Genomic DNA, 72,089 nt, shown 5'->3' with positions numbered 1-72,089 from the left:
CTTCAAGAAGGATTGTCGTTTCGGAAAAAAGCACGACAACGCGAACGCAAGTGGTCCAAGAAAGGGGTCTAAGGACCAATCCGAAAACCAAGGTTAGAAATCAATTTGTGATTTGAATATTTTGATTAAACATTCGGTTTCACTAACTTCTGAGGCATTTTATGTGCAGGATGATGCTATCGCGTGGTGGATGGATTCTGGCGCCACAACACATGTTTGCATGGATCGTTTCTGGTTCAAGACTTTTGTTCCAGTGGAAGATGGTTCTGTTCTATACATGGGAGATGATCACTTCGCTCCCGTTGAAGGCAAAGGAAACGTGGTGCTAAAATTCAATTCTGGAAAGACTATTACTTTGTTTAATGTATTGTATGTTCCTAAGTTATGTAAGAATTTAATTTCTGGTCCTGTATTGAATAAGCTTGGATACAAGCAAGTGTGTGAATCCGATAAATATGTTTTATCGAAGTCTGGTGTGTTCGTAGGATTTGGATATTATAATAATGGAATGTTTATGATGAATTTGAATGGAGTTCCTAATGATTCTGGTTCTGTATTTATGTCTTCTTCGAATGTTATCAATTTTTCGTTATGGCATGCTCGTTTAGGACATGTACATTATAAAAGAATGCATGAAATGTCTAAAGACGATTTAATTCCTCTTTTTAATGAAAATAACGAAAAGTGTAAAACTTGCATGTTAACAAATATCACTAGGCAACCTTTTAAACGTATAACAAGGAAATCTGTCACTCTTGAGTTAATACATAGTGATTTATGTGATTTGCATGCTACTCCATCATTAGGGAATAAAAAATATTTTGTCACTTTCATTTATGATGCATCTAGATTCTGCTATGTTTATTTGTTGCACGCTAAGGACGAAGCCTTAAATAAATTCAAAATTTATAAAACTGAAGTTGAAGTGCAACTGAATGTGCTGATTAAAACATTACGTACCGATAGAGGTGGTGAATATTATGATCCTGTATTTTTCCAATCCATAGGAATCATTCATGAGACTACGACACCTTATACACCTCAACAAAATGGTGTGGGTGAAAGGAAAAATAGAGTTCTTAAAGAAATGGTAAATGCCATGTTATCTTACTCTGGTTTGAGTGAAGGGTTTTGGGGAGAAGCTATGTTAACGGCTTGTTATTTGTTAAATAGGGTTCCTAATAAAAGGAACAAGACTACCCCATATGAACTTTGGTATAAGAAAAGACCCAACTTAACATTTCTACGTGTTTGGGGTTGTAGGGCCGTGGTTAGACTCCCGGACCCAAAAAGGAAAACTTTGGGCGAAAAGGGTGTAGCTTGCATCTTTGTTGGATATGCTGAACACTCCAAGGCATATAGGTTTTATGTTATAGAACCTAATGACTCGATTTCTATTAACACGATTATAGAATCAAGAGATGCCATATTTGATGAGAATTGTTTCTCTTCTATACCTAGACCAAAAATATCTATACCTAATTCAGATGAATCTCTAAGGGATGATCATTCAAATGATGTGCCAAGTGAGACACTTGAACCCCGTAGGAGCAAAAGAGCTAGAAAATCTAGATCTTATGGATCTGATTTTCAACTATATTTAGTTGAGGGATCAAAGGATCATATTGAAACTCAATACTATTATTGCTATAGTATAGAGGAGGATCCAAGAACGTATGATGAAGCTGTGAAGTCTCGAGATTCTGTTTTTTGGAAAGAAGCAATTGATGAAGAGATTGGTTCTATCATGGAAAATAATACTTGGGTATTATCTGATTTACCACCAGGCTGCAAACCATTGGGTTGCAAATGGATCTTCAAAAAGAAGATGAAAGTCGATGGTACAATTGACAAGTTTAAAGCTAGATTAGTTATCCAAGGCTTCAGACAAAAAGAAAGGATTGATTATTTCGATACATATGCTCCAGTTGCCCGTATCATAACTATTAGATTGTTGATTGCCTTGGCGGTTATTCATAATCTAGTAATTCATCAAATGGATGTCAAAACAGCATTTCTGAAGGGTGATTTGGAAGAAGAAGTTTATATGAAGCAACCTGAAGGATTTGTAATGCCTGGTAATGAGCATAAAGTGTGTAAGCTAGTTAAGTCGTTGTATGGGATAAAACAAGCTCCGAAGTAGTGGCATCAAAAGTTTGATGAGGTTGTTTTATCTAATGGTTTCATTCTAAACCAAGCTGACAAATGTGTATATAGCAAATTTGATACATTCGGTAAAGGAGTTTTCATTTGTCTATATGTTGATGACATGTTGATCTTTGGCACCGACCAAAATCAAGTTGATAAAACAAAGAATTTCTTGTCATCAAAGTTCTCCATGAAGGATATGAGAGAAGCGGACGTTATTCTTGGTATTAAGATTAAACGGGAGAATAAGGGGATTGTAATTACGCAATCTCATTACATTGAGAAAATACTCAAGAAGTTCAATTATGAAATTTTTTCTCCAGTAAGTACTCCCATGGATCCGGGAGAAAAGCTTATGCCAAATATAGGTAAACCTGTGGATCAACTCGAATACTCAAGAGCTATAGGCTCTATGATGTATGCTATGATTAGCACTAGACCGGATATTGCTTATGCGGTTGGAAAGTTGAGCAGATTTACTAGTAATCCTAGTAGACATCATTGGCATGCGATAACTAGGGTATTCAAGTACTTAAAGGGTACTATGAATTATGGATTGTCATATATGGGATTTCCTTCGGTGTTAGATGTTAGAACAAGATTTGTTCTGATCAATATTCTTAGTTTTGATGATAACAAGGATATGAATTTTGTATGAGATAATGTGGTACTCTAATACTATGCAATTTCCATTTCAGGAATTATACAAAGAGTATGCACAAAATCAGCGCAAGAGGCAACTGACTCAGAAGGTTCAGCATGCAACATCAGAACATGGTCTGGCAAGACATCAGAAGATGGTCAAGCAGAATCAGAACATGGGTCTATGGAAGCACCAGAAAAACTTGAGATCAGAAGCAGAAGCACTGAAGTTCTCATGGTATCACGCTCAGAAGCACTTCAAGGTCAGAAGACAAGAAGATGCTCTGCACCAAGTTGATTGACTCTGATGACATTCAAACGTTGTTTACACAAACATCAGATCAGAAGCAAGTACTAGACTGGCAGGCTACGCTGAGTGACAAAAGGAACGTTAGAAGCTATTAAAGGCAACGTCAGTAGACACAGCGGAAACAAGGCTCGAGGTAGTTGACAAAAGAGTGAAACATTAAATGCAATGCTGTACGGAATACGCAAAGCATTAAATGCTCCCAACGGTCATCTTCTCAAATGCCTATGTATATGAAGTTCTGATGAGAAGCTCAACACAACAACTTGGGCATTAAACTGAAACGCTGTCAAATTCAAAAGCTCTCAAACTTCATCATCAAGATCACTACATTGCTGTTGTAATATCTTAGTGAGATTTAAGCTTAAACTTTAAGAGAAATATCACAGTTGTGATTATAGCTTTTCAGAAGCATTGTAATACTCTTAGAATTTGTTTATATTAAGTTGTACGAACTAGAGTGATCATGTAGATCAGAATACTCTAGAAAAGTCTTAGAGGTTGTCTAAGCAGTTTGTTCCTAGAGTGATCAGGTTGTGATCAGGATACTCTAGAAGACTTAGCAGTTGGCTTAGTGGAAAACCATTGTAATCAAGTGTGATTAGTGGATTAAATCCTCAGGTGAGGTAAATCACTCCAAGGGGGTGGACTGGAGTAGTTTAGTTAACAACGAACCAGGATAAAAATCATTGTGCAAATTGTTTTTATCTTACAAGTTTTAAAGCTACACTTATTCAAACCCCCCTTTCTAAGTGTTTTTCTATCCTTCAATTGGTATCAGAGCGCCGGTTCTAAGGTGCAAGCACTTAACCGTGTTTTGAAAAGATTCAGGAAGAGAAAAACGCTTCAGTAAAAGATGGCTGGTGAAATTCCAACAAACACACCTACATCTACATCTGGCTCTGCTGAGCAATACAATGGAAATGGTAACAATGGTTATACTAGACCACCAGTATTTGATGGTGAAAACTTTGAATACTGGAAAGATAAACTGGAAAGTTACTTCCTTGGTCTAGATTGTGACTTATGGGATCTTCTGGTGGATGGTTACAAACATCCAGTGAATGCTACTGGCGTAAGGCTTACAAGACAAGAAATGAATGATGATCAAAAGAAGCTTTTCAAAAATCATCATAAATGTAGGACTGTTTTGCTGAATGCTATCTCTCATGCTGAGTATGAGAAGATATCTAACAGGGAAACTGCCCATGATATATATGAGTCATTGAAAATGACCCATGAGGGAAATGCTCAAGTCAAGGAGACTAAAGCTCTTGCTCTAATCCAGAAATATGAAGCCTTCAAGATGGAGGATGATGAAGATATTGAGAAGATGTTCTCAAGATTTCAAACGCTAAATGCTGGATTGAGAGTTCTGGACAAAGGCTACACCAAGGATGATCATGTAAAGAAGATCATCAGAAGCTTGCCCAGAAGATGGGGTCCAATGGTGACTGCATTTAAGATTGCAAAGAATCTGAATGAGGTTTCTTTGGAAGAGCTAATCAGTGCCTTGAGAAGCCATGAGATAGAGCTGGATGCAAATGAGCCTCAGAAGAAAGGTAAGTCTATTGCATTAAAATCTAATATTAAAAAATGCACTAACGCTTTTCAGGCTGAAGAAGTAGATTCTGAAGAATCAGAATCAGAAGAAGAAGATGAACTGTCCATGATCTCCAGAAGGGTAAACCAACTCTGGAAGAGCAAACAAAGGAAGTTCAAAAGCTTCAGAAGTTCAAAGAAGTTTGAACGAGGAGAATCTTCTGGTGGCAGAAGATCTGACAAGAAGAAGGTCGTCTGCTATGAGTGCAATGAGCCTGGACACTTCAAGAATGAATGTCCAAAACTTCAGAAGGAGAATCCCAAGAAGAAGTTTCATAAGAAGAAAGGGCTTATGGCAACATGGGATGATTCTGAATCAGAACCAGAATCAGACTCTGAAGGAGAGCAAGCCAACTTTGCACTAATGGCCACAGTGGATGATGGATCAGAATCTACATCAGAATCAGATTCTGAAGAGGTATTTTCTGAACTATCTAGAGATGAATTAGTTTCCAGCTTGACTAAACTTCTGGAACTCAAGGCTCACCTTAGTATCAAATACAAAAAGCTGAAAAAGCAATTTGAATTTGAAACTAAGAAGCTGGAAGTGGAAAATTCTGAACTAAAGGAAAAAGTTTTAAAATTATCAAATGATAGTGGATCTCCTTCTAAATCAGAAAAATCCATTCCAGTCTCAATCATATTCTGAAAGAATATGACTCGAGCTTCAGAAAGTTCCTATCTAGAAGTATTGGCAGAAGTCATATTGCTTCTATGATATATGGTGTTTCTGGAAACAGAAGGTTTGGCTTTGGCTATGAGGGTGATACCTCACATAAATTTGAACCTGTTGATGATTTGAAAATCACATACAAGCCATTGTATGATCAGTTCAAATATGGCCATGCACATGATATTAGGCTCACTTCACATGCACAGAGTTTTAACACTGTACACACCAAGAAGCATGTGACACAACCTAAGAAATATCATGATGTCAAACCTAAAGAATATCATGTTGTTCCTCCTGTTAATTATCATGCTAAACCCAAGTTCAATCAGAACTTGAGGAAAACTAACAAGAAAGGACCCAAGAAATTGTGGATACCTAAGGAGAAGATAATTTATGTGGCAGATATCCTTAACTACAAAGAGGACAAAGCACAAAATGTCATGGTACCTGGACTCTGGGTGCTCGCGACACATGACGGGAAGAAGGTCTATGTTCCAAGACCTGGTGCTTAACTTTGGTGGAGAAGTCAAGTTTGGAGGAGATCAGAAGGGCAGAATTATTGGCTCTGGAACCATAAGTATTGGTAACTCTCATTCCATAACTAATGTACTTCTTGTAGAAGGATTAACGCATAACTTATTATCCATAAGTCAATTAAGTGACAATGGTTATGATATAATCTTCAATCAAAAGTCTTGCAAGGCTGTAAGTCAGAAGGATGGCTCAATCCTATTTACAGGCAAGAGAAAGAACAACATCTATAAGATTGATCTTTCAGATCTTGAGAAGCAGAAGGTGACTTGCCTTATGTCTGTTTCTGAAGAGCAATGGGTCTGGCAAAAAAGATTAGGACATGCTAGTTTGAGAAAGATTTCTCAGATTAACAAACTAAATCTGGTCAGAGGTCTCCCAAATCTGAAATATAAATCAGATGCTCTTTGTGAAGCATGTCAGAAGGGCAAGTTCTCCAAACCTGCATTCAAATCTAAGAATGTTGTCTCTTCCTCAAGGCCATTAGAACTTCTGCACATTGATCTGTTTGGACCAGTCAAAACAGCATCTGTCAGAGGGAAGAAATATGGATTAGTCATCGTAGATGATTATAGCCGCTAGACATGGGTAAAGTTCTTAAAACACATGGATGAGTCTCATTCAGTGTTCTTTGAATTCTGCACTCAGATCCAATCTAAGAAGGAGTGCAAAATCATAAAGGTCAGAAGTGATCATGGTGGCGAATTTGAGAACAGATTCTTTAAGGAGTTCTTCAAAGAAAATGGTATTGCCCATGATTTCTCTTGCCCTAGAACTCCACAGCAAAATGGAGTTGTAGAGCGAAAGAATAGGACTCTGCAAGAAATGGCCAGAACCATGATCAATGAGACCAATATGGCTAAGCACTTCTGGGCAGAAGCAATAAACACTGCATGTTATATTCAGAATAGAATCTCTATAAGACCTATTCTAAATAAGACTCCTTATGAATTGTGGAAGAACAGAAAGCCCAACATTTCATATTTTCATCCTTTTGGATGTGTGTGTTTTATTCTGAATACTAAAGATCATCTTGGTAAGTTTGATTCTAAGGCACAAAAATGTTTTCTTCTTGGATATTCTGAACGCTCTAAAGGCTACAGAGTATAAAATACTGAAACATTGGTTGTAGAAGAGTCAATCAATATCAGGTTTGATGATAAGCTTGGTCTTGAAAAACCAAAGCAGTTTGAGAATTTTGCAGATATAGATATTGACATATCAGAAGCTGTAGAACCAAGAAGTAAAGCTCCAGAAGCTGAAAGTCTCAGAAGCAATGAATCAGAAGATCAAGTTGCTGCATCTTTAGAGAATCTCAGGATTTCTGAAGAGCCAACAGTCAGAAGATCTTCTAGACTCACCTCTGCTCACTCAGAAGATGTGATTCTTGGAAAGAAAGATGATCCTATCAGAACTAGATCATTTCTAAGGAATGACAATCAGAAGCAGTGATCAGAATCAGAAGGTGTAAAGTCTATTCAGTGCAACACAACTGTCATCAAGAGAATTCTGATAGTGCACACGTGTATGTACGGTTGGTAAAAGCGTGAGTTAATCTGATGGGACGCCGCCCTAGGTAACTGTGTGAAATCATTTCATTTACCACGATCTCTCATCTAACGTCACTCATCATTTAATGCAATTGATTTCATTTGATTCTGTAACTGTTCATTCTCATAACTTCATTGCATTCATTTTCAAATTCGTCTCTATAAATACATTTCAAATCATAACGTCTATCTTTTTCGCTCCCATTCTCTCTTTCTTCTTGCATGCATTTTTGCAACCTTTTCAGTCTCTTCTCAAACCCTAAGCGCAAACTCAGATCTTGTTCCTAATTTCTATTCTGCTTAAATGGCCGCTTCATCATCTCACAATGTTGGCTCATCTGTCCCTCTTCATCTTCAAGAAGAAGAAAATCAACAAATCACTCCGGTTGTTGCCTGCTCTATTCCTAAGAAGGATCTGGAAGTTATCTGTGAACTAATGGTAGATTTTGATATCATCGAAGAACATGAATATCATCTCAAAGAAGATATCATTTTTCAAGGATGGACTTCATTGTTTGCTGAGTTCTGTGGACCGGTCTACCCAGATCTTGTTAAGGAGTTTTGGGTGCATGCAATTGTTGCTCCTAAATCCATACTGTCTTTCGTCCATGGGAAGTTTGTGGTAGTTACTGAGAACATCCTAAGAATGATGTTTGATCTTAAAAACCCTGAGGGTGCTTTTGAAATTGATCAAAGGGCTGATTGGGATGATGTGTTGTCTACCCTTTACACAGACGTCAAGAAGACAAAGCATGTTAAGGACATGAAAGACCTCTACAAAATCTGGACCAAGATTCTTCTGGGGTGCTTCTATCACAGGAAAGGAACACATGCTGCAGATTTCGTCAACAATGAGTAGAAATACATTATGTATTGCATTGCCACTAAGAAGAAGGTTGATGTTATCTACATAATCTTCAATCACATGTGGAATGCTGTAAGGGATTCCAGAAATGCTTTCAGAGTGAAAAATTGTACTATCATTCCTTTTGGAAGAATCATTACAAACCTTCTGGTTCACTCCAAGATTGTTGAGAACCTGGAAGCTGAAGGTACTATCAAAGATCTTGTTGTTACCACCGGAAGTAGCTTGAATGCTCTCACTCTGAGAAAGATGAAGATTATTGATACTATCATCAAGACCCCTCAACCTCTTCCTGGAACAAGAAGCATAAGAGATCCTGTTCTTGCTGACTTTGAAACCTTCTTCAGAAGTGAGGTACCAGGAGTCAGAACTAGGTATTTGAAGTCACTAGAAGAAGATGAAGGAGTAAAAGATCAAGAAAAAGGTGCTCCTGCTAAAGTAGGCCGCAAGAAAACTTCTAGGGCTGCTGCCTCAGAAGATGTTTCAGAAGCTGCTCCTCAAGCCGCTGAAAAGAAGGAAAGAAGGACCAAAAGAAAATTTGATCATCCTTCTGATAATCAGGTGAAGGTAGTTCAGAACGTAGCTGCTGCTACTGTTAAAGAGGTTGTTCCAGAAGAAGTTATCGCTAAAGTTGTTCAGGCTATTTCAATTGATTTTGAAAAGAATAAGAAAGAGGCTGCTGACAAAAAGAAGAAGAAGTCGAATAATAATGCTGAAAATGTTAGAGTTGTTGAGAAGAAGAAAATCAGAAAAAGGAAGCTGATTTTAAATGACTCCGATGAAGAAGAGGCTGTTCAAGAAGCTGTGAATCAGCAGGAAGAAATCGTGGAAAGACCAACAACTCAAGCAGTTGAAGGTCAGTAGGCTGTTGTCAATGAGAAGGAAGCTCTGGAATCTGCCAGAAGGATAGAAATCTCTCGTGGAAAGACAAAGATTGTTGAAGAGCAGAAGAGTAAGAAGCAGAAGAAGCTTGAGGTTGTGTTCGAAGCTGTTCAGAAGGTATCCAAAGGTATACATCTCTCTGAATCTGATTCTGTTCCTACTTTACGTTCAGAAATTGCACCAACAGCTGTTGCCCAAACCCCTGAACCAGATAAAGCCCCATCAGAATCACCCATCAAAATTCACCTTCTTACACCTCCTACTTCTCTTGTAACCAAAATCCGTACTCGTCCTCCTTCACCCATTCCAGATTCCCCCATTCCTTCTCCTCCACCCTCAACCAACCTTGCTTCTGACCAGGTCCTTGATAATCCTGTTCTGGATATACCACCCCTACAAACTCTTTTTCCACCACACACAAATATATCCATTTCTCAACCTCCTCCCCATGCCAACTGTGAACCCATTCCTTCCACCTCTCAAAACAACCCATGTGTTTCTGATCTTCCAGACTCTGCATCACATGAGCAATTGCTCCGTGATTGCAACTACACTCCCAAGCCTCGTCCTGAAGCTGAAATGGTAGTGTTAGATTCAGAGAATGAAGCAGAATCATCTTTTAGGTTGGATAGAGAACCTCAACCCTATTCTATCCCTAACCCTGACTCTCCAATAACCAAAATAAAATCCCGCCAGGAATACCCTATTGGTGTAATTTTTGAATCAGTAAAGAGGAATCTCAGAAGAGTCTTTGATACTCTTAGAATCGCTGAAAGTGCTGGCCTGAATGATGTTGCTATGCGAAAGTTCTGGAGAATCTTCCGAAGAAAAGCTGATGCTTGTTTTGAAGAACTTCAAGAAGCTTGTGTAGAATCTGCTCCACGGCCTCGTGGAATTCTGAGAAGTTATGAAGACTTTTGGTTTGCTCGTCTCGGAGGGAGATATATCTTTGAGGAGAAGAGGTTTGTGGATGAACTGGAAGAAGCAAGAATTGCTGCTGCAATGGAAGCTAATCCTTGCAGGGAAATTGTGGTCTGGAAACCTCAATATCCTATTCTGCTCGGAGATTTCAGGACTCTCTTTGACTTTCTAAGGGAAAACCCTTCTAAGGAAGACCCAAGCTTGGTCATTCAAGAAGTTGTTGACCCACCAGAAGTTGAAGGTCCTTCTGCTCCTAGGAATGTTGCTGCCATTCTTCAGGCACTTGAGAATGGAGATTCTGAGGTTCATGCTGCAGAGTATGGAGATGCTTCTATGGAAGAAGCAGATGCTGATCAAGTTGCTGAAACAATTCCTGTTGAGGAAAATCCTGCATATGATCTGATCATGGAAGCTGCGGATCAGAATGCCATCCCCTTGGAAAGAAGTTGTGAAGCTTCTTCTGATGAACCTTCCCGTCTTGCATGGACTTTGGAAGTTATTCAGAAGAACCAGGATGAGAAGAGATCAATCAACGCTGAGTTTCGTGCTTTCATGGAAAGGCAGAATGAGAGCAACAATGGGATTCATGATATGCTGGCCAAGATCATGTCGATGCTAGGGTCATCTTAGATTGAGTCTTAGACTGTTTCTTTTTGCTTTGCTGCATCTGTTTTTCTTTGCATCTTCTCTTGCCCTTCCTCTTGTACTTCTGAATTTTTTTTCTCCGTGCTTAATGAAATTTTATCCTTTTCTTCTATGTGTTTGTCGTGTTTATCATCTGAATCTTTTATGTTTTTGATGTTATGACAAAAAGGGGGAGAAAAATGTGATAAATGATCTGATTTATTTTATCAGTTGCTGGGAGAAAGGCTCCACATTTCTAACAGAACTTGCAAAGTTCTATGTCTTTGAGTGTTGTCTTGCAGGAATTGAAGATCCTCTTTAAAAAGCTCAACATGAGAAGCAAATAGATGGGGAAAAGCAATTCTATAAAGAATCAAGCCCTTGGAAATTGAAGCAAGCTGAGTGCTATAAAGCTTCAAAAATCAGAAGCAAGAAGGAAGAATGTTCTGATATTCTGATGATAGAATATACTTTCATTCTTATTCTTTATATGTTCTGATGCATGTTTTAGTTACAAAATATGCTCTAAAACATTTTATGTTTGTATGCTCTGATACACAATTATATGTTCTGATACATATTTTATGTTCTGAATCATTCATGCTAACTTTTGTCGTTTAGTTTGTTCTGTAACATTTCAGGATGTAGAGATGCTCTGATGATGCTCTGGTACATTCAATAATGTTCTGATACAATCTAGCATGCAATGACTCAAGAAGATATTCAAGCTCTGAAGCTGTCCACTGGAAGCAAGAATCAGAAGCTATGAATATTCTGAAGATCTAGGAAATTCAAGTTCTGAAGTTGTCCTACGGAAGCAAGAATCAGAAGCTGTGAATGTTCTGAAGATCTAAGCATATGTGAAAGTCTCTAGTGAAATACTCAGGGAAGTCTTTTATTTATAAAAATTCTTCTAGTATTTATTTCAGGGGGAGATTATTTATCTCAGGGGGAGATTGTTAATCTCAGGGGGAGACATATTCACACATTGTCTATATGCTTATGCTATAGCTGTGTAATTGTCTTTAGCCGTCTGATATTCTGATTGCAAAATCATATCATTTATGTATGTTTTTGTCATCATCAAAAAGGGGGAGATTGTTAGAACAAGATTTGTCCTGATCAATATTCTTAGTTTTGATGATAACAAGGATATGAATTTTGTATGAGATAATGTGGTACTCTAATACTATGCAATTTCCATTTCAGGAATTATACAAAGAGTATGCACAAAATCAGCACAAAATCAGCATGCAACATCAGAACATGGTCTGGCAAGACATCAGAAGATGGTCAAGCAGAATCAAAACATGGGTCTATGGAAGCATCAGAAGAACTTGAGATCAGAAGCAGAAGCACTGAAGTTCTCATGGTATCACGCTCAGAAGCACTTCAAGGTCAGAAGACAAGAAGATGCTCTGCACCAAGCTGTTTGACTCTGATGACATTCAAACGTTGCTTACACAAACATCAGATCAGAAGCAAGTACTAGACTGGAAGGCTATGCTGACTGACAAAAGGAACGTTAGAAGCTATTAAAGGCAACGTCAGTAGACACAGCGGAAACAAGGCTCGAGGTAGTTGACAAAAGAGTGAAACATTAAATGCAATGTTGTACGGAATACGCAAAGCATTAAATGCTCCCAACGGTCATCTTCTCAAATGCCTATATATATGATGTTCTGATGAGAAGCTCAACACAACAACTTGCGCATTAAACTGAAACGCTGTCAAATTCAAAAGCTCTCAAACTTCACCATCAAGCTCACTACATTGCTGTTGTAATATCTTAGTGAGATTTAAGCTTAAACTTTAAGAGAAATATCACAGTTGTGATTATAGCTTTTCAGAAGCATTGTAATACTCTTAGAATTTGTTTACATTAAGTTGTAAGAACTAGAGTGATCAGGTAGATCAGAATACTCTAGAAAAGTCTTAGAGGTTGTCTAAGCAGTTTGTTCCTAGAGTGATCAGGTTGTGATCAGGATACTCTAGAAGACTTAGCAGTTGGCTAAGTGGAAAACCATTGTAATCAAGTGTGATTAGTGGATTAAATCCTCAGGTGAGGTAAGTCACTCCAAGGGGGTGGACTGGAGTAGTTTAGTTAACAACGAACCAGGATAAAAATCAATGTGCAAATTGTTTTTATCTTACAAGTTTTAAAGCTACACTTATTCAAACCCCCCCTTTCTAAGTGTTTTTCTATCCTTCATTAGAGGGTTATTCGGATGCTAGTTGGATAAATAATGTTGAAGATTCATCCTCTACAAGTGGATGGGTGTTCTTGCTTGGGGGAGGTGCCATCTCTTGAGCTTCCAAGAAGCAAACATGTATAACTAGTTCCACAATGGAATCTGAGTTTGTAGCATTAGCTGCTGCTGGTAAAGAAGCAGAATGGCTAAGGAACTTGGTATATGAGATTCCGATATTGCCTAAACCGATATCACCAATTTCTATCTGTTGTGATAGTAGTGCCACACTGGCTAAAGCATATAGTTAAATATACAATGGAAATTCTAGACATTTGGGTATTAGACATAGTATGATTAGGGAATTAATCATGAATGGGGTGATATCTATTGAGTTTGTTCGGTCGCAACAAAACTTAGCTGACCACTTGACGAAGGGGTTAGCTAGAGACTTAGTGAAGAAGTCGGTAATTGGGATGGGATTAAAGTCCATTTAAATCTATTAGCTATGGTATGCCCAATTCCCTTCTAATACAACGTTAGAAGCAGAATTCAATGTGGAAAGATCATAATTAAAGATTGGAGCAATTGTGTTTATCTTCCCAAGGTATGTGCTCAGACCTGTAAGTGATGGCTAGGTTGAAATATATCTTCTTAATGGTTCTTTTGAAAAATTACAAATGCAGGTGCAAGATTAAAAGGATCACCTATGTGAGCATGAAGTTTTGCCACTTCAAGAAGCTTGGACTTGGCTTCCTATATGCTTATTAATGGATAAGGACACATGGCTTGTAAAGTGTCAAGTATGAATAGTAGAGTATTGTAAGAAACATATGTGTACTATATCTTCAGATATTCAAATGGATTGACGGGTTCAATCATTATGACACCCCGATTTTCGAGTATTTGGAATGTGTATTTGTACTAAGATGAAAATTCAATCGCAAGACATTTTCGTCTAAGCATTTGTTTGATCGTTATACCTGTAATTAAATCAAGGATTATACTAAAATGGGGGGAGTTTGTTGGTGATTTTAGTATCATTAATGTATTTTGGTAGTGTTTACACAGAAAAATGGTAAACAAGCGCTAGTTTCCTTTTTAAAGGTTACTTTTGCGGAATCAACTAGAATATTCCAAGACTAATTGCTTTAATTTGTTTATTACGTGTATCTGGTCTGTATTAAATGCAGCAATGACTTTAAAGTAAAAGTAAACACTGAAATTGAAGGTTTTAAAGTAAATAAAAGCAATTTAAAAGCAGTAAATGTGCACTGAAAATGAAATATAACGTAAAATGATTGCATAAATTACACTGGTACGCATACGTACATTCCAAAGTTGCACTCGTCACTCATTATTGCACAGAGATTTGAGTTTACTTGTGTTTTGTAGAAAATGCGGACCCCAAACTGTTCCTATGGAACTTGCTTAAATAGTAAAAATAAAATAACTACTACTAACGGTCGACTGATTATCAGTCAACACGTGTCTTCGACATGCAAGATCTTCAACTGTGAGACCTCCACGCGTCCTGTGAAAACTGCCAGAAAACTGCTTGAAACTGCCTTTTAACTTCTGATGCCTTCCGACTTCAGGGCTATACTTAAACAAAACGTCTAAGTTTTTCTGTTTGTTCTAGTCGAACATGCATATTGACTAATTCTAGTCGAACCTTGGCAATGATGATTTATAGATAGTCGAACGTCAGCTTTGACTAAACAAGACCTTTTAGTCAGACTTTTCTCTTTAGATTCTTTAATAATTTCACCTGTTTTAGGGATTATTTTACCATTATTTAATAAGTCGAAATCCTAGGGTAACAAATTGCCCCCCAAGCGACTTCTTTCGACTGACTTCAGGAAAGAGAAAAGTGGCGTTTCCGTTCTTTCTTACGTTTCGACTTTTGTTCTCTTCTGACGCCATGATTACTTTGCGCATCCCTAGGTACTAATTATTACCTAAATCTTAGGTAGTGGGCTATAACTGCTCCCCACTTTCTAAAAACCAGTTTCCAAAGCGTTTCTTTGACATGACCTTTGATTTCTACAACTTCTTTTTGCACGATTTCTGCTGACGTCACTACCAGCTTATATATATGTGCAGGTTCCTTCTCCTTTTTCTTTCTTTCTTCTCGTTTCCTTCTCTTCTCAAACGTTTCAAAAAGAAACACCCCTCTTTTCTAACCTTTCACCATTTTCTTCTTCTCCTTCCATACACAACAATGGTTGCTGCAACCACCAACACAACCGTTTACGCTACAGGTGCTAACCCTTTAGGGTTTATTATGTCTCGTGAAGAAGAAGAACAAGGGTTGGATTTTTTTCCTCAACCCAACCTCACAGAGGCCAAAGCCATTATTTGGCAACACCAGATGTTAATCCCTTTCCAAATTACTGATAAACTAATGGCTTTCTCAGGGCCATTACCAGATCATCGTTCTCATCCAGAACAAACCGCTGGTTTCTTTCCTTGTTTTCAAACCACTATGCCTGTAGCTTTTGACAAACCACGTCCCCTCGACTTGAAGTTTATGGACCCTTCACTTAGGGTGTTTCGTTCGACTCCAGCTCCTGGCAACAAAGAGTATTTGGCTTGGCTTAACAAAGTTCAAGCGAAAAAGCAACAAAGATGGGAGGAATTGGGCATCTTCTACGCCATACAACTATCCAGAACTGGTCATAGGGTTTGTCCTCCAATGTTACTTGCTTCGATATTTTTCTGGGAAGGTTCGACTAACACCTTCCACTTTCCTTGTGGAATGATGACTCCCACTCTCTTCAACGTGGCTGCCATCACAGGGCTTTCGCCATTGGGTGAGATCTTCGACCCAACTCTTCCCACAGAAATGAATTTCAACTTCACCAACGCTACCATCACCAAGTATATGCAAGATCATTATGACAAGTCGACAGAAGAAGTCTCTGACGAAGAGCATGTTGCCTTCCTCACCTACTGGCTCTCATACTATCTGTTTTGTCCAGGATCAGTTCAGATTGCTAAAGCTTACATACCTTTGGCTATTCAGATTCACGAAGGTCGAAAGGTCTCTTTAGGTAAGCTTCTCCTTGCTTATCTTTACCATACTTTAGGCATAGCATCTTTAAGGATCAAACGTCTGCACGAAACTCCAAAACAACTCTCTCTCTCTCGGGACCTTATTGGCTCTTGCAACACTGGTTGAATGCCACCTTTGAGTCACATATAGGTTACACTGTTTCCAGGTCCATTCTAGAGGTCATGTATGACTGGAGGGTCGAAGGCATCAAACTTGCTTTTCAAACTCCTCAAGATGAGTCTAACAGGCCCAACCTTCTCAAATATGTGAGATTGTTTTCTGAATGTAAAACATTCATAGCTTCTATGGCCCCTTTTTCCAATCGATGCTTTGGGCCGACTTGGTTCAAAGCTGTTTTCCCTGGGAACACTCCAACCCTTCGAGCTCAACTGAATGCTATTTGGGCTGCTTTTCTGACCCCAACACTTTTCTCTCATCGTATTGAGTCGACAGGCAAGTGCTATGGGTTTGTAAGTTATCAACCAAATTTGGTCTCTCGACAATTTGGTTTGAGCCAGATGCTGCCCAAAAGCCTATATTCTCATGACAATGACATTTGTTACTGCGGTCGACCGTTTACATCTCGTCAACACCTTGACTGTTTAAAGTTTCATAACAAACAATCTCTGGAACACCCAACTTTCACCTTTCAAAACTCCTATTTTACAACTAAAGAGTTTAGTGAGTGGTGGTCTGAATACTACCAACTATTTGATCGAGATTCTTTTATCAAGAAACTGAATACTGCGTTCGACAAACTGGAGGATCAACTTACCATAAGTAAGTATTTTATATCTGCTTTCGTTTTCTTTTATTGCCAACAGCAATATTCTAATATCAATTTTAGATCTTTCAGGGCCTGATCTTACCAATCAAATCGAAGCTCCTGCTCCTAAGCCAGGTCGAAAGCGCCTCAGTACGTCGAACAGCACCATCACCAAGAAAAACAAAACTGTTAGAAAGGTACTTAGCTTGATCTTTAATCTTGTCAAGTCTACCTTAACCTTCGTTAATTGTTACTTTTTCTTTTTCAGTTGATAGTTCCTACTGAATCAGACGAAACTACGTCTCCAGCGAATCAAGAAAGTGAGATTTTTTCACGACCCCCACTTCCGACTCCACCAAAGAGACGAAAAATTGTAAAGAACATTCCCAAAGTGGTTGTCAAGCCTCAAACAGCTCCAACAATCTCTTCGTCTCAAATTTTTCCTGAGGTAACTTAACATTCTCTTTCAATATATCTCTTTCAATATCTCTGTTTTCTAACACTTTTCCTGAATAGAATGCACCAACTGTCGACCACACTCAGGAGAAAGTTGTCGAGGTTACTGAAAAAATTTCTGAAGCTACTCCTGACTCCAACCTTTTTAGCCCTCAAAGGACTGACGCTTTTGGAAGCAACACTGATTCGGCTAACACTCCAGGACGAAGTCGAACAGATCTCCAGGACAAACCCACCGTCGAACAAAAACCTGTCACAAAAATCGTTGAAGCTGGTGATGTCCCTCGACCAGAACACAATGCAGTTTCTCAGTCCAGACAACATCCTATTGCTGACGATACTAACTCCAACAGTTCTCTTAGTCAGGAGGAAATTCTGGACTTGAAGAAGACTAATCCTTTAGAAGCTCTCTTTCGACTTCAGAAGCTGCGACCAAGTTCCTTTGAGATTCCTGCTCAATCGACCAATCCTGATGCTGGGATTGATGCTTCTCTTGTCGAAGCTATATGCCAGCTAAAAACCCATCTGAACGAACTTGAGTTTCTCGCTGTTCTTGAGAGTTCTGAACATCTTGGTGGAGAAATTCGTAAGATCCTAGACTTACTAATCAAAGCTTCTCTTCCAGCAGTTGTTGTTCAATTCTTCTTTGATTTTGAGGCGTACTTCGACCAACTCTGGAGGGACCTTATGACGAAGAAGAACATCACTCGTCAAGCAAAGAACAAAGAGCGTGAAATGGCGAGGGAATGGGATGCCAGTGCAGCTTCGACCAAAAAGGTTGAAGAATTTCAGGAAAAAACTTTAAAGTTTTCTGATAAGAAGGGAGAGATCGACAACAAGATTGCTGACTACAAAGCTCAAATTGATGCTCTCAACAAGAAGATTCAAGGTCCTGAACAAGAGAAAATCAATTTAGCCCAAACTGAAGAAATCCCTTCGCCTGAAATTATTAACCAAGAAGTCTTGAAAGGACTTGGTCATGGTGAAAATGCCCTTAAGTTGGAAAGCAACATTCGACAACTTAGGCAAAACTTGTCTCGACTTGATTCTAAGATTGACTTTGAGTCAGCCAAGCTAGCTTATTTTAGGAACAACTTTCCAACTTTGTAATTTTGTTTTCGACTAACTGGCTATATTTTGTAATGACGGCCAACGCTCTTTATAAGGAACGTTTTGTAATGATTGGCCAAACTTTTAGCCATTTTAATATAATCTTTGTGTCTTATTCTATTATGCGAATTTCTTGAAGTATAGGTTTATATTTCTTCAAATATTTACCGTTTCTCCTCAAGATTCGACCATCTAAATTTAGTTCTTCAATTTCATATGCATTGTTTGAAAATACTTGCAAAATTTTGAACGGTCCTTCCCAACTTGGGGACCATTTACCCAATAACTTATTCCTTTGATCCATGGGTAAAATAACTTTCCATACATAATCACCTATCATGAATGTTTTTTCTTTGACTTTCTTGTTGTAAGCTTTCGCCACTTTTTTCTTTTGTTTTATCAACCTATCCAACGCTATTAGTCGTTCTTCGTCTAATTCTACTAATTCGTCTAACATCATACTCCAGTATTCATCAGACGAAAGACTGTTTTGTCGTTGAATTCTAGCTGACTGTAAATGAATTTTTGCAGGCAACACAATATCATGCCCAAAAGTCAAACGAAATGGGGTAGTATTTGTTGCTTCCTTTGGTGACGTTCGACAAGCCCAAAGTATTTGGTCGAGCGTTTGATGCCAGTTTCTTGGCTTTCTCCCTACATGCTTTTTTATCAAGTTTATAATAACTTTATTAGCAGCTTCGACTTGACCATTAGCCTGAGCATAATACGGAGTGGATGTTAGTAATTTAAATCATGTTTCTGCTGCAAAAGCTTGCATCTTTCGACCAATAAAAACTGATCCCTGATCAGTAGTGATAGTTTCTGGAATTCCATATCTGTAAATAATGTGTTTTTGTATAAAACTAATCACTGCTTCTTGATCAGCATTAACCAGGGGAATTGCTTCTATCCATTTAGTAAAATAATCTATTCATACTAAAATGAATCTTTGTTGTTTAGAAGATGCAGGTTTGATTTCTCCTATTAAATCCAAAGCCCATCCTCTAAAAGGCCAAGGTTTGACAATGGCATGCAATTCACTGGCTGGAACATGTTGAATGCCTGAAAATTTCTAGCACTCTTGACACCCTTTTTCATATTCAATACAACCTTTTAACATTGTTGGCCAATATAAACCTTGTCTAAACAACAACCACTTCATCTTATGGCCTGACTGATGAGCTCCACAGACACCACTATGAACCTCTGACACAGCCAAATATGCTTCAGCCTCATTCAAGCATTTCAATAATACGCCTTCAGTTGTTTTCTTGTATAAATCATTTCCTAATATCACATAGTTTAGAGCTCTGTATTTAATCTTTCGATCGGTTCTTCCGACTGGATTATTTAGGTATTGGACCAATGGGTTTCTCCAATCAGAATCTGTCATATTGTCCATGGCAAAAATTTCTAAGGCATACAAATCTTTACTTTCAACTTTGTCATCTACCCCCCCAAATTTTGACGTCGACAATTGACCTAACTTGTCTGTTATTTCATGAGTTTCTTTCTCTTTGATATCGACCATATCTTCTAACCTGTTTTTAGAAACTCTATAGACAGAAGCAATCTGTGCCAATTCATTTGCAATATAATTATTAGATCTTGGTACATGCAAGATCTCAACATGTTCGAATTTTTCTAACAAGCGTATCACAATTGCATAATACATTATTAGATTTTCTTTGATGCATTTATACTCTTTCTTGATTTGTCGAATTACCAGCTCAGAATCACCTCGAATTTCAACTCGTGTTGCCCCCAAGTCTATCAGGGCCTTCAAACCAGTTATCAAGGCTTCGTATTCGACCTCGTTATTAGAGCATACTCCTCTCATTTTATAATGAACATTTGTTGGAAGTCCTTTAGGAGAAATAATCAAGACTCCAATGCCTGATCCATTTTTGTGACTAGAACCGTCGAAAAACAACTTCCAGTTAGTTTGTTCGACTAAATATGCAGGGAACTCTACTAACCCATGTTCGACTATAAAATCAGCCACAACTTGTCCTTTCATAGCTTTTAAAGGAACATATGTTAAGGAGAATTCAGTTAGCGCTAAGGCCCATTTACCAATTCAACTATGCAAAATTGGTTTAGACAACATATGTTTAATAACATCAAAATGAGAGGACACATACACATCAACAGGCTTTATATATTGCTTAAGTTTGTTACATGAGAAATACAAGCATAAACATAACTTTTCAATATCATTATACCTAGTTTCAGCATCCACTAAGGTTCGACTTAGATAATATATAGCTCTTTCGACGCCATTATCATCCTCTTGGGCTAACATACTCCCAATTGTCGAACCTGATGCAGCTATGTACAATTTCATACTCTTTGTCCTATTGGGGGGTAACAAAATAGGAGGCTTAGTTAAATAAACTTTTATTTGGTTGAACGCCTGTTGATGTTCTGGCTCCCATTTGAATTGATCTTGATTCTTGAGCTTCACAAGTGGTGAAAAACTCTTCGTTTTGCCACTTAGATTTGAAATAAATCTCCTCAAGAAATTAATTTTCATCAACAATGACTGGAGTTGTTTCTTTGTTTCTGGCGCCTTTAGCTCCAAGATTGCTTTCGTCTTGTTCTGGTTTATCTCAATACCTTTCTTGTGAACCACGAAGCCTAAGAAATCCCCTGCATGGACACCAAAAGCACATTTTAAAGGATTCATTTTGAGTCCATATTTTCTCATTCGTTCAAAAGATTGTCGAAGATGGTCTAAGTGACCATTTTCAGAGTTAGATTTTATTACAATATCATCGATATAGACCTGCATAAACTTGTCAATAAAATCATGAAACATGGAATTCATAGCTCGTTGATATGTAGCTCCAGCATTTTTTAAACCAAAGGGCATTACTACCCATTCATAAGTTCCTAAAGCATCTGGGCATCGAAACACCGTCTTAGGTACATCTTCGTTAGCTATAAAAATTTGGTTATAACCTGAATATCAATCTAATAAACTGAGATATTCAAATCCGGCTGCGGAATCGACTAACATTTCAGCAACAGGCATGGGATATTCATCTTTAGGGGTAGCTTTATTTAAATCTCTGAAATCTATGCATATACGAAGGCTACCATTTTTATTTATTACAGGCACTATATTAGCTAACCATTCGACATACCTCGCAGTTCGAATAAACTTGCTTTTCAGCAATCTTTCAATTTCTACTTTGATTTTTTCCATAACCTCTGGCGCAAATCTTCTAGGGAGTTGCTTGATAGGTTTCTTTCCTGGGTTTAAAGGTAATTTATGTTCAACCACACTTCGACTTAAACCAGGCATTTCATTGTAATCCCATGCAAAACAATCTTTATATTCTTTCAACAGTCGAACCAACTTGGTCTTTAGGTCACTTGTAAGTTTTGTACTTACATAAGTAGGTCTTCTAATGACTCCATCACCTAAGTCAACTTCCTCAAGAGGATCTTGAGCTTGCATTCTTTTTACCGATCCTAATGGATCCATTTCGAAGCCTAAAGGTTCGTCATCATATATCCCATCAAACCGTTCGACCTGATGATCGATTTCCTGATTGTTTGCATTTTTTACCATCATGGCCTCAATGGCCATATTTTTCCCTAGTTCGGCTTCTAAAGCCGTTTTTTCCCTGTTCTCGGCCAAATAAGCCGTTATTCGAGCCAGATATTCTGACTCAGTGGTCATCATCTTTGACTGTTGTCCTCTCCTCTGGAGGACTTTCATGATTCAATGGTTCATTAGGATCTTCTTTATTCCAAATGAAACCATAATTTGGGTCCAAGTTCAGATACTTAGACACACTTTCATCAGAAGAATACACCTCTTCTGCTTTGTAGCAAGGGGCTACATTTGCCAGATGCTGATCGAAATGCTTGCGACCACTCTCAGTTTTGTAATAGCTTTGGTCAGCTTCAACATTTTCCACTATACCATCTGGTCTCCAAATGGCCACACGCTGATGCAAAGTAGAGGGAACTGCCCCTATACCATGGATCCATTCTCGACCTAGAAGTAACTTGAAATTGGCTTGAGATGCAATCACCATAAAGATGGTTGACCTGACAGTCGAACCAACAGCTAATTTCACTTGAATTACTCCAAGTATTCCACTTGTATTACACTCATAATTAGACAGCACCATATTGCGGGGTCTTAAATCTTTGTCAGATTTTCCCATTTTCTGAAGTGAGGAATATGGCATTAAGTTCACAGCAGCCCCACCATCGACGAACACTTTGTTTATTGGAACCCCATCCACTTTTGCCCTTATGAATAAAGGCTTCAAATGATACATCATTCCTCGATCTGGCTTCTCAAACACAACCTTTTGTTCTTCCACTACTTTTCCCATTACATAATAACAAACAGGCGTCTCTTCTACATTCTCGTCAGGGAGAAAATCATCTTCATTCTCAGACACCTCAGATACTCTGTCGAACTCCGCTGGAAGTACAGATACAATTCCACAGTCAATTAACAACTCATCTGACTCTATGTCAAAGTTGTCGTCGACCTCTTCATCCGACAGTGGAGAATACTCAGGCTCTTTTTCTGTATTGAGAATTGGAGCATCATCATCAACTAATTCTTTGATGAGTTTCTTTCCCAGGATCATTCCTGCAGCCAACCTCTCATTTGCCACTTTGGCCTGCTCTTCAGTCAATCTCCTCTGAAAAGGTTTCGGCTGGTAGTGAGAGAAACCTGCCTGCATTATCTTTGAGTTTTCTTGGCCATTCTTATGGATTCTTTGGTAACGCCTCCATTTCGTTCGAGTCATAGGATTTTTTCCTTTGTAATTTGGAGATATATAGTCTTTCCTGTTAGATCCACTATCAGTCCAAGAGCCTTCAGCATTTGCTCCAGTACCTTGGATCTGCCATTCTAGACGTTTACCTCCTCTGAAGTTAATGGGTTTCACCCACTTGTCCTCAGGGACATCCGTCTTGGGTCGAAAAGTCTTTGGCTTTTCAAACCTCTTCCTGTACTCTCCAGCCCTTGGACTACTGTTTTCTCCTGTATACATGAACTGACGATTCTTGCCTCGACGAGGGTCGAACCTCACTTTGTTTGCAGCATCACACCTTGGACATAATCTAACTTGAGAGTTGTTGTTGTGACACCTCTCATGGAATTTCAAAAGGCTCTCGTTTGGCTCAGGATAGACCATGTTCAAGACTTTGCCATCAGTAGCACCATCTTGCTTTCCGCCGAAACCATCAGTAGTTTCGACCATCATCACATCAGCAAGCTCAGTATAGTGAGCCTCTTCGACTTGCAAGGGATCAGTATCCACTTGCATTGATGACTTTGGCTTTTCTCCAAACTGTAACCTTCCTTCTTTCAAAGCTTTCTGCACCAAATCCCTGAAAAGAACACATTGAGAAGTCTTATGACCCAGGAAATTATGAAATTTACCAAATCCTCTTTTTTTCTTTTGTTCAAGAGGAGGATTCTTAAGTCCTGGGGGTACTATGATTTGTCCATCAGTTACTAACAAATCGAATATCTCATCACATTTTGTTATATCAAATGAATACGTTTTACTAGAAAATTTATCATTTTTACTTTCGATCGGATTTTTATCTTTTGAGGGCTTGAGTAATTTACAAATATATGGTGGTCCCGGCTTCAATTCAGCCACATTGACCTCTCCCTCTTTGTATTCACTATCACTATCAGAGTCGAACTCATTTGTAGTAACATAAGCTATCTTTTCTTTCTTATGATATTTACTAACTCTGGCTTTTTCAGCTTTTAACCTTTCGACATGGCGCACTCTGTCTGCCAATTGTGCCATATCCCTTAAATGTTGGGTATCTAATTTCTTTCTTATGGAATAATCTAACCCACCTGCAGCCATTTCGACTAACTCATGTTCAGGAATTTGTGTAAAACATCTAGCTTTCAATAACCTGAACCGGTTGAGGTAGTCATCGACCGTTTCTGTACCCTTTCGCCTAACTCCAGCTAATTCTTTCAAACTAATCTTCGACTGTCCCATATAAAACTGTTCATGGAACAATCGTTCTAACTGACTCCATGAAAATACAGATTGTGGAGGTAAGATCGTGAACCAAGTAAAGGCATTTTTTGTTAAAGAACTTGGGAAATATTTCACTTTTAAATTCTCATTGTTTGCTAATTCTCCAACCTCTGTCTGGAACCTAGTAATATGTTCGACTGTCGATTCGCCAGTCTCACCAGCAAATTTGGTAAATTTTGGAATTTTCCAACCCCTAGGCAATTCTGTCTGCCTTACTTACTCTGACAATGGGGAAACAAAATTTGGTCTATGCAAACCTACATTTATTCCATTCTGAACTAAGATTTGTTCGACTACATTCGAGATATTATTGTGTCCAACATTGACATCTTGTTGGATATTTCTAAGAACCTGATCAGCATCTTGATGCCTTTGTACTACTCTAGGGATTTCTTGTTCAATTTGTTCCCCATTTCTAGGAGTTTCAACTACTCTAACATTCGACCCTTGTGGAGTCGAAAGGTTTGGTTGTGGGGGCGCTCCAAAGAAATATGCTATTCTGGCCATTTGTCTAGCCAATATTTCATAACTTTGGTTCGTATTGTTTATCATGGGAGTAAAAACAGTTCCCATTTGTTGAGTAAGGGCATTCACCATTTCATGATCACTTTCGTCTATTTGTTGTCGAATTGACAACATTGACGTAGTACTTAAAGATGGCAAAACCTGGTTATTGTAACCTATGCCCATAGGTCGACCCCCTGGATTTGATGTGCTTGTTGCCATCATGCTGTCAGAGTACAATGAAGGATTAGTGTGTAAACCTTGCATCATAGACGTAGGCATTCCAAACTGAGGGTTAAAACCTGGTGGAGGTATCATTCCATGAAACGGCGGTCGTAATGGGTTAAACGGTGACCGTACGTTCATTGGTGATGATACCAATGTTGCTGTCGTCGATCCACCAATATTTGTTGTTCTAACTGGGGATGAATTTGCGGCATTTTGTGATGTTGTTCCGGTTAGAACAACTCCTTGGTTTCCAGAAAGGTCAGAATCATTTGCATTAACTTCAGACATGTTAGTTAATTTTCGACCACTTCTTAGAATCATACATAACTAATGCACTAACAAATATAAAACAAACAGCAATTGACGAGTCCCACTGGGCGTGCCAATTTGTTTACACAGAAAAATGGTAAACAAGCGCTAGTTTCCTTTTTAAAGGTTACTTTTGCGGAATCAACTAGAATATTCCAGGACTAATTGCTTTAATTTGTTTATTACGTGTATCTGGTCTGTATTAAATGCAGCAATGACTTTAAAGTAAAAGTAAACACTGAAATTGAAGGTTTTAAAGTAAATAAAAGCAATTTAAAAGCAGTAAATGTGCACTGAAAATGATATATAACGTAAATTGATTGCATAAATTACACTGGTACGCATACGTACATTCCAAAGTTGCACTCGTCACTCATTATTGCACAGAGATTTGAGTTTACTTGTGTTTTGTAGAAAATGCGGACCCCAAACTGTTCCTATGGAACTTGCTTAAATAGTAAAAATAAAATAACTACTACTAACGGTCGACTGATTATCAGTCAACACGTGTCTTCGACATGCAAGATCTTCAACTGTGAGACCTCCACGCGTCCTGTGAAAACTGCCAGAAAACTGCTTGAAACTGCCTTTTAACTTCTGATGCCTTCCGACTTCAGGGCTATACTTAAACAAAACGTCTAAGTTTTTCTGTTTGTTCTAGTCGAACATGCATATTGACTAATTCTAGTCGAACCTTGGCAATGAAGATTTATAGATAGTCGAACGTCAGCTTTGACTAAACAAGACCTTTTAGTCAGACTTTTCTCTTTAGATTCTTTAATAATTTCACCTGTTTTAGGGATTATTTTACCATTATTTAATAAGTCGAAATCCTAGGGTAACAGGTAGTAATGTGATTTACTATAGGCCAATGCAATTATGCGTTAAGTTTGAAACGAGTTAGGGTAGTGCGGAGTGCACGCTCGTTGAGCCAAACGTGTAATTGAATACGAATAATAGAAACGGGGTTCCAAGGGGCGTAGCCCCTGGCGGGGTGCAGGGCAGCGCCCCGTCGGGGTCCAGGGGGCAGAGCCCCTGGCGGGGTGCGGGGCAGCGCACATAACCGTTTGAATAGTTGTACCCTTTCCCAACCGACATAACCGTTTTTCTGAAAAGTTGTACCTTTTCGGTTTCTGTTATTAATCTCCTATATAAGGAGTCATTTGGCCTCAATTTTTGTACACGAAAATTATACTTCCTCTCTACATTCCTGATCTGTTCTCTATTGTCAGAAATAGATTGTTCTTCGAGAATTATCCCCGCAAAGATTTCGTGAACCCATACAAGAATAGGGTCGAAATATTTTGTTCGGAAAGTGAGCAAACACGATTATTCGAAGTTATCCAGGGTTATCATACCCGAATTTCTAACAGAAGAATCGTTGGAGAAGATGGCAATATCGTACAACAACATGGTGACGACTGAAATAGATGAGAAGATGGAAGAAGAGAATCAAAGAACACAACAAGAATCAAAGGATTAAGAAGAAGAAGAGTTAAAGATTAAAAAAAAGGAAGTATAGGGAGTATGAATGTCTTGTACATAGTGGCCCTTGGATTATCTACGACCACTACCTTTCACTTAGACTTTGATTGCAAGTTTGGAGGGGAAGGGAGGGGAGGACTTTGGAAAATAGGAAGAATTGAGAAAAAAATAGAAAGATTTTGTGTAGGAAGGTTTTGGAGGGTTTGATTTTATTAATAACACCAAAAATCCCCTAAAATGGGAGAACTCGAAAATTGTATTGAAGGAGGGTTTTGGAGGGTTTACAGAAAATTTTCAAATATCTTTTAGGTTGTTATAGTATTCTGAAAATTATTAATTTAGTAATGATAATGACTCTTTTATCATTCTAATAATCAAAATCATTTTTTCAAAAAATGTCAAATATTTTCCTACATTTTTTTAAATTTTCATTTTCGGAAGCCTTCCCCTCCCCTCCCCTCCAAATTCGCAAACATGGCCTTAGGGAACGGAGTGCCAGTTTCCCCAAATAGAGAAGTGTTGAACTTTGTTGGGAATCGAATCAGTAAGACGGTGAAAGTGAACAAGAACACTTTATCAAAGGAAAGAGGAAAGAATGCTCAGGTTTGTATCTAGGTTGATTTGACGAAACTGTTGTTGGAAATATATTTTATTAAAGGGTGACACTACTTGTTGGAGTATGAAGGGTTTCACTTATTATGCTTAACATGCGGTTGTTTTTGGCCCTACACTGCAAGATGCTTGGAGAGACAACAAACATAAGTGGATATTGATAGATTTTACTAATTCGAATAGACACAAATTATAGCATATTACTATATCAAAGAATAATCAAATATTATAAAAATGGTGTACCTTATTGGATTGGAGAAATTGCCGGTTGAATGGAGAGAGTATAAGAGGATTACTATCATCATTGCTGTTTACGGTTTTCACTGTATGTTAATCGTCTAATGGGGAAATGCTTAAATAACTAAACGGCTGAGGGAAGAGACCTCTCATTGGGCTTAACTGAATGGTCTAACGCATCAGAGTCCATTCAGAGACAGTAACCCAATTAGATGATTCATCAATAACTACTTAATAACAATAGACAATAATTGATTAATTAAATAATTAATCCAACATTCTCCCACTTGGATGACAATAATCAACTATTAAAATTATATAAATTTTAATATTATAATTTTAATTATGATCAAAGCACTTGTTCACAAAACAAAAGTAAGCTTCAACATTGCAGAAAAGAACCTGATAAGGAAGACATATCATACAAGCCAAAGAAATACATTTTATATTATAATGATGAATTAATAGAAACATATTTCATATAAGAAAAATATATTATTAACCAATGGCCCAAGCATATGAAAATGCTATTAATAAACTCCCACTAACATAAAATATCATAAGACTTACTCATGTGTATAAGTCTTTGGGTTATGATTATACTAATGAGTTCTTAAATTAAAGGTCATAGAATATCCACATAGTTCTAAGAATAGTAATTACATATAGGCAGTATCCTATTACGAAAGTAATTACATTTAATCTTAAGTACCTTCATAACGCAATATCATGACCTGAGAAAAGTGGATTATTGAAGATAGAATAACACAATATTATTGAATACTAAAGATTTATTGTGTCTTTTCAATATCGACTTATACATCAAATTATGATGATTCACGAGATTAAGAGAATAATATATATATATATATATATATATATATATATATATATATATATATATCAGTAAAATAGAATAAGACTTCTTAGAATTATTGTATATTTTGAAGTCTTTTTTATAATATGTCATATTTTATACTGCCTGGAAGAAAATATGACAATGTGAGGATAATAATCTAAAAGTTTTTCAGATTATATAACTATGTACACATGCACTCCCAGTGATCCAACATAAAAAAATAGGATATACATTTATCAGAGTCCACTAGTATTAAATACTCTGATTATAAAATGAAGTGCTAATTTTAATTTTAGTGTAACTACACAGAATGGTTGTATAATATATCATCATTAGAGTTTAACAACCACATATTTTGCGCATAAATATGATATATCATTATAGATATAGATATAATTTCACATGAAACAGTAAGATGGTCATATAAAAGGTTTACCATCATTTGGAATAATAGTATACTGCTCTCTCCAAAGCTACTCTTATGCTTCTCTTTTTTCTAATGGTTCATCTATATTTTCATTATGGTGGTGTCCTAAATTTTTACCATAGTCATTATGGATACTCATCCCTTAATGTAAAAGGATAAAAAATGAGAAAACAAAAAAAAACTCAAGGGAATGTAGAAAATATCATGTAAATGCAGTAAGCTATCAAGAATCACAGTTCCAGCATAATTAGCAGTAACACAATTGCCATTAGGTAGGTGAATGTTGGCAGGATCAATAGCATATATAGCATAAAATGATTGAATATTAGGGCAAACATGATGTGATGCACCTGAATCCAAAATCCACATGTTGAAAATAGGGAGAATCCTACATGTATTGATAATACCTGAGATTGAGCTTTTATCAGGGGTGAATGACTTGGAGTTTTGGTCCTTCCTTGACTGTTGGAGAAGCTCCATTAGGTATTGATAGTCTTCCTTAGAGATGTGATTGTCCTTGTCTGATGGAGAGGGAGGTTTGACATCTGAATTTGGATTAGGGTTTCTATTCCTATATCCAGGTGGAAATCCATATTTAAAATAACATGTTTCCATAGTATGGTTATTTTTGTGGCAATTGGTGCATATCATAGGGGTTTTGGAATAGGGATTTCCTTTAGGTTTGTTGTTGTTGTTGGTGGCAGAAAGGATGGTTGATTGAGTTGCAGGCACCATTGAGGTATCCACTTCTTGTTGTGCAATCGTAGAGTATACACGAGTGATGTTGGGGAGGGGGTCTAAGAGCAAGATTTGTGTGCGGATATTGTGATAATTGTCACTCAAACCTTTCAAGAAACATGCGACGTATTCCATATGCTTGAAATTATGCACAACTTTAGAAAGCGCACGGGATCATGGGATAAGGCAAGTGCAAGAAGGGGTTGGCGTAGAGCTTCTAATTCATCCCAGAGTATCTTAAGATCAGTGTAATATGTTGATAATGATCGATCTCCTTGTTGGATCAAATGTAAATCGTGAAGTAAATCAGAGAAACGGAAGTAGTTACCCTTGGTGAAACATTCACGAAGATCTTCCCAAAGATCGTATGCAGAATCAAAACAGATTGTGCTTTGTGCAATGTGTGGCAAAAGGGTACGATTAATCCAAGAAAGAACCATACTATTGGCACGATCCCAAATTTCATATGTACGGTCAAAGATTGAGGAATGTAAGAGATTACCATTGATAAATTCGAGCTTGTTCTTTGATGTTAACGCACGCCTAATGGATTTGCTCCAGTTGTGATAGTTGTGGTCATTGAGGGGTGGAGCGACGATGGTAGCACCTGAATTTTCGTCGGGATGCAAATAATATGGATTGCGCGGATTCAAGAGAGGGTCAGATTCTGTTTCTTGGGATCTTCATTATCGGATTCATGATGATCGGATTCCGTACCAGAAGCCATGAAAGATCTGAGGAAGATTTACAGATGTTGATGAAGAAGAAGATAATGATGATATGGATGATGATGATGAATGTAGTGAATTTCTTCTGATACCTTATTACATGAAGGATGAATGGAAAGTTTGAATAATTATTAGCGGGAACATGGTGAATACAATTTGCTTAGCAACCTGAAAGGGAAAAGTTGAATGAATTATACAATAAAAAAATGAGCTTTAAACATGTATCAGTTATGGGCCTTAATACAAATGGCCCAATAACTGAAAGCCCAAATAAAGATCCAGAATATTATTCCTCTAATAATTGAAAATATTTCTTCTCCCTAAAATATTGTTATTTGATATATTTATTCTTAATATCTATTGTTTTCTTGAACATTAATGTATTTCAATTTTATGTCGGCAACGTTACCTTGTCATCACAATTATATTACATTATTTTCCCCCGTCACATACCTACATGATAAATAACTTTCAAATATGTAATATTTTACAATTAAATATACATTTTAGAACCATATTAATGTGAGTTTCATCCAAATATGTAATATTTTACAATTAAATATATGATTTTAGAACCATATGTATTGGAAGAGAGAGAAAAAATATTGACACATAATCTGCAGCGTTTATTTTAAAATCTAATGGTTCAGATTCATTCTCATATTCTCGTATAAAAATGTCATGTAAATGCAAGCTTCTCAAGCATAGTTTGTTTTGATGAAGACAATATGGACATCAAGCTTTCATAAAAGGATGTGCAAAAAGTATTTCAAGTTTTAAGCAAGAAACACATCATTTCAAAGTCTTGAAGAAACAATAAAGATTCAAGGATCGAGCTAAAACGGCAAAGGTACAAACAATACTCACTTTGACATATAATTGTTCACAAATATATTTTCATGCATATCATAAACATACTACAAAGTGTCATCCTTCAAAAGATCATTTAAAACCTTTTTCAAAGTTAAAATTCAAAATAAAGGTTTTAGGAACCGGGTTGTCCCTATGGGGGAACCGGTTCCCAGCATTCTCAGTTTTCAGCATTCTGTGTTTTACTATGGGGAACCGGGTTGTCCCTAGGAAGGAACCGGTTCCTCAGTTCAAAATTTGAATCTTTCTACTGTAACGTTCAGCAGGAACCGGGTTGTCCCAGGCAGGAACCGGTTCCTACTGAACCAGTGTGTTTTTCTATTGCATGATTTCATTCAAACGAATTTATTTTCATACCACTTAATCATTGCATTACTTCATGGAAAAATAACCATTCAAAGAGGTGTTTAGCACATTATAAATACTACATCTTTCATAATCATTAATCACCTTCTTGATTAACAATTCATAACTTTCATAAATCTTCATCTTTCAATATTTCCAAGTGTTCATCAAATTCTTACTTTCAAGTGAAACTTTCTATACACATTTTCATTGAGAAATTCATTCAAAGTTTCATGCATACATTATGAACACTTATATCCATTTTGAGAATTGTTTATTTGAAGAAGAAGATCAATCCAAGATTGATAGTGCTATACAAACTTCATCTAAATCTCTTGTAAAAATTCAAAGAAAATTATTTCCTTACTATCAAGGATTGTTGGAAGTAAGTGGTGTGTTTGAAGAGGATTGTTCTTCATCCACATTAGTGTTGATTGATTTTAAAGGTTTTAAGAACCTTTGATCACCCTATAGGTTAGATAGTAGGCATAGGCTTGTACAATAATTCTAACTATAGTGAAATCTCTTTCGTGTTTGAAAGGGGACTGGAGTACTCTCGGATTGTGAGGGGAACCAGTATATATCGTTGTGTTCTTTATCTTTTCGCTTTTACCGCTTTCATCACCATTACCAAGAAAAAGATAAAAACCATCAAAAGCCTTCAAACACTTAACCAAAAATCAGAAAAGACTTTCTCATAAAACCGATTAATTTTTGAAAACCTAATTCACCCCCCCCCCCCCCCTCTTAGGCATATCTGATACTTACATTTGGCATCAGAGCAAGTTATAGGTAACTTGTTCCTAAAGATCCAGAATGGCTTCCGCAAACCAAAATCCAGTTTTCAGAGATGGTGGTTCTAACAACAAGCCTCCATTGTTTTGTGGTGAATACTTTGACTTTTGGAAAATCCGAATGAAGGCTCATCTAGAATCACAAGGAGAAGAAGTATGGGAGGCTGTCCTACAAGGTCCTCATGTTCCTGTAACTGTCGTTAACGGTGTTGGATCGGATAAACCTAAAGCGTCATGGGATGATAACGATAGAAAGAGGGTTCTTGCTGACAAAAAGGCGGTCAATCTCCTTCAAGGTGCTCTTAGTATGGATGAATTTTTCCGAGTATCGGCATGTACAACATCAAAGGAAATATGGGATACTCTTGTAGAAACTCATGAAGGTACCACTGAAGTTAAAAGATCAAGATTGAATACTTTAAGCCAAGAGTACAAACTGTTTAGAATGAAGCCCGGAGAAACTATTCTCGATTTGCAAAAACGATTCGTACATTTGACAAATCACTTGAAGGAACTTGGTAAGACTCTTACTACCGAAGAACTTAATCTTAAAGTACTCAGATCTTTGACAAGGGAGTGGCAACCAAAAGTGACGGCGATATCCGAAAAGAAAAATTTATCAAAATTTACTTCCGCAACACTATTTGGAAAACTTCAAGAATATGAGACGGAACTTGGAAGATTGGAAAAGCATGAGAACTTAGAGAAGAAATCCAAAGGAATTGCATTAAAGGTAGATTCAAAAGAAAGCAAAATGAAAGATGCATCGGATGAAGATGAAAATTTCTTGCTTCTTGTAAAAAGGTTAGGCAAATTTTTTGGTAATAAAAATAATATTGATAATACTAACTATGTCAAAAGAAAGAAATTCTCAAAGCATAAGGATAAAGAAGCATTCACTTCATCACAAGAAGTTACATGCTATGAATGTGGGAAACAAGGACACATAAAGCCGGAATGTCCAAAGCTTTCGAAGAAGAATGGATTCAAAGGCAAAAAGGAGTTCAAAATAAAAAGGCCTACATAGCATGGGAAGATAATGAAGTAAGTTCCTCATCGGACTCCGATAGTGACGAAAGTGCAAACCTAGCACTAATGGCATCACACCACTCTGACGATGAAGAAGACGAGGTTAGTTATGATGATTCTCTTTTTGATAATGGTGCACAAGGTGCAATAGATGAATTATTAAAAGAATGCAAAATTCTCTATAAAACTATCTCATCTCAAAAGAAAATAATATCATCTTTGGAAGAGAAGGTTAAGATAATTGAAGTAGAACATAAAGATGACAAAGAAAAAATGATTAGTGTTCAAGAAGATAATGTTGCATGCAAGAATTGTGAATCACTTTCCTTCCAAATTGTCCAATTAAAACGTGTTTTAGAAAGATATGAAAAAGGGCAAATTGGATTGGAAAATGTTCTTAGCACACAGAGATACTCCAATGATAAGAGCGGACTTGGTTTCTATAAATTTGATAAACCAAGATCCAACAAGACTATCTTTGTCAAGGCTAGTAACCAACCAATTCAATAGAAAGTGATCAAGCCTAAAGTAATGCAACATTATCCTAAAAGGAAGAACTTTGTTAAGAAGAAATATTATCCTCCTAGATATAGAAGTAACTTTGAACCTACTTGTTTTTATTGTGGTATTATTGGTCACACACCCAATGCTTGTTATGTAAGGAACTTTAGTGTTCCTAGTGGACATTATGTATGGGTGAAGAAAGGAACTAACTATGATGGACCCAAAGCCATTTGGGCACCTAACAAAACTTAATTTGTTTTGTAGGCATGCTTGAAGACCACCTCAAACCTATGGTATCTAGATAGGGGTTGTTCAAAGCATATGACGGGTGACTTAAACCAATTTTCAGATCTAAGGTTAAAGGCCAAGGGTTTTGTCACTTATGGAGACAACAATAAGGGAAGAATTCTTGGCAAAGGCAAAGTTGGTGCACCACCTTTCACATCCATTGAAGATGTTCTTTATGTTGAAGGACTAAAGCATAATCTTCTTAGCATTAGCCAACTTTGTGACAAAGGCTTCAAGATCAAATTCACTAAGGAGGAATGCTTGATCATCGATGAAGTCACCAATGAGGTAAAACTCAAAGGTACAAGAATTAATAACATTTTTATGATTTATTTAAATGATTTATCTTTGAAAGTAAAATGTCTTTTGGTAAACAATAATAATGATTCATGGTTATGGCATAAAAGAGCAGCCCATGTTCATATGGATCATTTAAATAAGTTAACCAAACATGATCTTGTTATTGGCTTACCTAAGATAAAGTTTGTCAAAGATAAATTATGTGATGCATGTCAAAAGGGAAAGCAAACCAAATCATCTTTCAAACCAAAGAATATGGTGACTACAACAAGACCACTTCAATTATTGCATATGGATTTATTTGGTCCATCAAGGACAAGAAGCTTCGGAGGTAATGTATACGCCTTAGTTATTGTTGATGATTATTCTAGATATTCTTGGACTTTGTTTCTTGTGCAGAAAAGTGATGCTTTTAAAGCCTTTAAGAAGTATGCAAAACAAATCCAAAATGAAAAATCATTAAAGATTGTATCCATAAGAAGTGATCATGGTGGAGAGTTTCAAAATGCATCATTTGAAGAATTTTGTGAAGAACATGGTATCTCTCATAATTTTTCAGCACCAAGAACTCCACAACAAAATGGAGTAGTTGAAAGGAAAAATAGGTTTCTAGTTGAACTTGCAAGAACAATGCTTAGTGATGCAAATCTTCCTAAATACTTTTGGGCGGATGCGGTTAGTACGGCATGTTATGTTGGAAATCGAGTAATCATTAGACCTATCTTAAAGAAGACTCCATATGAACTCTTCAAAGGAAGAAAGCCAAACATTGCTCACTTTCACATTTTTGGATGCAAGTGCTTTGTTCTCAACAATGACAAAGACAATCTTGGTAAGTTTGATGAGAAATCCGACGAAGGTATATTTCTTGGTTATTCTCTTTCTAGTAAAGCATATAGAATTTATAATTAAAGAACTTTAACTATTGAAGAATCCATGCATGTATCTTTTGATGAGACTAACACCTCCAAAGAGGAAATAGTTGTTTGTGATGATGATGATCCTTTAGATTTACCCTCGGAAGAACTTTCAAATGATACAATTGTGAAGGCACCGAAAGAACCTTCAAATGATACAATTGTGAAGGCACCGGAAGTTCAACAAGAAAGTGTTCAACAAGAAAGTGTACAACAAGAATCTAACACCAATGATCTACCAAAAGAATGGAGAACTCATAGAGATCATCCTATTGATAAAGTTATTGGTAATATTAGCCAAGGAGTTGCAACAAGATTAAATCTCAAAGATGCTTGCTTACACATGGCTTTTGTTTCTCAAATTGAACCTTCCAAAGTTGATGAAGCCTTAGGAGACGATCAATGGATAAATGAAATGCAAGAAGAATTAAATCAATTCGAGAGAAATCAAGTTTGGGAACTTGTTCCTAGACCGAATAATAAACACATCATAGGTACTCGATGGGTGTTTAAGAACAAACTTGATGAGAATGGTATAATTGTTCGAAACAAAGCAAGATTGGTGGCCCAAGGTTACAATCAAGAAGAAGGAATCGACTTTGAAGAAACATTTGCTCCGGTTGCAAGGTTAGAAGCTATTCGTCTTTTACATGCTTATGCATGTTCATTAAATTTTCAGCTTTATCAAATGGATGTCAAGAGCGCATTCTTGAATGGCTACATCAATGAAGAAGTCTATGTCAAACAACCCCCGGGATTTGAAGACTTCAAGAATCCTTCACATGTCTTTAAGTTGAGAAAGGCTCTTTATGGATTAAAGCAAGCACCTAGAGCATGGTATGATAGACTTAGCAATTTTTTGTGTGAAAAAGGTTTCGAAAAGGGTAAGGTTGATAAAACTTTGTTCATTAAGAAAATCAAAAGTAACACTTTATTGGTTCAAGTCTATGTTGATGATATCATTTTTGGATCGACTAACAAAGAAATGTGTGAGGAATTCTCATTGATGATGCAAGGAGAATTCGAGATGTCTATGATGGGAAAGATGAACTACTTTCTTGGACTACAAATTAAGCAACTCAAAGATGGAATCTTTATCAATCAATCTAAATATTGTAAAGAACTATTGAAAAAGTTTGATATGGACAATTGTAAAGCAATGAATACTCCAATGGGCTCCGGTACATATGTTGATCAAGATGAATCCGGTACTCCAATTGATATTACCAAGTATCGAGGTATGATTGGTTCTTTATTGTATTTGACGGCAAGCCGTCCTGACATAATGTTTAGTGTTTGTCTTTGTGCTCGCTTTCAAGCAAATCCAAAGGAATCACATCTTATGGCGGTTAAAAGGATCATGAAGTATCTCAAAGGAACGATCAACGTTGGCTTATGGTATCCTAAAGGTAGTGTTTGCAATTTAATTGGTTATTCTGACGCGGATTATGCAGGATGTAAAACTGATCGTAAAAGCACAAGTCGTACTTGTCACATTCTTGGAAATGCATTAGTATCATGGGCTTGTAAAAAACAAGCATGTGTTGCTCTTAGTACGGCCGAAGCGGAATACATAGCAGCAGGCAGTTGTTGTGCACAAATTCTTTGGCTTAAGCAACAACTTCGTGACTACGGACTTGATCTCGGATGCATTCCTCTTCGATGCGACAATACAAGTGCTATAAATATCACAAAGAATCCGGTCATGCATTCAAGAACCAAACACATAGACATTCGACATCATTTTCTTCGCGATCATGTGCTTAAAGGAGATGTTGAAGTCACTTTTGTAGATACACATAATCAACTTGCGGATATCTTCACCAAGCCTCTCCCAAAAGAATCATTTTACAAAATTCGACAAGAGCTTGGAATTTTAGATGAAGGTGATGTTTAAATTCGTTCGTCATTATCATAAATCAAAGGTACACGTTTCTAACATTTTATGTGTTAAAAAGTGCTTTAATGTTCATATATTATGACTTGGTATTTATGAATGATATGTATGCTTTATATTTCATAAAATTAAAGATTTTGGACTTTTTTAGTCCAGGAACCGGTTCCCATGTGGGACGAACCAGTTCCCCATAGTAATTTCCAGAGGCGCTGTTTTTATGTGCTTCAGGAACCGGTTCCCACGACCTTTGTCCAGATTTTCTTTTCCTTTATTTGGCTGTAACATAAACTTTCACTTTTTCTTATTTTTTTTGTTTTATTATATATCTCTTAAAAGCTTTTTATCTCTTAAATCTACACATTCACTCATTCACAACCACACATTTACACTCATTTACTCACATTCACTCTCATTCAACATTCATCTTCATCTTCTTCAAACCTTCCACCTCCATTGTCAACCAAAATTAAAGCTCCATTATCTCACCATAACTCTCAAAATTAAATCACCCACTACCTCAAAACTCTATATAATCCTCCATTCTTACACATATCTCACTCAAATTCTCCTCCACTCGCCAAATCCGAAAATCCCAACTTAAACCCTAACTCTCAACTTCTTTCAACCATGGCACCCAAAGTTTCAAGAAGTGCAAAGGGAAAGAATAAAATTGGAGAGACAAGTGAAGATCCTTAAGAGTTCCAACCAACTGTCAAGAGTCGGAGACTCACATTCAACATTCGTAGTCGGAAACTCCTTCCGGCTAAGTACGGTAAACTTCATGATTTCCCAACTCATAGCTTTAATTTAAATGCAAGGTTAGCTAATGCCGGTGTTGCAAATTTTGTGAGTGATCATGGAGACTATTACCCGGATTTGGTTAGGGAATTTTACCATAACCTTAAGATAGTGACCAATAATTTTGATGAGTTCACTTTGGTATCCGAAGTTTCAAGAAAAGAGATTTGCTTAGATGTTGAGGATTTTGGGAAACTATTAGGAATTCCATATGAGGATTTAGTGCTCCTTCAAGGTAACATTCCGGAGGATTGGCAACCGTATAGTAAGATTGATGTTTTTGTGGATATGTGCCGACCAACTCAACGCGACACAGTTCGCCAACAGCTTGCTACCAACTTTAACATGTTCGGTTCAAGCTTATCGGTGAGTGATAGGATGCTTCATCTTATCATTGCTTATGTTTTATTTCCAAAGAATTCTAACCATTCCAGGGTCAATGAGTTCGAGTTGATGGTTTTGCTTGCTCTAAGACGTGGCATTGAAGTCAATTGGGCTCTTTCAATTATGCGCCAAATGCAGCTTATGGCTTCCCTTAAAGGAGGCTTACCTTATGCAAGGGCCATCTCTCATATTGTTCGGAATGCTGGTGTTCTCCTCCAAAGGGAACCGAAGAAAAATATGGATGAACAAGAGTGTGCTATTACCACCGCTACCGCTCTTAAAAATACAGGAATTCTTACGGATCGTGAAGGTATATTTTTCTACAAAGTTGACTTCGAACCGGCCGTGCCACAAATCCCTCAACCTCCCGAAGGTGGATACACAATGGAGATGATGTTTGCCAAGCTTTGCTCCATTCAAACATCTATTGATAACAACAAGCGGGAGAACAACTATGAGCATAACCTTATGAGAAGACAAATGCGGGAAATTCAACGGACTCAAAGGCGGATCTTGGCTCATTATGAGGGAGAGGAAGGAAGTGAAGAAGAAGATGAACAAGATGATGATGATGAAGAGCAAATGGATGAAAGTGATTGAATTATGTGCTCTTTATTATTATTATGCTCTACTTTATTGTTGGCTTTTCTTTATGTTTTAGACATTGTTCCCTTTATGTTTCGTGATGTTTAGGATTATTTATGTTTATGTTGTACTCGTAAAAAACTACGTTTCGTATCGTTTAATCGTGTTATGTTTGTAGTATTTGAATTTGTGTTATATTTGTGATATTTCACCTCATGTTTATATTTCATATCAACTTTCTCTTTTTCCCCATCCTTTTTGATAATAACAAAGGGGGAGAAGAATATGCATGTGTTTTTGTGTTGTTTTGTTTCAAAGAAAAAATGCAGGCCATTGTTAACATTAACAAATGAAACTCATCACCATAAATCAAAGAAGAAATCATGGATTTAGGGGGAGTCTCTAACATAGGGGGAGTCTTGCATTGTTCAACATAATTTCAAAAGCACAAAACAACTTTTTCAAAAAACATTTCAAGACTTGGTTGTCATCATCAAAAAGGGGGAGAATGTAAATGCAAGCTTCTCAAGCATAGTTTGTTTTGATGAAGACAATATGGACATCAAGCTTTCATAAAAGGATGTGCAAAAAGTATTTCAAGTTTTAAGCAAGAAACACATCATTTCAAAGTCTTGAAGAAACAATAAAGATTCAAGGATCGAGCTAAAACGGCAAAGGTACAAACAATACTCACTTTGACATATAATTGTTCACAAATATATTTTCATGCATATCATAAACATACTACAAAGTGTCATCCTTCAAAAGATCATTTAAAACCTTTTTCAAAGTTAAAATTCAAAATAAAGGTTTTAGGAACCGGGTTGTCCCTATGGGGGAACCGGTTCCCAACATTCTCAGTTTTCAGCATTTTGTGTTTTACTATGGGGAACCGGGTTGTCCCTAGGCAGGAACCGGTTCCTCAGTTCAAAATTTGAATCTTTCTGCTGTAACGTTCAGCAGGAACCGGGTTGTCCCAGGCAGGAACCGGTTCCTACTGAACCAGTGTGTTTTTCTATTGCATGATTTCATTCAAACGAATTTGTTTTCATACCACTTAATCATTGCATTGCTTCATGGAAAAATAACCATTCAAAGAGGTGTTTAACACATTATAAATACTACATCTTTCATAATCATTAATCACCTTCTTGATTAACAATTCATAACTTTCATAAATCTTCATCTTTCAATATTTCCAAGTGTTCATCAAATTCTTACTTTCAAGTGAAACTTTCTATACACATTTTCATTGAGAAATTCATTCAAAGTTTCATGCATACATTGTGAACACTTATATCCATTTTGAGAATTGTTTATTTGAAGAAGAAGATCAATCAGAGATTGATAGTGCTATACAAACTTCATCTAAATCTCTTGTAAAAATTCAAAGAAAATTATTTCCTTACTATCCAGGATTGTTGGAAGTAAGTGGTGTGTTTGAAGAGGATTGTTCTTCATCCACATTAGTGTTGATTGATTTTAAAGGTGTTAAGAACCTTGTATCACCCTATAGGTTAGATAGAAGGCATAGGCTTGTACAATAATTCTAACTATAGTGAAATCTCTTTCGTGTTTGAAAGGGGACTGGAGTACTCTCGGATTGTGAGGGGAACCAGTATATATCGTTGTGTTCTTTATCTTTTCGCTTTTACCGCTTTCATCACCATTACCAAGAAAAAGATAAAAACCATCAAAAGCCTTCAAACACTTAACCAAAAATCAGAAAAGACTTTCTCATAAAACCGATTAATTTTTGAAAACCTAATTCACCCCCCTCTTAGGCATATCTGATACTTACATGTCATTCTCATATGATACGTCATATATATATATATATATATATATATATATATATATATATATATATATATATATATATATGAAGGAATCAAATTACACCTGAATAGTTACACTCGCTCAATAACTTCACCTTGAATAATTATTTATTAAAATCATCTGATGGATTGAAATATATTATCATATAGATCATATGTATAAAATTTGAGATTAATCTATAATGATTTACTATGTCATCGAATTACATCAAAATTGATATTCTATGAAAGTCCATTTTGACGTTAATTTTAATGTAATTCGATGACATAGTAAATCATTATAGATTAATCTCAAATTTATACTTGTGATATTTATGATAATATGTTACAATCCAACGGTTGATTTTAAAAAATATTTTTTCGATGTGAAGTACTGAACAAGTGTAACTCATGGTGTAACTATTCGGGTGTAATTTGATTCCTCCTATATATATATATATATATATATATATATATATATATATATATATATATATATATAAGGTCATATCATATGAGAATGATATTTTTATGTGAGAACATAAGAATGAATATGAACCATTAGATTTTAAAATAAATGGTGGCGATTAGTGTTATTTTTTTTCTCTCTCCTCCATTATTAAAATCAATCATGGTGGAGAGAGAAAAAAAGAATGATACATAATCTACACTATTTATTTTAAAATCTAATTGTTCAGATTCATTCTCATGTTCTCACATAAAAATGGCATTCTCATATGATACGTCCTCATATATAGAACGTATAGTATGAGAATGTAATTTTTATGTGAGAACATGAGAATGAATTTGAACCATTAGATTAGTTTCATGGGGAATGGTGTATTGGAGGAGAATTCAACGCTATTAAGTAGTTTAGTGAAAGGAAAAGGTTCAAGATCCATCTTTATTCTCTCTAAAATGACTGAATTCTCCGATTTCATTGGGAATATGTATGTGGTAGATTGATCAGCGTTAGGAAACAAATATTCTTGGTTCAACTTGACTGGTACTTCATCAAGTAGGCTGGATCATTTTCTAATTTTGGAAGGCCTGATTGTGTTGTGGCCTTTGAAAGGACAATTCATAGGTGATATGAGCTTTTCCAACCATTTCCTTAACTCAATTAAAGCAAGTAAATTGAATTGGGGTCTCAAACCTTTTTGTTTCTTTATTGTTTAGATTGATCACCTAGATTTTCTACCTTTAGTGGATGAGGTTTGGTCTAATGCTAGCTTTCAAGGGCGTAAATTATTCATTTTCAAAGAGAAGATGAAGCTCCTTAAAAATAGCTCAAAGTTTGGAATTATGAGGTGTTTTGGAAACTTAATCTTCAGGTGAATGATGTCTTTTGTGATCTTAATTTGCTTGCAAGGTTGGTGGCTGATGGAGATGGCGAAATAAACACTGAATCGAGTGATTGTAGGCGAGAGGCTCAAACTCATGTTTTGGATAGAATTAATTTTAGAGAATCTTTTCTTCGGCATAAAGCGGGGTGCAATTGGTTAAAGGAGGGAGACCAGAACTCGAGATTCTTCCATTTCTTCATGAAGAATAGATTTTGTCAAATGGTATTATTAGCATTAAAGTAGGTGGTGTTTTGATTAAAGATGTGGAATGCCCTTTAGTTAACTATCCATCCAAGACAAAATCCACATTGAACCTCCCTTCTCGCTACTTGATGTCAAGGATGTTATTTGGAGTGCTGATAGTGGCAAGAGCCTGGGTCCAGATAGGTTTGCTGTGGATTTTTACAGAGCTGCGTGGAACATAATCAAGCACGATTTGTCTGACTGTATCTCCAATTTGTTTGCAAGTTCATATTCCAAAAGCAATGGCATCATCCTTCATCTCCTTAATTTCGAAAACTCGCAACCCTCGAGGTTTGAATGAGTACCATCCCATATGTCTAATTGGAAGTATTTATCGTATTATTGCAAAGCTCTTGGAGGATAGGCTAAAAGGGGTCGTAGACATGCTTGTATCCAAGAATCAATCGGCTTTTGTTCCCAACCGTAGAATGCTCGATAGTGTTTTAGTCCTCACTGAGTTGGTGGATTCAACAACAAGAGGTAAGAAAGGTATTTTTCTATTCAAAGTTGATTTTAAAAAAGCGTTCAACTTTGTTTCCTAGGATTATTTGTTTTATGTGATGAGGAGGATGAACTTCGGAAATAAGCGGATAAGTTGGATTAGGGAGTGCGTTTGTTCTAATTACTTCTCGTTTCAGATTAATAGAAGCCCTACTGTTGGTTTCCAAGCGATGAGAGGACTTTAAGAGGACCCTCTTATTGTACCCCAATTTTTGACCTTGAGATCCCACCTCATTTTGAGAATAGTGTGATCATCATCATCATCATTATCATCATCATCATTGTTCGTATTTCATTTACTAATAAAACATATACAAAAAAGATTTGTATTTTGCTTGTTGCTTGTTTCCCAAGGTAGGTGAGTGACCAAGGAGACTCAGGAAAATTAGGGTTTTGAGGTCCAAAAAGGAGCTCAAACATTGTCATGTGCTCAAGTGAATCCCCTCATTAAAATCCAAATCCAAAAGTGTCTCAATTCAAAATCAAGAACTTCCAATTTCATAAGGTGCACAAATTAGGGTTTTTGACCTAATTCATCTAGGGAGTTGACTTTTAATCAAGGCATGGCTCCATGGCTCAAATCATGATTCAAGGATCTTCGATGACTCATTATAATCCACATATGTCATCCATTTAAAGAGAAAAGCTTGATTCAATTGGTATTTTCAAGAATGCAATTCATGTGGAAAAAGTCAATTGTCCAAGACTACCTTTGACTTTTGAGAAATTTGGTCAACCATAGGCTTTTGAAGATCAAAACCATGAACATATTGTTATTGAAGTCATTTGATCAAAGAAAATCAAGAAAATCAAACATGAATCAAAAACTCAACAAAAGGAATTTGAAAAATCAAGGAAAAATTTAGAATTTTGTAAGTGTTTTATGCATATAAGGCAACAAATTGGAACATCAAGATCCAAGAGGAATTTGGAAGAACTTCGAACATGAAAATTGTAGATCTTAATCAAAGCTAAAACTTTGTTTTTTCCCAAAAAATCAACCATTTGGAAGTTATGGGCTCACAAAGTTTTGACAAAAGACTTAGAAAATTTTCTTAGTGTTTGAAACTAGATTTCTTCCAACTCTGTGACCAATTTTCACCAAGATGCAAAATGAATTTGAGGGAGCTTCCAACACCAAAATTGTAGTACTTGTTACAAGCTTTCTAATTAGTCATATAGCACCAAAATCCAATTCTTGAGCTAAGAGATACAGATTTATGAACATGGCACCGTAACACTTGAATTCAAGTCATGAACATGAAGAACCAAGTTTGCAAATCCATTTCAAATATTCATAATCCTTGTTTACAGACCCTCTTGCTTATTCTAAACACCATAATCAGAGGATTACACTTGCTTTTGAGCTGTTATCCAAGTGCTTTGATCATTTCCCATTGAATCATTCCATTTCAAACATAAAGATATGACATCCATTCTTGTAAAGTGGCTTTAGTCACCAACAACTCTTGCTTGGAGCCACTACATTGTTTGATCTGCACCAAAAGCAAACCAAAACCAACAAGCAACACTCTAGAAATCTGAAGAATCACCCTACACCATGTTTAAAGCAAGTGCAAGTACCATGGAGACCATAACTTTCTTTCTTTCTCCACAAAAAAGTAAAGTGACACAACTTGGGCATGGGAACTCCAAATGATCTTATTCATTCACCCACAAACCCTAATTTTGGCCTATAAATAAAGGGCCTTACCTCATAAATCAAACACACCTTAATTCTCAAACCCACCCTCTCATCCAAAAATCTCAAATTTGGTCATTTGCATAAACTTGGTCATTTTTAATTCTAAGCTTGTTCAGTGTCAAACAAGCATTCAAACATCATCCATACACTTCATAGAAGCTGTAGCAACCCTCACATTGCATATGTAACCACAATTCCACTACCTTCCATTTTCACTTTCACCATTTGCACATAGAATTAAGTTGATCTACACAAGCTATCTTAGACTCTTTTAAGCAATCAAACACACCATATACCTCCTATAGAAGCTTTCCAAACACTTGTTCCACATTTGTAACCAAATAATCAACATCCACCATTTGCATTTGGCTCAGTTGCAGTTGAGGTCGGGGAAGAAGTTTCAAGAGGTCTCAATCCATTCTAAGCACATCAATACATTCCTTGAGGGTTAGGGAGACTATCTGGATCATCAAACCAGCTTCGTAACATCTCCAACACAAGTTTTAATTTCCAGTTTCAGAGGTAATATTTCTAAACTTGAACTCTGTAATTAATGTACCATTTTTTACAAAACTCGATTTTATCTTGTTTAGAATCATATGAGAATCAAAAGCCCTCGGGTTGTGTCCATTTATTCATCATATAGATCATTTAATTTTGTTTTGAATAATACATGGTAATTAGAGAGTTACAGTTAAAATCAATGAACAAATTATACATGGTAAGCATCGTATTGAAAAATTAAAAAATTTTCATGTTTGAATCTTTTAAAATGGGTGAGTTTTGATGAGGATGGAATTTTCAGAAATTGAAATCGTGAGGTTGAAGACGAAGTTTTAATTTCAAAATTTTGAACTTGTCTTATTTTATTTTGAATGATAGGCGTTTCTGTCATACCCCAATTTTTGACCTAAGATACCACCTCATATCATTTGCATATGCATCATTTGCATCTCTAACAAATTGCATAGCTTGTGTTTGTTACTTGTGCTCAGCAGGGTTTAATCAAGAGATCACTCATCAGTGCAAGAAAAAGTCAATTAGGGTTTTGTTCTCCCTTCATCTCAAATGAATCATCTTCATCAAACAACCAACATTTGGTCCCCAGAGATTCATTTCAACAAGCTCAAAAGCACTGAATCAACCAAATTAGGGTTTTGACTGAAGATAGCATACTCCTGACTTTTGCTCAAGATTTGACCTAATGACTTGGGACATGACCTCAAGACCCCAAATGCATCATTTTGACCTAATCCATTAGCTCAAGACATCTCCTACACAAAGATTGATCAGACAAATCCTCAGATCAGGGTTTTGAACTATCAGGGACTGAAATCAGGGATCACATTTGGGAAACCCTAAAAACCCCCGGGAAGTCAATCAAAGGTTTCAATCATCTTCAAATAATCCCTATGACAATATCCAATGAAGATTGTATCTCAATTCAAGATCCACAGACATCAATTTCATCAGGTCGACAATTAGGGTTTTTGACCTAATTCACTGAACAACTGACTTTTTAATCAGGACATGGTGCCACAACTCAAACCATGGCTCAATATCCTCTAATGCTTCAATGAGATCCATTCATACTATTCATTTGATGAGGATAGCCTGTTTCATTTGAAATCTCCAGAAACGCGATTCATCTGAAAAAGTCAACTGTACAAGAACACCTTTGACTTTTGGGAATTTTGGTCAACCATGACTTTTGAAGTTTTGAATCATCAATATATGATATATGAAGTCATTTGATCAAGAAAAATCAAGAAAATCAATCAAGAATCAAAAAGTCAAAAGTTTGACTTTTCATACTTAGAAATTTTTCTAAGTGTTTTTCATGGTTTTTTCCAAACTTTGGAGGGGAATAACTCAAAATTTCACCTACAAACTGAAAAAAACTTCCAACATGAAAGTTGTAGATTTTGATCCAATAAACAACTTTGACACATATAATTTTTTTCCATAAGATCAACCATTTAAGAGATATGGAGCTTCAAAGTTGGTATCTTATGAAAATTTCACTTAAAACTTCATTTTCTTCAAAGTTCATGGAACTTTTTCACCCACTTCCTTAAGGATCTTGAAGAAACTTTCAACTAGGGTTTTGAAGTGTGTAATATGAGCTTTCCAAAATGTCCAAGAGCAAGAAAAAATATGAAGTGTAGCTATGGTTTTGAATTATGCATTTAGTGATCTTTTTCACTTGGATTTTCACCATTTTTCACTAAGTTTCAAGACTACATGACCTATAATCCAAGCAATGATGCATAGGAGCAATAATTGAGAGATATTTTCTGATTAGAAGATCAGAATGGAAGAGGATAAGAAGCTTGAGAAATAACCATGGTTAAGTCACTTTTAACCATTTGCATTTAATGTGAAAGATTCCTTTTTATCTCTTAAGCCAAATCATCATTCTTGATCAACTTGCAAGAGCTTTGTATTCAGAAACTTTGGCCTATAAATAGAGGTCCTTACCTCATTCAAAATCACACCAAAACCTCACAATTATAGGTTTTCTCTCTTCTTTCTTGAATTGCAAGTTTCATAGTTTTCAAAGAGGTAGAAAACTCAACCTCCAAACCCTTGAAGTTATGGCCAAAGTGATGGTTCTAGCAACTCATAAACATCATATGGGATGTGTTTGAACCACTCACACACCCCAAATTACCCCAAAACTCAGATTCACTCTTCAACCTCCATATGAACACATAAAGAGCCTTATCATGCCAATTTTCATTCCAGATCATTTCTGTCCAAATTAACACTTCCCACACCTCACATATATCACATATGAGCTATCCAAACACTCATCATCAACCTGAAACATCAGAATCATAGAGCTCGATTCACACTTGGGCTTAACTGCAGATCGGGTACCTCCAACTACTCCAGGTGTTTTCAATTCACTCCAAGCATCCAGACACCTTCCCTAAGGTTCATTGAAGCTGTCCAGATCAAGCAACAACATCTGTAACACCTCCTTTGCAAAATTCAATCTCCAGCTTGGCCGTTTTTGAGGTAAGTGCTCATGAACTTCAAACTCTATCATACATGCATCATAAATGAAAAACTGAGTTACCATCTTGTTTCTGCACCATCACTGAATAATAGCCCTCAATCAATTGCATCATATCATGATCATACACGATTTCACAAAGATTTGTCATATTAGGGTTCTTCGTGTTCATCAGAGAATTAATCATCTTAGAGCAAAAATAAATGAAATTAAAGGGCACCATCGTGTTCCTTGTGAAAAACCGAGTGAGATAGACCCTTTGATCGATCAAAACAACACAGATTTGAAGGAATTCAAAATTCAGTTAGGGTTGTGTTCTTGGCGCCAGATTTGGTTTGGGAAATTCAAACATTGGTTTTAAAATATAATAAACTGAAGGCGTATGTATTACAAGCCACAAGCGTGGCTCAGTTGGTAAGTGTTTTGGCTGGTGAGAGAGAGGGCGCGAGTTCAAGTCCTTGTGGAGACAAAACCATTTTTTTAAACACTATTTTTCTTTCATTTTTTTAACAAACTTCATTAATTAATTTAACTAATCAAATCAACTTATTTTTTCTTCATTTTTTGAACACTTCTTATTTAATATACATATTTTATGAATACCAAAAAAAATCACCAAAAAATATTTATTTGATACATTTTTAAATAGGTTTAAAATGACATGTTTTTAAATGTTTTTAAATACTTTAAAATATTATTTTTCATTTGATTTTCAAACTTAATCATTTGTAGTTATTTTGTGATCAAACCCTAATCACTTAGGTCTTAATTAAGCATTAAAATTTGATTTTAACTTAATTAAGTTGACTTTTGTCAAATTCAAATCATGTTAAAGCGAACGATCGCGATTCTTTTCAAAACGATAAACCATTTCTTTTTGATTTTCAAAGGAAACTATTGATTAAATCTTTTTAATTGATCAATTGATTTTCAAAACGATGTGGGGCCTCTCGAATATTAGAGAGTATAAGTCCCTTTCGTCTTTCTTTGTACAGAAAACTTTTTCCAAAACTTCAAAACAGTTTTTTAACAACAAATCACACATCTTTTTAAAACCATCCACCCTGTTTTATGAAAATAAAACAGGGGCCTCTCGAATATTAGAGAGTATAAGACCCACTCCTTTTTTCTTTTTTATACAGTCTTTTTGTTCGAAACAAATAAAATTCTTTCAAAACAACAAACGACGCGTCTGTAAATAAAACCATCCACCATGTTTTGTAAATATACCACGGGCCTCCATGTAGGTATAAGCCCCAAGCCCTTTTGTACATACCCACTCAAGTACATGAAATTAGGTATTTCATTGTACGCCTTTTATACATATCTCAATCTGTTTTTTTTTAACTTTGAATAACAAACCAAAAATGAAGGTTTTTTCTTTAAATCTTCCCAAAAAAATACCATGGGCCTCCATGTAGGTATAAGTCCCAAGCCCCTTGTAAATACCTGTTTACATAGCTGTGAATAAACTCAAGTGGACTTCTCCCCGAGTGTGAGTCCCGAGCCCTGTGTATACAAATGGATCATGCTTACAGGTATATTTCCTTCATAAACTCCATTATATACACACACTTTGTCATATATGTATAACTGTTCATATCTGTTCATGTACTTGTTCATGTTTGTTCGTACTTGTTCATATGTGTGTTTGTGTTATATAAACTTGTTCAACTTAGTACAACACTAGGTTCCCCATAGCCTCCTATTGGGCTTCGTGCAAAGAATCTCCACTAGTTTAGGTTAGGACATAGAGTATGGTTTCCCGGTGAAATCGCTCTAAGAGCTCAAACCAACTATACCATGCCTCCCCTTGGGCTTTGTACAAACGAGTGTCCCTCCCATAGCCTCCTCTTGGGCTTACAATGCAAGGACCCTGGATTGTCCCTCCCATAGCCTCCTCTTGGGCTTACAATGCAAGGACCCTCGGAAAGCCTCCTCTTGGGCTTCGTACAAGGACCCACGGGCTTCTTATAAGCATCCCCCAATATCCAAATCAAATACCCTAGGAGATTAGACATTTTTCATCTCTATGCTAGGAGTATCTCTTCTATATCATCACAAACAATCAATCAATCAAACTTTTTGCCACAAGGCTGGCTAATCAATCAAACTGTTTTACCACCGTACTGGATGATTAATCAAAGTTTTTGTCACAAGGCTGACTTCATTGAAACTTTTGCCACAAGGCTGGCTGATTAATCAAAGTTTTTGTCACAAGGCTGACTTCATTGAAACTTTTGCCACAAGGCTGGTTAAACAAAAACATCTTTATCATTCTAAGCACCCTAAGTGGCATGGCCCCGGGCTTATAATGAAAAGATTTTCAAACAAAAAACAAACAGATGTATGTGATGATATAGATTAGATACATCTAGCATTTAGACGACATTTGTCTATTTTCCTTTGCTTCCACTAGCATAAGTGGGAACTACGATTGCTCTGACTTTCTCAACATCCCTTTGAGAATACGTAGGCACAAGGTCGATCCTTGGCGAGCAAAACAAAACAAAAAAAACCATTCAAACCTTAGCACCCGTAGACCCCGAGCTACAGATGCTCTGATTCCCTCTAAGGGATATGTATGCAGAGGATCGCGATGATCTTTGCGAGCATAATCAAACAAACACCTTAGGTCCCACCTATTTCACAAGAACCTTTCAATAACATGGAATGAAAAACAAAGCAAAGAAACCTATAGAGTACTATAGATACGTTGGGTGCTAATACCTTCCCTTCGTATAACCAACCCTCTTACCCAAAGATCTCTCCCCCCACTTTTAGGTTATTGCAGCTTTTTTCCTTTTCCTCTTTTGGAAACAATAAAAAGTTTGGTCCGTACAAAAGAAAAATCATTTTTTTGAGCACTCGAGCCCAAAGAAGGCATCAAGTGTCTCATTTAGAAAAGACAACGATTTTTCCCCGCGACAGAAAAATGGCGACTTCACTGGGGACCATCTTTTTATTGTTTCCAAAGAAAGGGTTATTTCTATTTGTTTTGTTTTTATTTTGTTCTTGTTTGGTTCTTTGGTTCTGTTACTTGCGTGGTTCTGTTACAAGTGATACATTATGGACAAATCCTAACCCGAATTAAGTACACATAAGAAATTAGGTGGAGGGTATAGTCATGTGCAGGCGCACGTGAGAATCCTTCCGCTCAGTGGAGGTTCCTTGTTTGTAATATATGTTTAGCGAGTTAATTGCGAAGACATTGTTGCTTTCATTGAACTGTAGAAGCTGAGAGACTGTAGAACCCCAACCCATCCTGGCCTTATTAGGTTGTGGTGCAGAAACTATTCAGGTGAAGACTTGGATTAGTTGTCATGCGGAGAACCACACTCAGACGAGTTTTTCTTGAGAATATTGCTGGCTCATGAGTTTAATTGTGGAAAGCCGGTAATATCCAAAAGAAAAATGTAGACTCTGACGTATCAGTAGAACATGTTTTGCAGGTGATTAACTAGAACTATCCCATATTTGGTTCTCTGACCTCATGCTCGTGACGCTGGACCTTTGAACCTGTGTGTACCATGTTTGTGTTACCATGTTTGTGTTGCCATGTTTACAGTACCATGTTTGCGTTACCATGTTCGCTTTACCATGTTTGAATATGTGGCATCCATGCATCCATGCATTCATACATCCATAAAAACCAAATAAAAAAAAAAAAATCTTTTTCCTTAAAAACATGATTTTTTCCAAACAATTAGAGAATTTTCTTTGCAAACATTATAGGATTAGGTTATGGAGTGGGTAAAAAGGCATACCAAGAGGTACGGTTTCAAAGAGCCTAATGTGGAAAGACTGAAAGAGTTAGCGTCTTTTGTACAAGATCCTTCTGATTTTAGGAAAAGCCATGGAAAGCTTTTGCCTATCTTGAACACTCATGTTGATGAAGGACTTCTCAAAACTCTGGTTCAGTTTTATGATCCCGTCTACCGGTGTTTTACCTTTCCAGACTATCAGTTAGTACCAACCTTGGAAGAATATGCCAATCTTTTGGGTATTCCTGTGTCTGACAAAATACCTTTCAATGGTTTGGAAGCCATTCCTAAGTCACCAGTCATTGCAACAGGTACCCACTTGAAGAAATCTGAAATAGAGAGTAATTGGACTACCAAAGGAAACCTTCCAGGTTTGCCTTCACAGTTTCTAATAAAGAGAGCCTTTGATTTCATCGAGACTGGTAGCATGATAGCTTTTGAAGCTGTACTAGCCTTGCTCATCTATGGGTTGGTTCTGTTTCCCAATATCGACGACTTTGTTGATATCAATGCCATAAAGGTCTTTTTGAATGGAAATCCCGTTCCGACTCTGCTTGGTGACATGTATTTCTCTGTCCATCATAGGAATCACCAAGGTGGTGGAATTATTGTATGTTGTGCACCTCTGTTGTTTAAATGGATTGTTTCACACTTACCTAAGTCTCCCATCTTCACGGAAAACCGGGAAGGTTTACGTTGGTCTCAAAGACTTATGTCTCTTACTAATAATGATATTCAGTGGTATACCTTGGCTCGCTGCGGTACAGAAACCATTGAAAGTTGTGGAGAATTCGCCAACGTACCCCTCATTGGTACACAAGGAGGAATTAACTACAATCCGGTCCTAGCCCGACGACAACTCGGGTATGCAAATTCAACTAAACCCATTGGCCCTACAGTGGAAAGCTACTTCTATCAGGAAGGAAATGATCCCCAAGGGTTGAAAACAAAAATGGTGAAAGCCTGGTACGACATCCGATGGAAAGAAAAAGGTGAGATAAAGAACTGTATTGCTACGAACGCCTATACCTGTTGGGTGAAGAAAAGAGCAAGGGAGTTTCAAATGCCTTATGATTATGAAAAACCCATGTTCCCTGTGGTACCTCAACGACCCAACATTCCTGCTATGGAGGAATACCAAGACACTCTGACCAAGATGAGGATAGAAAAAGACGCTTGGAAAGAAAAATTTCGAAGAACTGATGTGGAAAACAGAAAGTTGAAGAAACAAGTGAAAGAACATGAAGAAACTCTCTATTATCAGGATGGATGGCTCATGAACAAAGATGAGAAGATCCGTCGGAAAGATGCCGCAATCAGAAGATACATCAAAGAAAGCAAGAAAAAGCTTGAAGGCTCAACAAGCAACGCTCCAACTCCTGACAATTGGAAGAATGTGGTTGACAAGCTGAGAGCTGAAAAGGCCGAGTTGAAAGCTTACTATGGGAAAGAAATCATGAAGCTCAAGCTGCACAATGCATTTGGTTCTTCGTCTGATGAAGATGTTTAAGATTTGTTTAGATTTTCATGTATCATTTGATTCTGTAAGGAGCTACGCTCCAATGTTGTAACATTTCCCATTATTGCAATAAAAATAAAAAATGAATGAATAAAAGAATTGTTTGTGTTCAAATGTTTGCAAGGAAATAATCTTTAAAATGTTTGGAAAAATCATAAAAATTTCTCTTTGCATACATCATTCTGCATATCGAGTCTGTTGTATAGAGTCTCATCTTTTGGATCTTTCTCCAATAGATCGTCAAGCTGTCGCGTCTCAAAGTTTCTCGACCGCGCTCGCAATCAGATCACAGATACAATACTCGTTCAAGCAGAAGAAGAGTAATGGAACACTCTGAACAAGAGAATATTGAGCTCCGTGGTACAGTGACCACTCTTCAGGAAAAGTTGGAAAATCTCACTACTCTGGTTGACTCCTTGATGGCCGCACAGAATCAGCCGCCACCACCCAACAGTCAAGCAACGGTAACATCTGAAGTCACTACTCCAGTTTCTACAGTTGCATTCGGTATTCCATCTTTCTCTATGCCAGAAGGTTGGGGCCCGCCTTTCAGTTTTGGTACAGGTTTCCGCCATAATTTCTCTGGGGTTCAAACAGCCACAACTGAAGCGCCTGCTGCACAAGGTTCGGCATTTATTCCACATTCAGGGGAAACTTTTTCCCAAATCACTATGGCACTTTCTCAACCCACTATGACAGTTCCGACCCCTACGGTCTTGAGATTTATCATGATCAAGGTGATAGCACAAATCAGCGTAATCTTGTGGGAGATCTCCAAGAGCAGTTTAACAAGATGCAGTTGGAAGTTAAAGCTATCCGTGGAAAAGATTTGTTTGGAAAGAATGCCCAGGAGCTATGTTTGGTTCCCAGTGTACAAATACCTGCTAAATTCAAGGTCCCAGACTTTGAGAAGTACAAAGGTAGTTCTTGTCCGCAAAGTCATCTCGTGATGTATGCCAGAAAGATGTCTACTTATGCAGATAATCATCAGTTGCTTATCCATTACTTTCAAGACAGTTTGACTGGTGCCGCACTGAAGTGGTACACAGGCTTGGATAGCACTAATATTCGAACATTCAATGACCTAGGTGAGGCCTTTGTCCGACAATACAAGTATAACTCGGATATGGCTCCAGACAGAGATCAGCTTCGGTCCATGGCTCAGAAAGATCATGAAGCTTTCAAAGAGTATGCCCAACGATGGAGAGAAACTGCTGCTCAGATTAATCCATCATTAAAAGAGAAAGAGATGACAAAGATCTTTTTGAATACTCTCAGTCCGTTTTATTATGAACGCATGATTGCTAGTGCTCCAAGTGATTTCACCGAAATGGTAAACATGGGGATGCGTTTAGAAGAAGGAGTCCGAACCGGACGTCTGACTAAAGAAGGTGGATCTTCAAGTGGAACCAAAAAGTTCGGAAGTGGTTTCCCAAAGAAGAAAGAACAAAGTGTTGACATGGTATCCCAAGGGAGGCCAAGAGGAAATGTCAGTCGTCAACAACAGGTTTCTGCTATTGCGCCAGTCGTTAATACAGCGCCAAATCCGGGATTTACCCCGCAGTTTCAACAACAACAGCCTCGACAACAGGCTCAACAACTTAACAACAATCAGAATCGTGTGCAAAGAGCTCCACAGTTCGATCCGATTCCGATGACCTACACAGAATTGTACCCTGCACTGATTGAAAGAGGCCTTATTCAAACTAAAGCACCACCACCAGTACCTGAGAGACTCCCATGGTGGTACAAAGCTGAGGTTTCATGCCCTTATCATCAAGGGGCACCTGGCCATGATCTTGAGCATTGCATAGCTTTGAAATATGAAGTTCAGAGGTTGGTTAGATCTAATCTTCTCTCTTTCAGAAATTTGAACCCTAATGTGCAAGCAAATCCGCTACCCAATCATGGAGGGCATGTTGTGAACATGGTGTATGGATGTCCTGGCCAATACCGAGTCTATAATATCAACTTCTCAAGAGCAGATTTGGTACAAATGCACGCTACTCTTTGTCGGGGGCAGAATTTTCGCCAGCATCAATACGGTTCCTGTAGAATATGTTGTGTGGATCCTCACGGGTGTTCAATTGTGAGAAGAGATCTCCAAGTTTTGCTAGATAATGGTACTATTGAGATCTACAGAAATAGGGATGAAAATGAAGTTAACATGATAGGATGTTATCCGCATGAGCTTTTAGTCTCAGATATCAACTCGGAAATGCCTACAGTTAACGTCATCGTTCCTCATTTCAACATGCCCGAGCGCATAGAAGTTAATTACAACAAGCCAAGGGTTCCTGTTGCTCCTTTGATCATTTGTCTACCTGGACCTGTTCCTTATGACTCTGACAAGGCAGTTCCATACAACTACAATGCAACAATGATAAAGGATGGACAAGAAGTTCCTTTACCAACTCTCTCATTTGTCGAAAACATCGCTGATGTGAGTCGAGTAACAAGAAGTGGACGTGTGTATACTCCACTACCTTCAAAGCAGCCTAGTACTCCTGTAACTGGGCAAAATCCTGTTAATACACCAGTGGGGAATCCTGAGGAAACTCCTGTCAGTAATACAAACGCTGATGTTGGTCAATCCAGTGGAACCAATGTCAATCCAGATTTTGATGAAATTTTGAAGCTTATCAAAAGAAGTGAATACAAGATTGTGGATCAGCTTATGCAGACTCCTTCAAAAATCTCAATACTTTCATTGCTGTTGAATTCAGAAGCCCACAGGGAAGCCCTGATGAAGGTCTTAGATCAAGCTTTTGTAGACCATGATGTGACTGTTGACCACTTTGATGGGATAATAGCTAACATAACAGCTTGTAACAATTTAAGCTTCTGTGATGAAGAACTCCCCGAGGAGGGTAGAAATCACAATCTTGCTTTGCACATTTCTATGAACTGTCAGTCAGACTCTTTGTCCAATGTGTTGGTAGACACCGGATCTTCCTTGAATGTGATGCCAAAGACGACTCTTGCTCGCTTGTCTTACCAAGGAATGCCTATGAAGTTCAGTGGTGTAGTAGTCAAAGCATTTGATGGATCGCGAAAATCTGTTATTGGCGAAGTCAACCTTCCCATGACAATTGGTCCGCATACATTTCAAATCACCTTCCAGGTCATGGACATTCAAGCTGCTTATAGCTGTCTATTAGGACGACCATGGATCCATGAAGCAGGGGCAGTAACTTCTACGCTCCATCAAAAGTTAAAATTTGTAACAAATGGAAAATTGGTAACAATAAGTGGAGAACAAGCCTTGATGGTGAGCCATTTATCCAATTTCTCTTTCATCAGTGCTGATGATGTGGAAGGAACACAGTTCCAAGGTCTCTCTTTAGAAGACGAATCTTCCATGAAGAAAGCATCGATCTCTTCTTACAAAGAGGCGGTAAAAGTAGTGAAAGATGGAACTACCACTGGCTGGGGGCAAGTTGTGATCCCTACCAAGAATGAAACTAGAGCAGGTCTCGGATGTTCACAAACATTCTCAAACTGCACCAAGAAGGATGAAACCCTTCGTCCGATCAAGGAAACATTCATTAGTGGAGGATTCCTTAACCCAATTCCTCAAGAGGTTAATGTCCTTATCGAAGGATGCATCGAAGAAGGTCTCTCCGATGATGAAGAAGAATGGAAATGTTATCTCAATGACTCGGGATACATATCTCAGGAAGAACCATACCCTCCGTCAGAGAAATCCAAAGGCAAAGAAACTGAGCCGGTTCCTGCAGAGATCTGGGACACCTTGGGACAACCAAGTGGAAAATTTGATTACATGGTGAAATATACTGCGCCTGAAAGTTCAAAGATTGCGATGGAAGATATCCAACCAACTGGATGGGGAGATTCCTTTGAATATAATAGTCAACCAGAAGAGGCTTATCAGCCCTGTCAATTTTCTCAGCAGCCTGAAATTACTGAAGATTTCAGCTTTAATGCATCTGCCAAGGTTTATAATCCTGAAGGTGGTTATTATCACATAAATGCCATTTTTGAAGATGAAGGGGAAGATGGTCCCGCAACTGACTCGGAAAGTGTCTCTGACAATGAGTCTCTTCATCCTGGAGACTGGGAAATACATCCTGAAAATTCTGAAGATTGTGACTCGTCTTACGCTCTTCAAGAAGTAGAAGAAGACCGTTTCAACTCTACAAAGAACAAGGTTGACAAACCAGGACCTTCAAATCCTGCTCGACCAGCGGTCAATGTCAATACTGAAGATAATTCTGAGGAGAATTTTCCTGAATACATAATACACAGAGGAGTTCGTTGCTACTGGAAGGCTGTCGACGTTCCGAATGTTGTTCGCCGCTCAAAGTAATCACCTCGCTGTTATTTTGACCTCCTGCCTTGCCCAAAGCAGAGAGATGTTTTATAGGGCTTTGCTTTTAAATGTTCCGCCCAAATAACTTTGTGTGTAGGGCTTTGTTTTAAAAGTTTCCCTCTTTGTCCTGCCCAAGACAAATGAGTTTGTGTTTAGGGCTTTGTTTCAAATATGAATCATAAATAAAGTGTCATTTTGAATTCCCTACATTATATGTTTTATTTTTGCTTTTTTTCTGGAAATGGTAATCCTAAAAAACCAAAATAAAAAAAAAAACTTTTTCAAAAAAAATCTGCATACACTCCTGCATTCATAAATTTTCTGAAATAAATATAAATCACATGTGCAGATTTACTATTGATAAACCCATTGAATGCAATAACCCTATGCCCTCTCCCAACTTTGAGTTTCCTGTGTTCGAAGCCGAAGAAGAGGAAGAAGAGGAGATCCCGGACGAGATCTCTCGATTACTTAAGCACGAGGAAAGAGCCATTCTGCCTCACAAAGAGCCTTTAGAAAAGATTAACTTGGGTTCTGAAGAAGACAAAAAAGAAGTGACCATTGGATCGCTGCTTGATGCTGATATCAAGAGTAAGTTGACAGACCTTCTCAAAGAATATGTTGACGTGTTTGCCTGGTCCTACCAAGACATGCCTGGGTTGGATACCAATATTGTTCAGCATTACTTGCCACTGAAGCCAGAATGTCCGCCAGTTAAGCAGAAATTGCGAAGGACTCACCCTGATATGGCTAACAAGATCAAAGTGGAAGTTCAAAAACAACTCGACGCAGGTTTTCTTGTCACCTCTGAGTATCCTCAATGGTTGGCCAACATAGTGCCAGTTCCGAAGAAAGATGGCAAAGTCAGAATGTGTGTTGACTACCGTGACTTGAACAAGGCCAGTCCAAAAGATGACTTTCCGTTACCACATATCGACATGCTGGTTGATAACACCGCTAAGTTCAACGTCTTTTCCTTCATGGACGGGTTCTCCGGTTATAATCAGATCAAGATGGCTCCCGAAGACATGGAGAAGACATCTTTCATCACCCCATGGGGTACCTTTTGCTACAAAGTGATGCCGTTTGAATTAAAGAATGCAGGCGCAACTTACCAAAGGGCGATGACTACTCTCTTTCATGACATGATGCATAAAGAAATAGAAGTTTATGTGGACGACATGATAGCCAAGTCCAGCACAGAAGAAGAACACGTTGAATACCTTTTGAAGTTGTTTCAACGACTAAGGAAATATCAGCTTCGCTTGAATCCTAACAAATGTACTTTTGGGGTTAGATTTGGAAAACTCTTGGGTTTCATTGTCAGCCAAAGAGGTATTGAAGTAGATCCCGACAAAGTCAGAGCTATTCAAGAGATGCCTGCACCAAAAACTGAAAAGCAAGTAAGAGGATTTCTCGGACGATTGAACTATATCTCCAGATTCATCTCTCAAATGACTGCTACTTGTGGGCCAATTTTCAAGCTTCTCCGCAAAGATCAAGGGGTTGTATGGACTGAAGATTGCCAGAAAGCGTTCGACAGTATCAAGGAATACCTGTTAGAACCACCAATATTGATTCCTCCAGTTGAAGGGAGACCATTAATCATGTACCTTACTGTGTTAGAAGAATCCATGGGCTGTATGCTTGGACAGCTGATCGCGACTTTACGTGTCTATTAGTCGGGATAACTGCAAGTGCACAGTCGTGTCATGTAGTTTTAAAAGATATCGAATCCACAGAGACTATAAATCGACCTACCGTTATCTATAGTTACTATGTAAAGCTAAGGCTAATGATATTTGGATTTTTTATAAATGGGGAAACTAAAATCTTAAATCTAGGTAAAATATAATAACAAGCGGATATCAGTATGTATTTCATCTAACTTAGGTGATCCGAAGTTCCATTGGCCAGATTCTAATTAAATCAAAGATCTTTACTAACTATGTTATTTAAAAGTCCTCCTCTCAAACTCTCGCTCTATTGATTCAGACTACGGTCCTAACTCTTAATGTACGCTTTCGCCATCCCACCAGATTTAGAAACGCTTTTTGAAAACAACATAGTTAATAAAATGCTTGTTTTATGAAGTCGTTATCTACTTAAATCTCCTAATCTCAAACTCTCGCTCTGTTGACTCGGAACATGCTAATATCCCTAACGTACGCTTTCGCCATCCCGCGCGGGAATAAAAACACTTTTTGAAAGTAAATAAGTTCTAATTAGTTCTAATACGCTTTCGCCATCCTTAAAACCAATGTCCTATGTCTACTATCCAGTTAAAGATCTCAAACTTTCGCTCTATTGATTTTAACCTTTGACCGTCTTAAGCCCTCAAACTTTCGCTCTATTGGTTTTAAGACTTACTAATTAAATTAGACATACAAACCAAAAACAAGTGATATTTAATAAAACATAATTAAGCCAATTTATTTCGGATCCCACGGTTAACTTACTTTACATACCGATATCTAAATAAATTAGCCAGACATATTAATATGGTTAAACATGCATAAATAAATTCGGTTCATAATATTAGGCATATTAAATGGCATATTAAATGGCATAAAATATATCATGCAAATAAATATAAATAGAGGCGGTAAATAATAAACCTGAATAAAATTAATCTGGAATAAATCTTTAGATCTTCAAGTACTCGAACCTCCACCACAAATCGGTTGGATTGTTCTTCGATAAATTCTTCAATCAAATAATTATAAAAACAAGGAAATAAAATACTATGATCTAACGTAAGGTTAGATCCAGTAAAAGGTTCACAACAATTTCCGGTGGAGAAATTGTTGTGAGAAAAGATGAACGGGATAGAAAATAATTGCTGGAAATATAATGCTGGAAATAAAATACTGGAATAAAAATAATACGAAAGCTTAAAACTAAAATGTTGATCCTTGCTGAAAAACTCGGACACTGGAAACTGAAGTATCAGTCTCCTTTTATAGCTGAGCGTAGGCAGTTTCGTTCCGTGAATATAGCACCTTCTGACGCAGACTTGGGAGACGCACGTCTCCACTTCTTCAGGAAGACTAGGCAAACAGACTTGAGACGTGCGTCTCAAGTGGAGCTTTTTTAGGGAGGGTTGGAGACGGGCGTCTCCATTTGTGACGTGGTCATTTGTGGGCTTTGGGCCTTTGGAGACGGGGGTCTCCAACTTTGGAGATGGGCATCTCAACTTAGGAGACGGGGGTCTCCATTTGGAGACGGGGGTCTCCATTTGGAGATGGGCATCTCCCTCTATCTTCGTGGATTGGGCTTGCATCTTTGCACAATTGGGTCTCTTTGCACCCCTTTCTTACTTCAGCACCCCTTTTTCATCTTTTAAGCATAAATAGTAGTGGATTTAGCTCCATTTCTTCTCCTTTTCACAAATAGTCCTCAAAACGAACATAAAACCTAAAACAATGAAAATACCAGCATAATACCAACATAAAGCAACATAATTAAGATAAAATAGGGAAATAATATATGTAAATCAAGCCAAATAAACGATACATTTTTGCGTTATCAAATACCCCCACACTTAAACCATTGCTTGTCCTCAAGCAATCAACCACACGGTAAAAGAAAATGATTAAGCATGGTTTTTGAAACAAAGGCACGACACGGCTCCTAGTCATACGCGGTGCTAGGCAAATGTTAGATCGATAGGTGCTAAATGCCAACACCAAGGATACTGTAACGACACAATGTCAAAAACTCCCTCCTTATACAAACCAACTCGAATTATGCCATTATAACTCAACCTATATCTCTCGTTTTTCCTTTCACTCTTTTCATTCAAGCGCAATCACATTAAGCCCGTTATCCGTACACGCACATAGTAGGGGAAATCGGTTAGCGACTATGATCCTTTTTCTTTAGCACGGGGTTCTGGTTTTTTAAATGGCAAAGCCCCATATTTCCCAACTGCGGTTGCGGGGGATCAGACCGTAGTCCACCCTACCAAGCCCAGTACCAGTGACCTCTAGGCCAACCAACAGTGAGTGCTAATTATTAAATCCTTATTGGCTTAACAACCGTTGGGCTAAATGACCGGGTGAGGGTCACCTAACTTAGAAGGCTATTCTTCAATTAAATCATTTTAAAAACAGGATCATTCACTTATATTCATCGACTCCCTACGTAGTTTGTGCTTAAGATGGTGCCGACTGCTAATATAAACTACTTAAGAGCTACTTTGAAAACTTGATCCTAAGGTCTCGACATATTGGGCATCCAAATTGATATCACATAATGAGGGGGTTTAGGGTGTCAGGACGGTATCGATGTTATTGAAACATTCCCAAGTCTTTCTAACAAAGCCTAAAGTGTGACGACCTAAATACTTTCAGAGTGTGCGTGCCATGCATCAAAAAGAAAATAAATTGTTGGTGGTTAAAAATTTTCAAATTTTGGGGAAATTTGATAACAACAGAAAATCATATATAAAGACTTGACAACATAACTAGAAAACAATAAAGCAACAAATGAAAGCGGTAAAGCTGCCAAAAACTTGATCGCGACTTTACGTGTCTATTAGTCGGGATAACTGCAAGTGCACAGTCGTGTCATGTAGTTTTAAAAGATATCGAATCCACAGAGACTATAAATCGACCTACCGTTATCTATAGTTACTATGTAAAGCTAAGGCTAATGATATTTGGATTTTTTATAAATGGGGAAACTAAAATCTTAAATCTAGGTAAAATATAATAACAAGCGGATATCAGTATGTATTTCATCTAACTTAGGTGATCCGAAGTTCCATTGGCCAGATTCTAATTAAATCAAAGATCTTTACTAACTATGTTATTTAAAAGTCCTCCTCTCAAACTCTCGCTCTATTGATTCAGACTACGGTCCTAACTCTTAATATACGCTTTCGCCATCCCACCAGATTTAGAAACGCTTTTTGAAAACAACATAGTTAATAAAATGCTTGTTTTATGAAGTCGTTATCTACTTAAATCTCCTAATCTCAAACTCTCGCTCTGTTGACTCGGAACATGCTAATATCCCTAACGTACGCTTTCGCCATCCCGCGCGGGAATAAAAACACTTTTTGAAAGTAAATAAGTTCTAATTAGTTCTAATACGCTTTCGCCATCCTTAAAACCAATGTCCTATGTCTACTATCCAGTTAAAGATCTCAAACTTTCGCTCTATTGATTTTAACCTTTGACCGTCTTAAGCCCTCAAACTTTCGCTCTATTGGTTTTAAGACTTACTAATTAAATTAGACATACAAACCAAAAACAAGTGATATTTAATAAAACATAATTAAGCCAATTTATTTCGGATCCCACGGTTAACTTACTTTACATACCGATATCTAAATAAATTAGCCAGACATATTAATATGGTTAAACATGCATAAATAAATTCGGTTCATAATATTAGGCATATTAAATGGCATATTAAATGGCATAAAATATATCATGCAAATAAATATAAATAGAGGCGGTAAATAATAAACCTGAATAAAATTAATCTGGAATAAATCTTTAGATCTTCAAGTACTCGAACCTCCACCACAAATCGGTTGGATTGTTCTTCGATAAATTCTTCAATCAAATAATTATAAAAACAAGGAAATAAAATACTATGATCTAACGTAAGGTTAGATCCAGTAAAAGGTTCACAACAATTTCCGGTGGAGAAATTGTTGTGAGAAAAGATGAACGGGATAGAAAATAATTGCTGGAAATATAATGCTGGAAATAAAATACTGGAATAAAAATAATACGAAAGCTTAAAACTAAAATGTTGATCCTTGCTGAAAAACTCGGACACTGGAAACTGAAGTATCAGTCTCCTTTTATAGCTGAGCGTAGGCAGTTTCGTTCCGTGAATATAGCACCTTCTGACGCAGACTTGGGAGACGCACGTCTCCACTTCTTCAGGAAGACTAGGCAAACAGACTTGAGACGTGCGTCTCAAGTGGAGCTTTTTTAGGGAGGGTTGGAGACGGGCGTCTCCATTTGTGACGTGGTCATTTGTGGGCTTTGGGCCTTTGGAGACGGGGGTCTCCAACTTTGGAGATGGGCATCTCAACTTAGGAGACGGGGGTCTCAGTTTGGAGACGGGGGTCTCCATTTGGAGACGGGGGTCTCCATTTGGAGATGGGCATCTCCCTCTATCTTCGTGGATTGGGCTTGCATCTTTGCACAATTGGGTCTTCTTTGCACCCCTTTCTTACTTCAGCACCCCTTTTTCATCTTTTAAGCATAAATAGTAGTGGATTTAGCTCCATTTCTTCTCCTTTTCACAAATAGTCCTCAAAACGAACATAAAACCTAAAACAATGAAAATACCAGCATAATACCAACATAAAGCAACATAATTAAGATAAAATAGGGAAATAATATATGTAAATCAAGCCAAATAAACGATACATTTTTGCGTTATCAAATACCCCCACACTTAAACCATTGCTTGTCCTCAAGCAATCAACCACACGGTAAAAGAAAATGATTAAGCATGGTTTTTGAAACAAAGGCACGACACGGCTCCTAGTCATACGCGGTGCTAGGCAAATGTTAGATCGATAGGTACTAAATGCCAACACCAAGGATACTGTAACGACACAATGTCAAAAACTCCCTCCTTATACAAACCAACTCGAATTATGCCATTATAACTCAACCTATATCTCTCGTTTTTCCTTTCACTCTTTTCATTCAAGCGCAATCACATTAAGCCCGTTATCCGTACACGCACATAGTAGGGGAAATCGGTTAGCGACTATGATCCTTTTTCTTTAGCACGGGGTTCTGGTTTTTTAAATGGCAAAGCCCCATATTTCCCAACTGCGGTTGCGGGGGATCAGACCGTAGTCCACCCTACCAAGCCCAGTACCAGTGACCTCTAGGCCAACCAACAGTGAGTGCTAATTATTAAATCCTTATTGGCTTAACAACCGTTGGGCTAAATGACCGGGTGAGGGTCACCTAACTTAGAAGGCTATTCTTCAATTAAATCATTTTAAAAACAGGATCATTCACTTATATTCATCGACTCCCTACGTAGTTTGTGCTTAAGATGGTGCCGACTGCTAATATAAACTACTTAAGAGCTACTTTGAAAACTTGATCCTAAGGTCTCGACATATTGGGCATCCAAATTGATATCACATAATGAGGGGGTTTAGGGTGTCAGGACGGTATCGATGTTATTGAAACATTCCCAAGTCTTTCTAACAAAGCCTAAAGTGTGACGACCTAAATACTTTCAGAGTGTGCGTGCCATGCATCAAAAAGAAAATAAATTGTTGGTGGTTAAAAATTTTCAAATTTTGGGGAAATTTGATAACAACAGAAAATCATATATAAAGACTTGACAACATAACTAGAAAACAATAAAGCAACAAATGAAAGCGGTAAAGCTGCCAAAAACTTGATCGCGACTTTACGTGTCTATTAGTTGGGATAACTGCAAGTGCACAGTCGTGTCATGTAGTTTTAAAAGATATCGAATCCACAGAGACTATAAATCGACCTACCGTTATCTATAGTTACTATGTAAAGCTAAGGCTAATGATATTTGGATTTTTTATAAATGGGGAAACTAAAATCTTAAATCTAGGTAAAATATAATAACAAGCGGATATCAGTATGTATTTCATCTAACTTAGGTGATCCGAAGTTCCATTGGCCAGATTCTAATTAAATCAAAGATCTTTACTAACTATGTTATTTAAAAGTCCTCCTCTCAAACTCTCGCTCTATTGATTCAGACTACGGTCCTAACTCTTAATGTACGCTTTCGCCATCCCACCAGATTTAGAAACGCTTTTTGAAAACAACATAGTTAATAAAATGCTTGTTTTATGAAGTCGTTATCTACTTAAATCTCCTAATCTCAAACTCTCGCTCTGTTGACTCGGAACATGCTAATATCCCTAACGTACGCTTTCGCCATCCCGCGCGGGAATAAAAACACTTTTTGAAAGTAAATAAGTTCTAATTAGTTCTAATACGCTTTCGCCATCCTTAAAACCAATGTCCTATGTCTACTATCCAGTTAAAGATCTCAAACTTTCGCTCTATTGATTTTAACCTTTGACCGTCTTAAGCCCTCAAACTTTCGCTCTATTGGTTTTAAGACTTACTAATTAAATTAGACATACAAACCAAAAACAAGTGATATTTAATAAAACATAATTAAGCCAATTTATTTCGGATCCCACGGTTAACTTACTTTACATACCGATATCTAAATAAATTAGCCAGACATATTAATATGGTTAAACATGCATAAATAAATTCGGTTCATAATATTAGGCATATTAAATGGCATATTAAATGGCATAAAATATATCATGCAAATAAATATAAATAGAGGCGGTAAATAATAAACCTGAATAAAATTAATCTGGAATAAATCTTTAGATCTTCAAGTACTCGAACCTCCACCACAAATCGGTTGGATTGTTCTTCGATAAATTCTTCAATCAAATAATTATAAAAACAAGGAAATAAAATACTATGATCTAACGTAAGGTTAGATCCAGTAAAAGGTTCACAACAATTTCCGGTGGAGAAATTGTTGTGAGAAAAGATGAACGGGATAGAAAATAATTGCTGGAAATATAATGCTGGAAATAAAATACTGGAATAAAAATAATACGAAAGCTTAAAACTAAAATGTTGATCCTTGCTGAAAAACTCGGACACTGGAAACTGAAGTATCAGTCTCCTTTTATAGCTGAGCGTAGGCAGTTTCGTTCCGTGAATATAGCACCTTCTGACGCAGACTTGGGAGACGCACGTCTCCACTTCTTCAGGAAGACTAGGCAAACAGACTTGAGACGTGCGTCTCAAGTGGAGCTTTTTTAGGGAGGGTTGGAGACGGGCGTCTCCATTTGTGACGTGGTCATTTGTGGGCTTTGGGCCTTTGGAGACGGGGGTCTCCAACTTTGGAGATGGGCATCTCAACTTAGGAGACGGGGGTCTCAGTTTGGAGACGGGGGTCTCCATTTGGAGACGGGGGTCTCCATTTGGAGATGGGCATCTCCCTCTATCTTCGTGGATTGGGCTTGCATCTTTGCACAATTGGGTCTTCTTTGCACCCCTTTCTTACTTCAGCACCCCTTTTTCATCTTTTAAGCATAAATAGTAGTGGATTTAGCTCCATTTCTTCTCCTTTTCACAAATAGTCCTCAAAACGAACATAAAACCTAAAACAATGAAAATACCAGCATAATACCAACATAAAGCAACATAATTAAGATAAAATAGGGAAATAATATATGTAAATCAAGCCAAATAAACGATACATTTTTGCGTTATCAAATACCCCCACACTTAAACCATTGCTTGTCCTCAAGCAATCAACCACACGGTAAAAGAAAATGATTAAGCATGGTTTTTGAAACAAAGGCACGACACGGCTCCTAGTCATACGCGGTGCTAGGCAAATGTTAGATCGATAGGTACTAAATGCCAACACCAAGGATACTGTAACGACACAATGTCAAAAACTCCCTCCTTATACAAACCAACTCGAATTATGCCATTATAACTCAACCTATATCTCTCGTTTTTCCTTTCATTCTTTTCATTCAAGCGCAATCACATTAAGCCCGTTATCCGTACACGCACATAGTAGGGGAAATCGGTTAGCGACTATGATCCTTTTTCTTTAGCACGGGGTTTTGGTTTTTTAAATGGCAAAGCCCCATATTTCCCAACTGCGGTTGCGGGGGATCAGACCGTAGTCCACCCTACCAAGCCCAGTACCAGTGACCTCTAGGCCAACCAACAGTGAGTGCTAATTATTAAATCCTTATTGGCTTAACAACCGTTGGGCTAAATGACCGGGTGAGGGTCACCTAACTTAGAAGGCTATTCTTCAATTAAATCATTTTAAAAACAGGATCATTCACTTATATTCATCGACTCCCTACGTAGTTTGTGCTTAAGATGGTGCCGACTGCTAATATAAACTACTTAAGAGCTACTTTGAAAACTTGATCCTAAGGTCTCGACATAATGGGCATCCAAATTGATATCACATAATGAGGGGGTTTAGGGTGTCAGGACGGTATCGATGTTATTGAAACATTCCCAAGTCTTTCTAACAAAGCCTAAAGTGTGACGACCTAAATACTTTCAGAGTGTGCGTGCCATGCATCAAAAAGAAAATAAATTGTTGGTGGTTAAAAATTTTCAAATTTTGGGGAAATTTGATAACAACAGAAAATCATATATAAAGACTTGACAACATAACTAGAAAACAATAAAGCAACAAATGAAAGCGGTAAAGCTTCTCCCCGACACTTAAACCAAACATTGTCCTCAATGTTTCGATCCAAGGTGGAGAAGAAAAGACAGAACCTATATGGATGCTACCGGCGAGCTATCACGACCAAATCTACTCCGCGTCCGGAGGAAATATCTTCTCCTATCATGCTCATCAACGGTGTCACCACCAGCAGCAACATTCGTAGGAATGTGCGTGGAGACCCATTCATCTTTGAGATGATCGTCTATAGATTTTTCGCCTAGATATGGCCGAGACGTGACAAACGATCCATACCTTTATTATCTGCAAATTCAAACTATAAAAGGAAAACATTAAACTGAAAACTCGTGGGTTGCCTCCCACGCAGCGCTTTGTTTAACGTCGATAGCTCGACGACTTAAGAGTGCAAGCACTCAAGGTGGTTCTCTCGAGAATGACTCCTCGGTTGAACTTTTAGCAAACCTCGTTTTCCATGGCCACTTATCAAGCCATCTCACATATCCCTCACCTTTTCTTTTCTTTCTTCTGTGGGGTGGTTCATTCTTTTGAAATCGTGGTGGCGGTTCTGGATCGATCCTAAGTATCAGCTTTTCAAGTTCGAGCTTAGTGATATTATCCACCACCTCAAAGGTTAACCTTACCCTCTTATCACTAATGATATCCTTAGTTTCATGGTCGTCTAAATTTCTCTTTTTATGCAAGACTTCAAATAAGGGTGCATTAGTGTTGATATTTTCTGATACCTTCACATACATTATGGATTTGGAGTCTACCTTAGCTTCCATAAAACTTTGCGGGAAAGAAATCGGTGGGGTATAGGGAAGAGGAATAACAATAGGTGTTTCCCTCTCCACCTCTTCTACAACCTCCCTTTCAGATGGTGTTGGTGGATTTTTCTCAATATCCACTCTTTTCTCACTAGAAATCTCTTCAACCACATTATCACTCTCCTCAATCTCATAATCATTCTCCTCAATCTCATTATTACTCTCCTCAGGAATTTCAATTTGTTCTTCACTAATGGTTGTTTCCATATACTCCTCAAGTAAGCGTCCTAGCGACTTTTGTTCAAGTTGGGAGATTTGAGTTTCTAATGCCATGTTGTGAGTTGCGAGGGACTCAACCATAGTGGTCAGTTGCCTAAGGGTTTCATTGTTTTGAAGACTTTGTTTGATAAACTCTTGGTTTTGGACGGTTTGTGTCTCTACAAAGTGCTCCATCATGGCTTCTAATCTAGAGTGAGTTAGCGTCTCGTCGGGATCCTCCATTGATGTTTCAAAGCTAAAATTATGGGATTCTTGAGGTTCTTCAAAGGGAGTTAGCGTTGTGTTTTGTGTTTCCTCAAAGTGCTTCGTCATCATAGATTCTAGCCTAGAGAGAGTTTGTGCTTCAACGAATTCCTCCATTAAGATTTCGAGGTTGGATTTATGATAATCTTGCGACTCCTCGAAATGTTGGGCGTGGTGATCGTAGAGGAAATTCGATTGATGATAAGTTTGCGTTGCATTGAAATCCTCTATTGATGCTTCGAGGTTAGAATTATAGGATTCTTGTGGTTCCTCGAAGTAGGTTAGCGTCGCATTTTGTGTTTCCACAAAGTTCCTTGTCATCATAGATGTTTCATTAAAATTTTCCATTATTACTTCGAGGTCGGATTTATGGGATTCTGGTGACTCCTCAAAATATTGATTATGGTGATCATAGAGGAAATTCGGTTGAGGATAGGTTTGGTTAGAATAAAATTCTTGCGACTCCTCAAAATGTTGGGATTGGTGATTGTAAAGGGAATTCGGTTGAGGATAAGCTAATGTCGAATTGTAATCCCCAATTAATGTTTCGAGGTTTGGATTGTAGGTTTCTTGTGGTTCCTCGAAATGTTGAGATTGGGAGTTGCAGAGGTGATTTGGGTGAGAATGAGTTTGTGACACTTTGAAATTTTCCAACAGTATTTCGAGGTCGGATTTATGGGATTCTTGGTATCCCTCGAAATACTGTTGTTGGGAGTTGTAGAAAAAGTTTGGGTGATACATAGTAATAAATGAAAAGAAAAAAAAATAATGCCTTAGTCTCTACGGTGTAACAGCGAGTTACGATATCGACTTGAATAGTCCCCGGCAACGGCGCCAAAAACTTGATCGCGACTTTACGTGTCTATTAGTCGGGATAACTGCAAGTGCACAGTCGTGTCATGTAGTTTTAAAAGATATCGAATCCACAGAGACTATAAATCGACCTACCGTTATCTATAGTTACTATGTAAAGCTAAGGCTAATGATATTTGGATTTTTTATAAATGGGGAAACTAAAATCTTAAATCTAGGTAAAATATAATAACAAGCGGATATCAGTATGTATTTCATCTAACTTAGGTGATCCGAAGTTCCATTGGCCAGATTCTAATTAAATCAAAGATCTTTACTAACTATGTTATTTAAAAGTCCTCCTCTCAAACTCTCGCTCTATTGATTCAGACTACGGTCCTAACTCTTAATGTACGCTTTCGCCATCCCACCAGATTTAGAAACGCTTTTTGAAAACAACATAGTTAATAAAATGCTTGTTTTATGAAGTCGTTATCTACTTAAATCTCCTAATCTCAAACTCTCGCTCTGTTGACTCGGAACATGCTAATATCCCTAACGTACGCTTTCGCCATCCCGCGCGGGAATAAAAACACTTTTTGAAAGTAAATAAGTTCTAATTAGTTCTAATACGCTTTCGCCATCCTTAAAACCAATGTCCTATGTCTACTATCCAGTTAAAGATCTCAAACTTTCGCTCTATTGATTTTAACCTTTGACCGTCTTAAGCCCTCAAACTTTCGCTCTATTGGTTTTAAGACTTACTAATTAAATTAGACATACAAACCAAAAACAAGTGATATTTAATAAAACATAATTAAGCCAATTTATTTCGGATCCCACGGTTAACTTACTTTACATACCGATATCTAAATAAATTAGCCAGACATATTAATATGGTTAAACATGCATAAATAAATTCGGTTCATAATATTAGGCATATTAAATGGCATATTAAATGGCATAAAATATATCATGCAAATAAATATAAATAGAGGCGGTAAATAATAAACCTGAATAAAATTAATCTGGAATAAATCTTTAGATCTTCAAGTACTCGAACCTCCACCACAAATCGGTTGGATTGTTCTTCGATAAATTCTTCAATCAAATAATTATAAAAACAAGGAAATAAAATACTATGATCTAACGTAAGGTTAGATCCAGTAAAAGGTTCACAACAATTTCCGGTGGAGAAATTGTTGTGAGAAAAGATGAACGGGATAGAAAATAATTGCTGGAAATATAATGCTGGAAATAAAATACTGGAATAAAAATAATACGAAAGCTTAAAACTAAAATGTTGATCCTTGCTGAAAAACTCGGACACTGGAAACTGAAGTATCAGTCTCCTTTTATAGCTGAGCGTAGGCAGTTTCGTTCCGTGAATATAGCACCTTCTGACGCAGACTTGGGAGACGCACGTCTCCACTTCTTCAGGAAGACTAGGCAAACAGACTTGAGACGTGCGTCTCAAGTGGAGCTTTTTTAGGGAGGGTTGGAGACGGGCGTCTCCATTTGTGACGTGGTCATTTGTGGGCTTTGGGCCTTTGGAGACGGGGGTCTCCAACTTTGGAGATGGGCATCTCAACTTAGGAGACGGGGGTCTCAGTTTGGAGACGGGGGTCTCCATTTGGAGACGGGGGTCTCCATTTGGAGATGGGCATCTCCCTCTATCTTCGTGGATTGGGCTTGCATCTTTGCACAATTGGGTCTTCTTTGCACCCCTTTCTTACTTCAGCACCCCTTTTTCATCTTTTAAGCATAAATAGTAGTGGATTTAGCTCCATTTCTTCTCCTTTTCACAAATAGTCCTCAAAACGAACATAAAACCTAAAACAATGAAAATACCAGCATAATACCAACATAAAGCAACATAATTAAGATAAAATAGGGAAATAATATATGTAAATCAAGCCAAATAAACGATACATTTTTGCGTTATCAACAGCAAGATGAAACCGGTAAGAAGGAGCATGCCATCTATTACTTGAGTAAGAAATTCACAGACTGTGAGTCTCGTTACTCCATGCTCGAAAAAACATGTTGTGCTTTGGCTTGGGCTTCAAAACGTCTCCGCCAGTACATGATCAACAATACTACATGGTTAATCTCCAAAATGGATCCGATCAAGTATGTCTTTGAAAAGCCTGCCTTAACAGGAAGGATTGCCCGATGGCAAATGCTGTTATCCGAATATGACATTGAATACCGTGCTCAAAAAGCGGTCAAAGGAAGCATTCTCGCCGATCACTTGGCGCATCAACCCATCAATGAATATCAATCTCTCAAGTTTGA

The sequence above is a fragment of the Vicia villosa genome, linkage group LG6 (genome assembly GCF_029867415.1).
Source record: "Vicia villosa cultivar HV-30 ecotype Madison, WI linkage group LG6, Vvil1.0, whole genome shotgun sequence".
Lineage (NCBI taxonomy): Eukaryota > Viridiplantae > Streptophyta > Magnoliopsida > Fabales > Fabaceae > Vicia > Vicia villosa.
This window is presented reverse-complemented; position numbering follows the sequence as displayed.